Source organism: Dreissena polymorpha, chromosome 11 (assembly GCF_020536995.1).
Source record: "Dreissena polymorpha isolate Duluth1 chromosome 11, UMN_Dpol_1.0, whole genome shotgun sequence".
Lineage (NCBI taxonomy): Eukaryota > Metazoa > Mollusca > Bivalvia > Myida > Dreissenidae > Dreissena > Dreissena polymorpha.
Window position 1 is genome coordinate 77857865 of NC_068365.1, and position 72089 is coordinate 77929953.

Consider the following 72089-nt stretch of genomic DNA (forward strand, 5'->3'; position numbering starts at 1 on the left):
ATAAGTTTAATGTAAAAAAACAATAATGAAATGCGTATCATCTTAATGTGCTGTTCACGATTCTTCTCGTTTGAAGCGATAGTATGCTGTTACGAAGCCTTGTTTTATGTATAGTCTTGCTTTCGTCATGACAGAAGTATTATTATTTATAGGTTGTTCGATGAATAGTTATGGCACTGAGCAAGAAATTCGGAATGTCATTTTTACACATAATAGGAAGTTAATCTTTATTCAAATGAATTGTTAAAACACTTAAATAACATTTCCTTTAAAATATATTATACCAAGCCATTGTATTATCTAATGCATACCCACTTTCTTTCGTCATTGTATATTAAATAAAAACTACATCATGCTGACACTAAGTATACTACCGTTCTACTATTAAAGTCATTTTAATTATGTGATTGTTCTTTTAATATAGTTATAGTAAGGTGTGTTTTAGATTAAATTTTAATAAAGTGTTAATTAAAAAAAATGTTCAAAAGTGTGACGTACTTTAGGGAGGGGGAGATATGTGACAGCTTGACAGGGAGATGAAGGGGGTTAAATGGTCAAAAATAGCGTTACGTACTTTATGGAGGCCCCTAATCAGTATTATTAGTTAGCTTGTTTAAATATAATTAATACATTCTTTTTATAATGTATGACAATTTTTTATAATGCCATTTCTTCTTTAGAGGCTTGCGGAGATATCGGTCTCTTCTTTAATTCCGTCATTGTATCGTTCCTTATTTGTTGTTAGTCTTCGTTTCCACAGCTTCTGGTGTTTGCTTTTCTAGCCATTAGTCTTTCTACGCTATCTGTGTGTTTATTATAGGGAAGTATATACTATTTCAAAGTATGAATACATGTATTACCTCCATATACTCGAAAAGCTGAAATATGTGTAATAATTTGATTATTTACATTTATGTATTGACAGTACACTATCCAGTGTTGTACGTACCACGTTAAAACGGCAATGGTCGCGATATGCTAAAAACCCCGACCGATTTTCCTGCAATATACTGAGCACTCGCTTGCGAGTTATAAAAAATTCGCTAGTCCTATACTATATAATATATATGTTTTAATATCATAACATATCGCGCTTAAAAAAGAACAACACATTATCAGTACAGCTCTAAAATGTGTACGAACAGGTACCAGTAAAATCGCCGTGATTCGCGAAGGAAATTCGTGACATGTATCTTGCGATATATCGCAATAGAACTCCCATTTATCGTTCTCAAATTTTCTCGAACTTGTTTGACATGGCATCGTGACTATTTATTCTAAGGAAATCTCCAATGTATTTCGTGTTGCGCTTTATGAATGCCAGTATAAAGAAAAAACATATCTATTGAACAAATTTCCTATCGGATGCGAAACAAGATTCAGCCAATAGCGCAAATAACGAAACTGATCTATTGAAAGTAAACACGACAGAAACTACTGGAGTTCTTTCAAATGCCATTAAAAGTTATTTGTCCTTTGCAATGTCTTCTATTAATTAATTCACCATCAATACGCTGCCTTTGTTATTGTATTGAATTTCTGTTATTTATCTGCCCACCGCTTAGAAATTATATGTTTATTATAATTTATCTAATTGCGTATCCCACACTGGATGAAATTGGAAATCAACAAATCACCTCGTAAGGAGTATAAGAGCCTATCTATAATGCTAAAACTGATAAGATAGGTCAATGTGGTGCTAGGATAGCCACGTACAGTCGCAAAATTAATTTTCCACGATAGTCTATGGATATTCGATTCGACACTCAGTCACGGCACTTTACCAAAGTTGCGTGAATTGTTAAAATCATTTAACAACACAAAAAGTGTGATATCACATGAAACAAAAACAACACCAGGAGATTACAAGAATCGCCATAATTGTGCCGCTGTCGCACAGTAGCGCAAGTGTTGTTAGACTTATTATGGAATAGTCGACATGTTCAAAAGCCCACGTACCATGTGGTAAAAAAGCTGAGACAGTTGACGTCCTTTCAAACTTACATACCGTATCAACCGGTATTATTTCAGTGCAATTATTATTGGTGGATGAAACCGCATATTGGTAAATCCAGGAATTATCATAAAGGTTGCCTCGTGATTTCCCTTTAACACTTTGCCGTCGGCAATCAGAAAATACCATCTAGCTTAAAGCAAGTAGCATCTGCATATCATAAAAAATCAGTATCATTTACGAAATTTACTTTGGTATATTGCCATGGCATTCATAAAATCAAAGTACTGACAGTACTGGTGTGACGATGCTTTTGAAGAGGATGGATATAAAAGCATCAATTTAAGTTTATCTACATCACCACAATTGTGTGCGAAAATTTTGGGTACGAAAAAAAATTTGGGTACGATAATTTTGGGTACAAAACAATAATGCCAAAAAAAATGGAGTACTAAAAAATATTTGGGAACTAAAAAATTTTGGGCACGAAAAAAAATTGGGTACGAACAAAATTGGGTACGAACACAATTTCGGTACGGAAAAAATTGGGTATGAAAAAAATGGTTACGAAAAAAATTGGGTTCGATTTTTTTTTGAAAGAGTACGGGAACCAAGCTGCCTTTACCTTTATCAATGATAAAGAAGATGAGAACATTTAGCAAACTCAATCGGACTGGCTCGGTCTTTTACATAGGTCGCCATTGTGAAGAAATTTTTTATGGTATGATAACTTAGACGAGCTGCTTCGCTGAAGCAGCATCGTCAATAACAATTGTTAATCAGAAAACAACATACATGACTGGCCTACCATACGTTCGTTTAACACACATTCAAATAATTTTCAATCACATTTGAGTTTATTTTGAGATTTTCAATGACATCGCCACTTATGGAAAGTCGTAAAAACGATCAAGTTATGTCTTCTACCAAGATATTGTTGCCATTTTATTACAACTTTAGCGCATTGTATAATGCCAAGTGATTTATGTGCCATCTCATTGGATATCGCACAGAAATGCATTTGGTTTTGGTGTGCCATTTTGGACATTTGAGAAGAAAGCGCCGTGCAAGTTAACAATGGAAATAAAAGGAAACACGCTTAAAGTGTCACTTCTAAATAATATGGCATCATGCGTATAGCGTTATGACATTTCAATTAGTGTGTATCGTATAAAAGCATTTGCCACATATATCGAGAGACTTCAATAGTGAGAAGGACGTTCGAATTGAATGTCGCATCTCCAAATAATTACATTTGGTTTTATTACACTTATTCGTTGGTGATTTTCCCGTTCCATAGAAAGGCTTATGGTAAATGATAGATTTTATACCAAACCCAATCTCCTATTTCCTGTATGCGTCATGAAATAAAGTGATATGTCAGTTTACTATGAGTTTATTAAATTGCGTGATGTTACTTCAATACTCTGAAACTACTTGTTTGTGCAAATGAATTTTATTTTAGTACATTTGTTTAGAATTAAAAACCGAAATGAAAAATAATGCCTTGTCATAAATGCTCGCATGTTTGAAACTTTGACAGATGCAACGCTTTTAGGAATCTGTTTGTAATTATATTAACATTGACTTTACTAGAAACTCAAGCTCATTCAAGCCTATTAATGTTTTTATCTGGAAAATATATACTTTTGACTTCAATTGCTATAGTGGATGTTACCGCAGCGAAGAACGTTTGAACTTTCCATGAACCCAATTATACAGATACAGAGAATCCCGTTATCAAGGGAAATAATTTGTAACTAATTGTCTAATATTAATGTATGATATAATGGATACACATAAGGATTGGCCATTAAAAACAAAAATCAAAAGAATGCTGTGAATTCACTCCATTATCTTCGGTTGAACGCAATCAAATGGAAATACATAACTATTTAAAATTAGCTTTTACTTTATTAAAGTCATTTCAAGCTACGTAATGGTCGATAACACAAATAATTTTTAGAAAGGCTCCTTAATATTCGATTTAGTCGCACTTTGATTTTGCGTTTAATCACATAATTCTTCATTTTGAATAATTTGTTGATGAACTCGAAAGCCTGTGTACAGCTATGAACCTCCATTGCATGAATTGCCAAAGTTCTTTATAAATATTGTTACACATTGTACGATTATCCTAATACCATTTACCTATTTCGGATATGGACTATCCCGACCTGTCGTTGCCGTGTGCTTTTGAGTTTTCGATCATTTTTGCTTTAATCGATCATACTCGCCAAATAAACTACCGGGGTACTACAAGCATACATATCAAGAAAACTCGCAAATCGATTCGGAAGATTTCATTGAACACCATTTTAAAAGTGGGACATAATTAATGTTAAATATAAAGAAATAAACGGAAAACAAGTTTGGCCTTCGTATTATTTTTCCTTAATTTAGCCGTACAATGAATACACAGAGCCTCTCGAGAAATCGAGCTCGACTAATCTTCCTTTATGATTATTAAATGTGCTTAAATAATGACATTTGCATGCACATATAGAAAGTAATCACACTGTGTGCAAATGTGTTTTCTTTGTTAATTTCACTGAGGAATACGTGCTATAGTTTTTTCAATGAAATATGTATATGACGAAATGACGTTGTTGTGCGACTTATACTTGAATTTTCTTAGAACCAAATAACAGCTATATTTTTAAAAAGACTGGTCAAAGTTTCAGGCCAATGACTGTTCATTAAAACATACCCTTTTATTTGTCTGATTACGTGTAAGAATACATATGTTATTCGTCTGAACCGATTTGGGATCATTATCTCATGCAAAATATCACAATATTTCTTTGCTAAAAAGTTCACAGACAAACCGTTTTACCCGTGAATTTCAGTAAGGATATATATAACTTTATATATATTTTTGGGGTTATAATTATGTATAGCGGTAAACGACAATGGTTTCAACCAACAGCTTAAAGTGGAAAATATATATAACTCATTTTACTGTACGTCCTGGTAATTTACAAGCACGTGCTAGTGTATCCGATCGTCTATGCAATGTTTTTAGTGTTTCTCTAATTTGTTTAACAACTCTTTTTTTGTCTCTAAGTTTTCGGAAACATTCATTTTTAAAATATTTGTTGTATTGAAATTTTTTGACATTTTTAAGTGTCTGAAAACTTAGAGTACTTAAGATAAATAAGGTGCCAAGAGTACTTTAAATAATATAAATGTTTTAATTGTCAGTAGACAAAACATTTGTATTGTTACGACCAGCGAACCAATTAATCAAAGTCGACATGTCAATTTTAAAACACGACCTCAATAATCTTTGACTGTTATACTATTTTGTCGTGTCTGTGTGACGGGTTATCGTGATATTTCATTTGTTTTATATTAATTAGTGCGACAACCTATTTAGTAAATCTCATGTCATTGGTCCAAAACTTCACCTAACATTTTATCTTTCTTATGCGAATGTCAGGTGCCAAACAAGTTCAATTTTCATGACTTTGACGGATAGGTCGCACCACTGGATCAATTAAAATTGCTCTAAGATCAACGCTTATATTACACCAGTTGTCATTATCTTACAAAATGTCTTATGGGCGTCGTATGTCATGAAATATTCATCTCATTTTAATTTAGAACCTGTAAGTCAACCTCAAAAAATTTGCTTCATGAAAAAATGGGCAATCTGTCATCTCGCTAGCAATTTTCTGATGAGTCCCTCGCAAATGGAGTGTTAATTACCCATCTACAATAAGAGGGTATAGACGCAAGCGTCAGTCAAGAGATCGATTACTAGCAAATGTCTGCGGTTTGTGATTACAAATGCGTTAATAGAAGCGCAAACCATTGTTATGAAGTAAAGCATCAACTTTGATCGTGTTCAAGTTCTATAATGTATTTCGACTAGACATGATTGCACGTACATTGCAACTTTATATGAAACTGATATCCACAATTAACACTTGCAAAGTAACACAACCACAATATATTAACTTCGTAAATTGTTGCAGCTTTTCTTTGGGTGAAATAAGTTGATACAATTATAACATATTTTCAAAATGATAAAATTCGGAATATCTCGGCGTTATCAAATGCCAAAACATACACATTTTCTTGAATAGTCGACGTGTTTCAGACTTGGATTAATATAATCATTCTGCAAGCACACCATATCAAGTAAGGGTTTTAATTGTCAGCAAAATGACTTATTTATGATATTGTTGTGGTTATTTATTCCAGAAAACATTTAATGTGGCTCTTATTATAGGGGTATTCCACTACGACCCGATTCCCCACGATTTGTCCCGATTTCCAATATTTTGAGGTCGGGGACATTCGTAACTCAATCGGCGAAGGTCCTAACTCATTCGTAGCTTGTCGCGGGCGAGTCGTGAGCTCCCAAAAAATCGCGGCCAGTTTTTAAACGTGTTTAAAATTTGACCAAGACCTCCAAGACTGAATTTAATCGCAGTTGACTCGTTACAGTGTCGTAGTGCGTTCTTGGGCATCGTAATGGAATCTTAGGTAATTCGTGACTCAATCGGGGAATCCTAGATCACGTGATCTGTCTACGAATCATTTACGACTTTGTCAAGACTCTCAAGAGTTCACCCCGATTGAGCTGCGATCCCGCTAAGATTCTCGCGATTAAGTTAAAAAACAGTTACGATTTTGTAAAGAATGATAAAGAAATAATATTTTTCCATCGTGTTTTGTTGTAGAATAACCCACAGTAAGGAGTATAGATGCGTAGGAATTAAATCACGAATGCGGAGCACGAGTGCTTTGATAACACGAATCTATACTCCTTACTGTGGGTTATTCGACAACAAGCCATCATAGAAAAATATTATTTCTATTCTTACACGATTTTGATTGATTTGCTTCAAGCTTTTGGACGTGAACTATATTTTTCAATACCCCGCCCTTCTTAGTACAAAGTTCACTATTTAGTGACGCCATTGAATTGTACAAACATTTGACGTCGTTTTCATTTATAAATATTTTGCAAAGTACGTCACTTTCATTGAGAACAACACTCATAGAAACTAAATGACGTCACATGTGTTAATTCGTCTGAAAAGCTGACATGCTATAAATGTTTTCTTAATTACGTTACTTAACAAACAAATTCTTAGCAGGCGTGGTCATGCCACTTATCACCAAATATACAATTTGTTGTTTCATTACATTTATATACGTGCTACATTTTTTACATTTCTTTAAGAGCGGGATTTAAGCACGTGCATTTTACTGCAATATTTTCTTTATTTATTCGGAACTATTTTCGAAACATTAAGCTCCGCCCATAATTTATTGCAGAATAACCCACACTTTATTTCCTTCTTTGTCTATAGAAAACAAGTCGCATGCCGTGTTAGAATCAATATTAGTAGATATTGGCGCCGAATTCATGGGTGCGTTCGGTGAGGTCCTAGCTTAGTCGTGACCGATCTGCATCGTTCGTAGTACAGTCGCAGTAGATTCTTACACATCGTAGTGAAGTCGCGACCCTATTCGCAAGACTTCAACCGAACCCCACGATTCGTCGTAACTCAATCGTACCACTGTCGTAACTGAATCGCAGACTTCACGAGTCTTCCCGATAAATGTGAGAAATCGTAGCGAATCGCGGTCTTGTTTTCGTAGTGGAATAGGGCCATTACCCACATGAGCATTTTCATGAATCGGCATAGAAAAATGTAATTAAATTATACATCCAAATAAAAACTTAATTAAATTTTAAGTTATCCTGATACCGGTTTGCTATTTGAATATAAATCGTTGACCCTTGGATTGTTCAAAGTAATACAAATCATATAAATGTGCGACGGTAATGTGTACCTAAATTTTTTAAGACTTAATAATCAAAGTCAAATAAAAAAACATGAACAATACAGCTATTGCTTCCTTTTAGTTATGAAAATATGCTTGTATGCTTTTCTCACGCCTTCAAAAAGGGCGCTCACTATATTTCAGGCAGTCTGTGAAAAAATCTAGAACGGAAATCAAATCATATACATGCTGTTAAAAATATGGTCGATGTAACAATTTTGTGGGTCGATGACAACAGATCCAAAACAAATGGTTTGTGTAAACAGAATGCTAGTGTTTATGCAGATTTTTACCAAGAAAAGAAGCAAAACAAGATTGATATTTTGACCAATCAGAACAGTCCCCAAGGCTATGCGAAAAGCAGGCGTATCTATAAAATAAAGTAGTCTGTCGCAGAGAAACAAGTATTGGAATTTACAACAATACAAATTGCGCCAAGTTATTTCAAACGAACCGTTTCTTCTCAACTTCAAATACAATCAGACTTTTCCGTACTTTCATTGAAATCGAATTGTCAAAGCATATTATTTAGCACAATTAAGTTGGCTTTCGATTTAGGACGATAAGTTGGACAACAGGGCATTTTTATTTTAGACTGAAATCCAGGGAAGAAGAAGCTGAATTATTAAAATTAATTTAAATTCCTCTCGTTGAACGTTAAGGTAAAATAATAGCTAACATGAATCAAATCTGCGCGATATTTATTGGATGCTTGCACATGGTTGTGGTGTCAACCTCGCCTCTGACAACATCTTTGTCGAAGCTGCCATTACAGGTAGGTGCAAATTTGATCATAGTGACTTATCTTATAAAAATAGATGTAAAATTGTATGTAAAGACTTACATTTACATTTAATAGGATTAATATGTGATTTAACGTAGGTATGTACCTTTTTCAGGCATCTCCAAGATGTTTTATTATTATACAGTCGTAAAGGCAGTCGTGCAAATTTGTGTATTATGGTACACGCAAAGATAAAAGAGCCGATGTGATTTATGTACACGCATTTGCATATTTCACATGGGTCTAAATGTCATTGTGCAAAACGAGTAAAGTAACAACATACAACGTACATACATAAGAATGTGTCTGTTTGACTTTGTTATATAATTCACTATAAAAAGTTTGTATTTATTTCTTTGGACCAGTTGCTTTTATGCATATTGATGTTTCCAGTACGTATATGGACCTAATAATTTTATTTTAAATGCACTAATATAGAGGATTTTGTGATCTTGAACGCTTAAATTTTATACACAGATACCAAGAGCATAATTATAGCATACCAGGAAAATAAATTATACTTGCGTTCGTATTCAACATTTGTTTTGCTGAAATCGCACACAGATGTTTTCAAAATATGGGTGTTATTAATGAGAGAAATATATAAGAGTTATTTATATCATTTTTTTCCATTTTTTAACAGTTTATTTACCTCGTCAATAAGCGTGTGTGGGTGGAGGGCATCCCACTCCACACCGTGCAGAGTATTTGCCAACACGTGACTTCTTATGTCTATTTTCACAACCACTTGAGAAGTTTTGAATATATAAACAGCATTTGTTAAATTAATAATTGACAATACATGACATCTTTTCATAACTACTGAACAAGTTATATCATTTTCTTATTATAAAATATCTTTTTTTTCTTGTTGTGCACGCTTCTAACAATATATTATTAATTTAGTTAGTAAGTTATTGTTTTTTATCTGCGTAAAAAATCGCCATACATTATATTTGGTTGTGAAAGGTAGTTGTACGAAATGGAGGTAAACATAATTTTAATGTTTAGTTCAATTTTAGACATATCTTTACTACGAGTATAAATTAAATCACGAAAGAAGTACGAAAGCAAATGAAAACATGTTTAAAACACAATTATCAATTTGTTCATCGATTAGAAGATTTGTTGTAGATTTGTGTTATATATCACTAGCTCAAATTAAAGAAGCTATTTATTTGATAGTTCTTTTCCCAAACATTGGCTTTTTTCGTACGTTTATTTTGAAATAACGTGATTGTTCTGCGTTGTTTGTATATAAACAATCACGTGTTAAGAATTATGTTTAAAATGTCGCGTTAGAAAAGACTCCATTCTGGCTGACCAAATCGTCAAAGAGAAGAACTCTTGATAATATTATATATTTATACGTTAAACCTATGTTTTAGCTCTATTTCGTCGAAAGCTTACGGCTTATTAAAACGCGCTCGAGTCCGTGGCATAGTTAGAAGCTATGTTTTTGCTTATACATGAAAACAATGAATGCAATTATATTGTTGTGGTCAGTTGGATTGGATCAACATCTACCAAATCAGAACGAAATGTTTAGTTTGCATAGTATATATCGCATACAAGAAGGGGAATATCAAAACACAAAAGTGTTTATTGCACTATTATTTAAAGTGATAATTTTAACATTCGACCACTAAACGCAATACATTATAGAGGGGCTACTTCCGATTATTAAGTAATAATAATAATAATAATAATAATAATAATAATAATAATAATAATAATAATAATAATAATTATTATTATTATTATTATAATTATAATAGTAATTAACAGAATAACAATATTTACCGTTTGGACGCATAAACAAAACCGCGCCTTTTATGTCGAAAAAGCATATTGAAATTGGAACATTGTCAGCTTTACAGAACCCGAAGAAATTCAACCAAAGTAGAAATGGAAATAGAGCAAATCTGGTTTAAGAATATTCGTTCTTTTAACATTAAGGCAAACAGAACGAAGACAAAATTAAATGACCGCAAGGCAATGAATCGTTTTCAGTATGTATTGCATCTAGAACTATTCGACGCTTTGATTATTACCAGCTTTTCTTTGAACATTGAGGTACTTAATATCTTTGTTATCGCCCATACAAACTGTAAGAACCATGGCATAAACCGCTGAAAAATAAGGATTCTTTATTTGTAGCGTATTGATAGATAGCATATCGTCAAGTCATATATATCACTACAATAACCAAATCTTGATCATTCTCAATTCGAAATATATACTATTTGGAACCAAGTCTAGTAAATGCAAAGGGTTTGCATTTCTATTCTATTTTTTCCGGTTTGAGGACACAATATCATCGACGTGAATAGGGAAACTATAGTATCAATTTAGCGTTGCTGATATATTGATTCTTAAGACACCATTTGGTATATTTTAAAAAAGCCTTTAATTTCGCCCACTGGTGCGTACGTAATTGCTATTAGAATCAATTACGGTTCTATTCAAATTGTACAATGCCATTAGTATAAGGTTTCAACATGTGATACACGATAATCATGTCTGTCTGGCATTGATGTTCAATTGCTTAGGATGGGCTCTTTTAACCAGCAAACATCGTCCGTAGTTCTACAAAAACAACGGACCATTTAGTCCTGAATGGCTATACAGAACGCTATTATAATTCACAAAGGAACATGATGACGTCACGAGTATGGAGGTCAGACAAATAGCTGTTGTTTATGACGGTTGTTTGTCAATCGAAAAATAATGGCACTCAATATCTGATAAAATAATGACACTTTAAACACTCAAGATAAAAAATGCAAACAAAACGTGAAATATGATGACGTAGTTAGGGTTGGGTAGAATTGCTTTGAGTCAGTACACTGGCCAATATATGAGGCCGTGTTTGCTAAATGCTTATTGTTTGAACGATTTCGTCATCGTTACAGTATTTGTTCACACAATAGACATTTACGTCATCGATGTTCAATACTTTTTGGCATCTGATTTAAGCTGATTTTTAACGATAATAATGTTCAAAAAAATTGCTTAATTTACATTGGTATGGGTAAGTTCCTCCTCGTTTATCATGTACGTCAGCATTAATTGTTTTCGCTGGCTTTTGATGCTATATTAGTGGCTTTAAAACGTCATTCCATGGTCAATCGTAATTTTTGATGGTTAAACAAAATAAATATGTCACCGTTTACTAAATACACGTATTTGAATACTTGTTTCGAAAAAAGATGGATTTTTTGAGCTTCCCACTTCCCATGTATTTGCAAACAATATATTTAGAAACTTTATTGTATTTTAGAATTTACAGTTCTTTCTTTAGAATTAACAGTCCTTTCTTATTTGCAAATACATTTTCGCTGCCTTTCTTACTGAACGCTTTCTGCATATTTAAATCGCCAAGTTACTTATTGATCATATAAACATTTTTGAACGTGTGTCTCAATACAAATAATCAACATTGACATGTGACATGATGTACTAATCCATACGTGCGATAAAAGTGGACATTAACTCGTGACATGTCATCAGTGCAAAATCACCGAGTCTACGGTCATCGACTTTCATGCCAGGTAACAAATGAGTCCTGACAACGACAACAAGAAAATAATACAACAGTGCTTCTCGTGATAATAATCCCTTGGTGTGTGTTTGATATACTTTACTTTGACAGAAATATCACACAGAATAAGTTTATTTCAGGCTCGGGTAAAACTATGCGTTCATCACAGTATAAGATTTGTTTGATACGTTCGATCCATTTCTTGCTTATCATTTAAACATCGTCCAAGAAGAGCTTTTAAATGTTAAAATGTTTAAATGCAAGTAATACAACTAAACAGTATGTGGACATTAGATAAAGTTACAACAATATAGAATTATACGATACAGACAATACAAACATCTAATCAATATTTAAATTAAGCCGATTAATGCAATGATGGGTCTTATGTCTTATGCGGCCAACGTAGCTACAAAACCTGTCTTCTCAATCGCGCGGTCTTGTCAGGACCTTTCCTGTCCGCTATAAAGCCACACAGTGTTCCGATGCTTTGTGAGCTGGCATGCCAGCTCCTCACAAGACTGCGAGGATGCGCAAACTGGGCTGCAATTTCTATGGCGCATACTGTAAGAAACCATTTTCGGACGACTCAGGTCACTTTATGTCTGTCAAAAATATCCTTAGTAAAATGAAGTTACAATACTTATTTATTTAAGGATGTTGGCATTCAGAAATAATCACGCGATGTCACAAAGAAACACACGTATTCTTTATATTGTGTGTGACTGCACTAAATATTTTACTTGGAGCAGCGTCAAAAAGCGTTCCCCGTTTTGTGGATATCAGACCATTAATATTTCTGTAAATGAAGCTTTTATGTTCCCTGTATAGCTTTGCGTGTTTTGAGGTATTAACGCCATTACAGAGGTTTTCTGTAACCTCTTTAAGACGCTATAATGAACGCCATATAATTCACTCGGGACCAAATTAATTTGTCCGGTCTATGCCAGAGCAGGAATACGCGTGATGTCACATAGCCGACAAGAGATAATATTAACTGTAAATCAGCACACATATCCGATCTAATGATTGTACTTATATAAATGCGAATATATGTAAGTGCAACGAATTAGTCGGCTGTAAAGTTTGGCAGATAAGCATTATAAAGTCGGTTGTCAATGTTTACGATCGCAGAAATTTGACAGCGTAAACTAAAATCGTTTTATTGAGCAGGTGAATACAGAGATGGTACATACCTGCTTTGCTTTGGCTGTTTCGAGCCCGCATAAATTATGTTTATCTTCGCGATGTGCTCTAAATATTGCCGCGTGTTGTATGGATAATATTCTAAATATGGCCGTGTGTTGTATGGACAATATTCTAAATATTGCCGCGTTTTGTATGGACAATATTCTAAATATTGCCGCGTGTTGTATGGACAATATTCTAAATATTGCCGCGTGTTGTATGGTCAATATTTTAAATATTGCCGCGTGTTGTATGGACAATATTCTAAATATTGCCGCGTGTTGTATGGACAATATTCTTACCCAGAACGTCTGGGAGAATAATAAAATTCGTGATTTTTAAATTCAGTCCTATGTTTGATTGTGTTAAAATCTAACAATTACACGTTTAAAGCATATTTAGACTTGCCGTGTACAGTTTCTGTATGCATGTGGACTATACTTTCTCATAACGTTACGTTAGCATTGCTATACTTAAAGTTAAGATCACCTTCATTTAACATCATTTAGAGTTTAGACTGTTAATTTTCTTCCTGTACCCATTGCCATCATTTAGACTGTTAATTTTCTTTCTGTACCCATGGCCATATATCCGGACCAGTGAACCACAAGGGCATATATAACTTAAATAAACGAAGCGGATTACGCCACATGATGCTGCTGCTCTATATCGTAATGATACCAATGTACTCATACGAAATTTATAATCTGTGTTTATAATTTGGCATCGTGCTTTTACAAATATGTGTTATAACATTTTTCCCCAATTTATTTCGCATTATTAAACATGTACCATGAAATCTTCCTTAGTCAGAAAATCTATGACAATTGTCATGTGGGCAATGCCAACTGACGTATTTAACGCTGATAGTTGAATTGTTAAGTGAGATATTTTTGTTAAGATATTAATTAAAGATTTGTCTAATGTCCAAGTACGCCATATAACTATTTATTAGGTGACATTGTGACTATGCTGAAGTTTTCGAACATTGCGATCCATTATAAGCTATGTATAATAAATTGGGTTTCTGATTTCAATATTTAAATATATAATTAACAAATACATCAATAAATTGGTGCCGACAATTGTCAGTTTAAACGATTAAAATATGAAAATTTATTTAAAATATAAAAAATATTATAAATGGGTGATGTTCAAATTAAGTGTTTAAGCATATTATTTGGAATTTAATCGCCACGTTACGTGTGACTTAAACAAGTTTTATCGTCTTGCACGCTCTTTCATTTGAAGAGCAATTTGTGTTGGTTTAAAGGTTATCAACAGTGTTAATATTTGTAATCGCCTCGCAGCAAGGTCGACCGTCTGTTATGCAATAAATGCGTCAAGTTATTGATACTTAAAGATAAAATAAAGTCCAGTCGTGGGCGATACTAACGATCAATTGCGGGCTTATTCAAGGTTGTTTTTTTCAAATGCGTTATAAAAGTTTGATTGTGTATTGTTCAAACAAAAGTCCTGTCATTTCAGAATATGATTTGAAATATTTCAAATAAAATGAAAGATTTCACAGTTTGTCTTCATTATTAGTCAAGTATAACTTATGAAATAGGTTTACACTTTATATTAAATGAGAAAAGTAGGCACTAACTTAATGAGATCATGCAAACATCCGCTGAAATTATATCAATTTATGAAACATTAAAAGTCGTTAAGATAAAGATTCCAATACAGCCTTTAAACGTTCAGAGCAATTTCATAGTAGCTTATTAATGCGGCTGGTTTGGTCGATGTTACCATGCCATCGAGTATACATATAATGCATGGAAATTCATGAAAAAGTTACATTTTCTAGCAAAGTAGAATAGCAAAATGATTGTTGTAAGAGGCATAATTAACACCACAGTTATACTCACATTATGTGCAATGCTGTTTCTTATTTATTGCACTGCCTTGTTGAAGCTTTTTGGTCACTTGCATTGATATAAAGACAAGCGGATGGCTTGAATATGTTTTTTCCTGATAATATTTATGCAGTTTCATTCTTCCTTTTTTGATCCACATTTGCGGTTTGCTTATTAACATGTTCATTAACTTACTTGTTTTTCTTTTCCGATTCAGCTGTCGGTGCTTATTTGCACTATTAATCTGCATATGTTTTTTTTTGTTTTGTATCTTGTTTTTGTTTGGTTCATGAGTTGGAAAGATCAAATTTACACAAATTATAAAACTACATTTAAGTAAACATTGCTGTACATCATGCATTTAGTACATATCGGCGTGCGTAAAAATGATCGTTAGAAGGCCAACGAATAATACACTTTATAAGTAGAAAACGAATTAAACGAATATGACAATCAAACACTAATGCAAGAATTGGGTCATGGACGTAACTTGTGTTTTTACAGGACACGAGAGTCTGTAAGTAATTATTACACTCGCAGGTTTTGCGAGTTGCGAATTGATAAGGGTGTTAAATTCTAAATATGAAGTTAATTGCTATCGTTGGGTTACTGAAAATCCAGCAAAATAGTTTTAAATGGAGAAATAAAAAACGGCATTGTAAAGAAATTACAACTTTTTTATCCGTAAACCAGACCGACGAATTTAGATGGCTCTTCGACTAAGCAACTCAGTTTATCGACCGCTTGAATGAGGAAGATGCTCTACATATTACCAATGACTTCTCCGGGAATGGAACCCGCGTGAAATAGAAAAATATAAGGCGCTATCTCTGGGCCATTCAGACTTTCAACATATGAGCGTATTTAAACAATATGTAAGTAACCGGCCATTTAAAACTAATAATCGATGAATATGAATACAAGTTTTTGACTAGTTTATGAAGTTCGATTGATATCTTTCAATTTTTGAGACGTTATTTTTCGTTTTTGCGTGTTGATATTTTGTTGCATGTCTGAAGATTACTGTGCATTCCTTTTTAATACATTCCACTCTGCTGGTCTTTTTATTGGATTGAATTTGTTTTTTTTCCGGTTTGAGGACACAATAGCATCGCCCTGAATATGGAAATACCTTCGGGGCCTTACCGTTGATTTCATTCTTAAGACATCGTTTGGTATCTTTTAAAAAGGCCGTTAATATCGACCAATGTCCCGTATGTAAATGATATTCATATCAATTACCATTCCAACTTGTAAAATGCCATTAGTATAAGGTTTCAATACGTGATACGCGATATTCATATTTGTTGGTATTGATGTTTAATTGCTTAGGACTGGCCCTATTAACAGAAAAAAACAACCGAAGTACTTGAAAAACGACGGGCCATTGAGTGCTTAATGTCTTTACAGAACGCTCATATAAAAAGGATCATTACGACTTCACATGATGTTGTCCAGACAAACAGCTATTGTTCATAGTGATTGTTAACCAATCGGAACTCATTTGTATTCAATATCCGAAGAAATAATGGTACTTAAAACATAAACGATCAACGCACAGCAATGCTTTAAATGTGATGACGTGGAATATTGTGTAAATTGTTTAGGATTGGAATTATTGTTAGTGGATGAATTGCTTGGAGTCAATTCAATGGCCGATTGTCAGACCGTGTTTGCCTTATGATAAAAACTTGAACGGATACGTCATCGTAACGTTCTTTGTCCCGCCGGAGAGACTTCTAATTGGAATACGATACATGACTTGTATCGGTAGCAAGACAGATCAATTGTTTAAAACACAAAGCGGCAGAAAATATATTTTCCCGAATATATAAATCTATACATTCTTGTAACATTAACCTTTTGTTCGCCTTTCTAAACGACTTTTGTTGCCATGATGCTGGCAATATCAATTGGAAATGGTGCTAAATGGTGGTTGTATAACGTCAAATCTTAACAAAGTTTAAAACATGAATGGCAATCAAAGTGACATATACACTGAATATTAATGACTTTAGAAGCACTATTTGAAGTCCTTTACTCATCATCTATCCCTTTATCGGTTTGGCCGTTGAGGGTAAATGAGGGACGACGATACAGAAACCCTCCTCCAGATTGGTATGTTGTATGCTGCTGAGAGTAATTCATCCATGGGAAGGGAGTTTCATTATTTTACATTATCCATCCAGCTTTTCCTCTTACGGCCTCGATGTCGACCTTCCTCTAGCGTGCCCTGGAGAACAGTCTTGCAAAGTGAGACGGCCTTTTGACGTGTCCAAACCAAGCCATCTTTCGTCGTTTGACGGTCGCCAGTAGGGGCTCTTGTGGACCAACAAGTGTTGCAGTCATGTTCCGGATATTCTCGTTGGTCTTGTGCTCCGTATTGGAGATGCGGAGATGTCTTTTATGTGAAAGAGGTCACGTTGGTGAAGCAGGTGTTTCTCAATGATGATTCTTCAGTTGAAGATCTGTTTCACTGTGCTCCGTCCAGATCTGAATCCAGCCTGCTCTTCGGCCAGTAGTTCCTCGGCCTTACTCTCTAAATTGATTAAGGATACTGCGTAACATGACTTTGCTGGGATGGCTGATTTTACTAATGGTGCGGTAATTCTCGCACAAATTGAGGTTGCCCTTTTTAGCTAGGGGTATGACCATTTACTGGGTCCACTCCTTGGGCCATTTCTTTTCCTCCCAGATCTTTTGGCATAATGCCGTCAATGCTGCAGTCGTTGACTCTCCTCCGTGCTTAATCAGCTCGGAAGGAAAGAACGTTGTCAACTCCTGGAGATTGTCCTGCCTTAAAGTCTCTATAACGCTCAAAAACAACGAAAATTTCGTAAAGTATTTCGTAAAATAAAGTTTACACCTTAACAATCAGTATTCCTTACAGCAATAGCTACAATTTCAACGCTAGATGTCGTATGATTACATAGATGTTTGTAGATACAAAATGCTCGTTTTTATTTATTGGTGACCACAATAAATTCCATGCTAATTTCATGCGAATATATCTATTCATACGTCACACGAACACTAAAATGGTACCATGTTAAAACCATAATAAAAACGAGCATTTTGTATCCACAAACATCTATTTTACCAGACCACATCTGGTGTTGAAGCGGATAGTTGTAGAGGTCACTGCAGTATTCAACCCATCTATTAAGGACTGCGGCACTCTCGGTAAGAAACTTCCCGTCAACATCTTGATATAACACTGGCCTTGGGCTGACTGGTCTTCGTTAGGGTCTTGAGGGTTCTGTAGGCCTTCTTACTGCTCCCTTCTGTCATCTCTTTGTCGACTGTCTCAGACGTAATACAAATGCGATTCAAGTGACTTGATATGGTACGTTAACAATCCCTCGTCTGTTGAAGTGACTTGATATGGTACGTTAACAATCCCTCGTCTGTTGAAGTGACTTGATATGGTACGTTAACAATCCCTCGTCTGTTGAAGTGACTTGATATGGTACGTTAACAATCCCTCGTCTGTTGAAGTGACTTGATATGGTACGTTAACAATCCCTCGTCTGTTGAAGTGACTTGATATGGTACGTTATCAATCCCTCGTCTGTTGAAGTGACTTGATTTGGTACGTTAACAATCCCTCGTCTGTTGAAGTGACTTGATTTGGTACGTTAACAATCCCTCGTCTGTTGAAGTGACTTGATATAGTACGTTAACAATCCCTCGTCTGTTGAAGTGACTTGATATGGTACGTTAACAATCCCTCGTCTGTTGATTGCATGTTTTATATTTCACATAAGGAGCTAACTGTGGGACAGCTATCGATACTATAATCACTTGCATAATTTTAATATGATACATATGATACATTTAAATATATGCTTTAATGTATGAACATGTATCTTAATCCATAATTATCTGCATGTATCTATATAAATGTTTTGCAATAGAGACAAATATAAGTATATAGGATTGAAATATGGCCATAAGTTGCAAGCGTAACAATACAAAATTAATAAAAATGAAATAATATTCAACGCATTTGTTTAAGCATATTATTTCATAATTTATCCCCGCATTTCGTGTGACTTAAACAATTATTGTTCTTCACTTGAGAACTCTGTGCTCTGAATTGAAGTGCAATTTGTTTTTGTATAAGGGTTGAATACCTAATACCTTATACTCATTTATTAAGTGATGACGTCTAACATATTAAGGATGTTTTTTACGAAAATTAAGTTGCAGATAAATCAAATGATGACGTGACATCAACAGTGTCTATGAGTTTAATTGACTCGCAGCAAGGGCGACTTTCTGTCATGCAAAACATTCTTCAAGTATTTGATACTTCCAGTCGTGAGCTGTACTATAGATCAATCGTCTCGGGGGTCATATTTAATGGTGTTTTTTTCAAATACTTATTTACAGTCTTGTTGAGTTTTGTTGAAGTAATATTCCTGTCATTTAAGAAAAAAAATGTCAAATTGAATCAAATATTTCAAAAAATGTGTGGATAATATAATAAATAAAAAATGACATAAAATAATAAGTAAAAAACTGTATGCGACCAAATAAACTTCCGCTGAAGATGTAGCATTTTATAAAATTGTCATAGTTGTTCTGCGATAAACTACTATTGTAGCTATTGTATATTGCTATATATAAATGCATTAAAACATGAGCACGAGTATAACAATTGAAAATGGAATGTGATGCTAGTATTAAATGTATTTTTTTATCGTTATAAGATACCCTGATTATTACAGGATAAGCAACGTTTTGAACGCTTCTTTATTTGACACGGCATTGTATCAAAACTCACAACAACCACGTTAGTGTAAGCGACCGTATGTATACTTGTATTGACATCATGTTTCGTAATTTTAGGCTTTTTGTCACCAAACTATGTAACTCCGCTGTTTAAAGAAAAATAAAGCGTGTATCTTTCAAGATATTCTTCAATATTATTTTTCACTACTCCCTTTTCCCGAGTACTATTTTTTCTTAATGTTAGAAAACAGGGGCTTGCTTATTAATGCGATAGTTTGGTCGATGTTACCATGCATTCGAATATAAATGTAATGCATGAACAAGATACCTGATTTTGATAGGAAGTTAAATCGGTAAATGCTTGTTGTATGATGTATCAATAACATCCAAGTTTAATTCTTTGTTGTTCAATCTTGTGATGCATTTATTGTACTGCATTGAAAAGGCATTTGCAAAAAAGACTGGCAGATGGCGACAGGCGAAAGGATTTCTTTGCCTGACTATGTTTCTTGAGGCCATGTCTTACTAATTTTATATTATTAATTTATTAACATGTTTCTTGTCTTAGTTTCTATCTAAATGTAGCTGGCATGGCCTTTTGTTGCACTCTTTCTTATGTGACTATCAATTATTTATTTTTTTCCATAATATTTTTGCTTATTGTATTTGGTGCAGAAGTCACAGTCTTACACGGGGGTATAACATTCATATAAACAATCTTAAATTTTAGTTACCAACAACTGCCAAGAATTCTTTACATGTAGCATAATTTAATTATTCTTAATAAAGTTATTTTATATAACAACTTACTTATATATTGCTCTTTTTAAATGTATCTATGTTTTAGTACCACAAATATGAGTTTAAAGCGCAGTTTAACACCATAAGAAACAATACTAAACAATATAAAACATACAAAAAGTAATATATAAATGTAGTTGATGTAAATAATACATTTATCAAAGTGTGGCTTGCCTACATTACAAAACCCTGTATTGAACAATTACAATATGGTCGAAGGAACAATAAAAAGTACAACACGAAAATAAATTACTAGAAAATGAAAAACAGAAACTGCTATAATTAAATCTTGAGTCATTGATGTTAACTTTTAACAGAAAATGAAAGTCTGAACTTTAAGTATGTAACTCTCAGGCTTTCCGAGTTGCGACGTGATTATAATTAAATTTTAATCATGAAGTTAATGCTATCGTTTGGTGACTGAAATACCAAGAGAATGGTTTTAAAAGCAGAAATAAAACCCGAAGTGAAAAGTAGGTACATGTTTAATATCTTTAAGACGAATGTAGGCAGCTCTTTGCATTAACACATCACTTGCTTCACTTCTTGAAAGAGTACGATGATTACCAGACAATGCCATCGCCGGGTTCGAACCCATTGAACGTAGAACCTAACGAATTACAACAGGGCTATTCAGAATTTTTAGACGTCAGTTGTGCGTTATATCGTATGTTTACTGTGTGTATATGGTTCGCGTACACACACTTTGAATAGCTTTAAGTTAAGATTATATAGCTAAAAAGTTGCGTTTATGGCAATAATACGAGGCTTAACTGTCATGTATTAAAGTTAAAATAAAAATAACTCCCGACCATGACAATTCCGGCAACAAACTAAAAATATTTAATGAAATAAAACATTACCATGTGAGATTAAATAATTTGAAACTAACAAGTTTGTTCCGATTTCGACCTCCTTATCTGATATTTCAAGATGCAATGCATGTTGTGCTATTTACATTAAACAGTTACTTCAAACAAATGCATTCTGACATGCATAAATAAACTAATAATTGAAGACACGACGAAACTGTTCAAATACTGTCATTCTTAGTTGCCCACGGGCACAATTGAGATGCGCTTAAAGGGGCCTTTTCGCAGATTTTGGCATGTATTGAAGTTTGTCATTAAATGCTTTATATTGATGAATGTAAACAGTGTATCTAAAAAGATCAAGTAAAATAAAACAATACTAAAATTAAAGAAAGAAAAAAAGAAAAAGTAACATCAACTGAGCTCGAACCACTGACCCCTGGAGTAAAAGTCTATCGCCTAGACCACTCGGCCATCCGTGCTCATGCAATGAGTGATGTATTTTATACTTAATATAAGCAATCCTCGTAGTATCACAAAATATAAAGACAACAACAGAACTGTCCGAATTATTCAATCGTTTCGCGTTCAACGCCTTATAATTGTCAGGTTTTTAAATCGTCAAAAGATGCATGTAGTGGATATTTTAGAGCATGGTAAATGTTCAGTATAACTATTTCCTCACAAATATAATAACTACAACGAAAATGTGTGAACCTGAAACATTCATATTTAATTTTGGTCAATTTTCTAAAACGTGAAAATGCCCCTTTAACTGCCATGCATACATAACTAAACATTGAATAAAAAATGTTCAGATGTAGTCTTTTTTATTCACACACGCGATCACTCGTAATGCATCTCATTGGAAGAAAATGAATTTACGCAAAAGCTGATTGCTCACGAAAAAGTTGTTTAGGCGTACAATGCATGTGTTCGGACACTCTTTTGTTGTGGACAAAATTGCTGTCAAATCGTAATTTGTCTAAGAACGTGATATTATTGGGATGTATTAAGGGCTGCGTGTGAAATTTACATGTCTTTAGCCGGTTCAAACGCCGCAATATTGCATCAATCCTTCCAATAAGGTGACCAAATGTTGAATCTTTGTTTAATGTTGTGTCGTATGCGCTGTCCTGTATTATATAGGCAAACGGTCATTTGACTAACATTAAAGGGGCCTTTTGACAGATTTTGGAAAGTATTGAAGTTTGTCATTAAATGCTTTATATTGATAAATTTAAGCATTAGATCTAAAAAGCTCCAGTAGGAAGACAAGAATAAAATTAAAGAAAGAAAAAAAGTAACCCTCAACTGTGCTCGAACAACTGACCACTGGAGTAAAAATCCATCGCTTAGCTCACTCAGCCATTCGTCCTGATACAGTTAGTATGTATTTTATACTTCATAGAAGCAATCCTCGTAGTATCACAAAAAATAACGACAACAGAACTCTACAAATTATTCAATCATTTCGCGTTGCAACGCTTTATAATTTTCAGGTTTTTTAAATCGTCAAAAGATGCATATAATGGATATTTAAGAGCATGGTAAATGTTCAATATGACTGTTTCCTTACAACAATATCATAACTATTAGTATTACGAAAATTAGCGAATCTGAAACAAATTCTTTTAATTTTGTCAATTTACCGAAACGCGAAAAGTCCCCTTTAAATGAAAGAAATCTGAGTGTTAAATAATAAATGCTTTCAAAATAATGTTTCTTGAATTCTATATTTATGAATGGCCTGTTTTGTTTATTGATTGTCACTTACTTACATTAACCCGACTCGGCAAAATATGCCTGTGTCCCAATATTCCAAGTGACAATGAATTTATTAAATAGACAGCAAAATGTATGTATAACATTTCTTTATAACATGTGCTATATAATTTAATTATTTGTCACATTTCCAACTATATATCTATTTAAGGTAAAACGATTAAAGGTGAGGGAAAGATGGTAAACTGCGCTGTCTTTAAAAATATGATCACTGCCTAGACGAGTAACTAATTTGATTGACATCATAATGTACATGAACACCAGTGTTCACTTACGAACCACACGGACATTTTTGAATGAGAAAAACATAATATTTATTTACGTTTGATGTTGACAGTCTAATTCAGATTCCTAGTGAATACATCGGTATTTGGTGCAATGCATTTACATATTGATCACTTCTGTAACAAGGTATTCAACAAACTTCGTGTGAAACTTTTTTAAAGAAAAGTACGAGAAAGTGTTTCAAATCAAAGTACTGACAGTACTGGTGTGACGATGCATTTGAAGAGGATGGATATATAAGCATCAATTTAAGTTTATCTACATCACCATAATTGTGTATATGGGTACGACAATTTTGGGTACAAAAATTATGCCAAAAAAACGGGTACGAAAAAAAAATTCGGTTACAAAAAAAATTGGGTACGAAAAAGAATTTGGGTGCGAAAAAGAATTTGGTTACGAAAAACAAATTGGGTACGAAAAAAATTGGGTACGAATTTTTTTCTGGGGGTACGGGTAAGTAGTACACGTGGGGAACTTGACCAATTCACCGAAACTCGGAGGCGGCTTACATTCTCGATCAAATATAACAAGAAATATCTTTAAAAAGATTTTCGACGTGTATTTTCTGTACCACTTATCTTAAAAAACGTTATGTTACAGTAAAATGTTTGTGGGTTATAACATTACATTATGTAGCAGATATATTCAAAACTTGACACGATCTTTAATTACACCATGCTCTTTAATTTCACATGTATATCATACCAAACTTTATATTTCGTTGTTTCCTTTGCTAAGTTAATGATGTTATGTGTACGGACGTGATTTCACATGCACATGTGCATGAAAATATAATTGTTCTCGCTTATTGTTTTTTCTCTAATTCAATAAGCTTAGGCATGTTTGTTCGTTAAGTACGGCAATAATTTCATGATGATTCCCGAAAGTAAGTATGAGCACATAGTCGAATACGTGAGTTCGCCCATGAACACATGGTAAGGTTAACTAAATCTCCGCGATATGACCTAATATGTGTTTAAAACATAAAACAATATCCAACAAACGAATGAATTATCAAACATAGTGTGTGCACTGATGTGGCTCTTTAATTTCTGTTTGAAAAGTTTATTAAATATGCAAAATGAGAGAGCACGCATAAAAGCGAGTTTCATATATATTGCACGGCTATTATGCTGTTGATACACCATACTCTCTTTAACGTTTACAAATGTCAGGTTCGAAATAATTCGTTTTCTTTACTCTCATGATCGCGTTAAACGTTAATTATACACGTTTTCATTCGCAATTTATTTACAGAATCACGACTAATGTCAAATACAATACAGAAAATGCATAGTTGTTTCATTGATCTATAAACATATAATGGATTGAATATAACTGATTAACGTATTCAAAATATTATTAAAACCTTTCCCCAGAATATGCTGTCCTATTTATAGCTGAGCTTCCTTTACCTTTATCAATGATGATCAGCGAAGTATGCCGATAAGAAAAATCGAGCTATCTCAATCGGACTGGCTCGGTCTTTTACATAGGTCGCCATTGTGAAGATTTTTTTCACGGTATGATAACTTAGACGAGCTGCTTCGCAGCATCGTCAAAAAAGTAAACGGACAAATAAACGGAAAACGCATAAATAATTTTATTAATGTGTTATTCATCTGTGAATGGAGGCAATTTTGAAATAAATGATAATAAACAACAGTTTTCAAGATTATTGAGTTTGCGACATCAAATATCGATGTATCCTTCCGTAATGTGAATATGCATTTAAACTGTTAAATGATCTTAGAGCCTATTAAGCTTACATCTACATCTTCATTCGTTCTTATGACATATAGTCATGAACATTTGAACGCATCAAGGTCATATATTTAGTTGTTTTTTTTTTTAGGTGAGGCATTAGCGTCCTGCAGAGTGCTTAGATTTTAAGCTGATTGTGTACATAAAACGACTAGCATGCAAATATGTTATCAGAGTTAAGATTTTCCAGCAAAGTACATAGAACTACTTCAGTCTGCAAAATACAAATTGACGACCTATCGAGTGTATAAGATGTGTATGGTTTCAATAACGTGTACTCAACATAATATGAGCCGCGTTCTGACAAAACTGGGCTTAATGCCTGTGCGTAAAGTGTCGTCCCAGATTAGCCCGTGCAGTCCGCACAGGCTAATCAGGGACGACACTTTACGCCTAAATTGGATTTTTGCTAAGAAGAGACTTCATTTAAACGAAAGATGTCATAAAAGCGGAAAGTGTCGTCCCTGATTAGCCTGTGCGGACTGCACAGGCTAATGTGGGTCGACAGTTTACGCACATGCATTAAGCCCAGTTTTCTCAGAACACGACACATATGCATTTTCCTTTGCATTATAATTTAAACGACCTTTAATTACAATCTGTTTTTGAAATCAAATAAAATATTTCCCCTATAAGTGCCACTCTCATGAATGACGGTGATAATTGCTTTTTAAATGGACTCTTAAAAGCATCGCACTTTATTCTTTAACTATTTCATTACGGTAAGCGTTTCTTTTTTAGCTATTAAGCATCTCTTTAAACTTAAACACTGGCGAGCGTTTTCGTATTCGCAAATACTAATTGTCACAAGGGAATATTGCCTTGAATATTTTGTTTACAATTGAGCCGCGTTCTGAGAAAACAGGGCTTAATGCAGGAACGACACTTTCCGCTTTAATGGTATTTTTAGTTTCAAGGAAGTCCCTCCTTACCGAAAATCAAGTTTAGACGGAAAGTGTCTTCCCTGATTAGCCTGTGCGGACTGCACAGGCTAATCTGGGATGACACTTTACGCACATGTATTAAGCTCAGTTTTCTCAGAACAAGGCTCAATTTGTTTCGAAGTACTGAACTACATTTTTCGAAAAATACATTTAAACACTGGTTTAATCACTATGACATCGAATTCCGATTCTGAAAATTGAATTCAACGAAATCACAATAAAAAACGAAAAACAAAACCGTTTTAGTTAAATTATGCTTTAACGTAACGTGCGGGTCTGGTTAAGGAGTAAACTTAACGTTGATTAATAAAGCGTCGAATAAGAGCACTTAAATTTATAATATGCTTCTATTTGAACTACATTAAATTTTTTATTTGTTTTTTATTTGCGAGGTAACACAAAACAAAATATGACTACTGCAGAGACACATTTATCAATACATAAATATTTTGTTTTTATATACAATATTCCTAGCGGATAAGACCATTATCGGAACTGTACAAAAAATCTGACTTCAGACGCAAGAGATCGTTACTGGAGAAAAAGGATTTAGAATATAAATATTACACATAGCACTTTTGTGGTGTTGACCTTTGCGTTAATCAAGAAAACGAACAATCTTCTTGTAGAACGTGTGTAAAATGTGTGTAACGTGGTAGATAATGTCTAGTATCAGTTACTTGTTCTGATTAAATTATATCACAATGACGTTCTAAGTGTTTACATCACACTTAGTTTTTGTCCTAACAGCAAATTATCATGCTATTTGCAACCTGATATAAAAAAATTCACATGTTTTTTTCAAGCAATAGCGTGTCTTGTCTTACTCATAAATGAATAGCATGTCTTTCTGTTATCAGAATGGCAGTTTTTCTGGACTGTTCATACAAGTTGCATTTTCTCATATTCAGTTCTAAACAACGAAGGTATCCACTGACGTAATGTTAATGACAAAGCGCCTGAATATCGAACATTAAAGTGGTTTTTAGTTCAAGGAACTAGTGATGTCATCTTAATGATTGACTGCTTCTTAGCATAAACCATTCTTACTCGCTGCAAACGATCAAATAACGTATTGATTTGTAAAGATAACGTTCAATGCATGATTACATTACATATGCCTATCGATATTTGAAGTATTAAAACGGAAAAAGGCATTTAGCCATTCGATGTAAATGCTAAGAATGATAACGTCTTCCACTCTTTCAAAGTCGCCTTTCGTTTGTAAATATTACATGGTTCTAATTGCAATTAACTGACATTTCATATAACTGTATTTTACTTTTTAAAACTTTGATTTTTAATTTGGTAAGTCGTTCAAGGGTTTTGTAGTTTCAATTGCATCAGAAAACAAGCTTTTGCATTTATAAATAGTGTTGCTGTTATTATAATTATATACGCACACCAACACTTAATTTCACAATTGCTGTTCGATCAATCAAATGTAAAATACATTTACAAATCAAAGAGAAACCATTTTACATCACTTCGCCATTTATTACTTACAAGGAACATGTACATGTAAAAAAGACATGTAAACTGTACATGTATTCACGAAGATGCATATGATTTTATAACTTAAGAATAGTAATTTTGTCACACTGTCACACCATTGTGAATACATGTATTTGTTTGATTGCGACATATTATTTATTTTACACAAAAGCATTGACCCATGACACAATATTCTTCAGAAGACGGTTTTAAGTTTAAGAACCTGACGGATACAGGAAACCAGATGTGCAACTGCTTTGAAAAACGGTTTAACTAATCGTTCTATAGCTTTAGGCTATTTGTAGATAGGGACATTAGTTGGAATACGACAACACATTGTTGCATTTGACAACAGTCTGCATTTTAAATTAGAGTTGAATATAGGGCACGAAAACGATTTCAGTATTGAATTGGAAAAAAAATGTCCACATTACATGAATTTGTTTTGCATTCCAAAAATGTATAAACTATAAAGCGAAAGTCCATCGTCTATTTCATGAGCATATACCCTACTACAAGTGTAACAAAAGAACCAATACATTATTTTCCAATAAGATTATAAGTATTTAAATAGAGTATAACTGAGATACAACTTTTTTACGATTTCATTTAAATAAACATAAATCAGCGAAACACAATGAAAGTCGATATTGTGTTTGTCAATTTCTTGTTAAAAAGTATCATACTTTCATATACTACTCAGGACTAGATGGCCTGTTATCCCTTAGCATTTTACATCACGTACTAATATGTGGTTACATATATCTCAAATTTTTAAAATAACACAATAACACCTACACACATACACAAACAATTAGTGTATGAATAATTTTTATGAACGAAATAGACAATCTGCATATGAAATAGTATTCGGTTTCAAGACGATTGTTCGCAACAGTTCTGTGACAATATGGAAATGAATCCACCGAAACAGTGCCCAATACGTCGTGTTATTATTTACCGTGTCAGATTGTTAGACATTTATGAAGATAGAATATGGCATCTAGCTTACACAAGATATCATATTTGCATATGTTTATAAGAAAGAAAAACCTAGATCGATCTGCGATAACGTTTAGGATGACTAAAAAAAAATATTTAAAATATATATTTGAATTTGTACTGGCCCTGTTATCATTGCAAAAAGTATTTTTTTTTAATATTACGTTTGAATAAAAGATTGAACCATAAACAAAATTGTCTTGGAGGTTATGGAATGTTTATATACATAAGGGCAACTGGTAATTGTGTAATCGAAGCGATTATAGTCACAAGCATGCTAAATGTAAAAGTCTCAACTGCCCAAATATGGAAGTTTTCGACATTGATTTTGATGGATACGATCGCGATCGTAATAAAAACTGCAATTAAATGACGTTATTTTTACCTTTTATGCGTGATTTCTGTCAATAAGAGAGAGATTGATTCCTCTATACTTAATATATTATCAAGTCGAAACTTAGTTATTCGCATATAAAGTGAAGCTTTAAAAATAAAGTTTATAAGCCTTTTATCATGAACCGACAAACATACATTTGCGCTTCATTTTTATTGAGTATTTCTTTGTCATGGACGATTGGTAATTTGCTTAACGTGCCAAAGGCCTTTTCAGTATTTCGTTTATCTTGAATTGTATTGTTATTTTCATTTTCAGATCACCAGCTCCAATGAACCGGATATCCGATTGTCCAAACGAACGGCTCGAAGCTCCGGCGGACAGATAGGTAAGTACTTTATAAGATCATATTTTTGCACATATCGTATTTACCCCGAAGAAATAAAAATCTCGCATAAGGTGCCACAATTAGAATAATCTATCAATATATGAAAAAAATAATAATTGTAATACAATATTAAATATAGCATTGCCACAATTATGAAACTTTACATTTGCCTTATATAAGTGAAATTAATGAAGGGTCATTTTCATTTCTTATTTCTTATATTATTGGTCCTAATTCCCGAGAAAGAAAATGCAAGAAACAAGCATGATATTTGCATGAGCACGTTCCGTGCTTGTTGTCAATGTTTTAATTTCGAGGGTGGCCTTGAAACCTATACTGAAACAAAACAAATAGGTAAGAGCTTGTGTTTAACCAACTATTGAGGACTCATAGATAATTATTAACAAAATATCATTTTTGAAACTTGTTGTTAAGTTGTACAGGCCTTCAGGTTTTGAGCGAATGGGCTACAGTGCCCGATTAAACACATCACTTACACTGCCCTGTAATAGCAACCTGTTTCTCCTGCTTCGCGTCGTAATCATAAGGTTCTGGGTTTGATTGGTGATATAAAAAAAATACTTGGAGAAGTTGGAGTACTAAATAATGGCAATTCTGTTTTTTCACTATCAGAGATTAAATGTTAAGAGCGTTGAAAGGAATTACTTCAAAAACCGAACGTTAAAAACGTTAAAAAATATTGCAAACACATTTTAAAAGTTTCCATGACGATTTACAGAACAGGGCGTTCATTCACAATGGTTGGACTTCATATGTATGCGTTCAATTCGTCTATTAAAACAAAAATAAATCAATATCAGGACATTAAGAGTGATGTTATTGTCTTGTAACGTAATCAATTGGTCCGTAAGTATAGTTCTTATGTAAATGTTGTTAAACATGAACATGCAAGTTCACATGTGGTCCAATTTAACCTTACTCACACATATGCTTATGTATTTGTACACAGAACATTTGAACACAGATATTTCCATATAAGTATTACAAAATTACCAAAATATGCAACATATTTAAAGAAAGAAACTCAAGTTGCATCAGCATCCTAACACCACTATGAGGTCATATATGTCTAAGGAAGGTCAATGCAAATGATAGCATAAGGGTTTCATACGCCCGAAAATATTTCAAAGGCTTGTTGTATTGAAAAAAACAAAAACAAAAACAAATTTACACACTTTCATTTAAGTGTTTTTTTCAACAGGCTGTACGCATATGGAGAGTTTTCCCGGCGAGTACCAATACGTGTCCGATGGAACCAGTGCAGTTTGTGGATTGTACCTGATTGGCCAACCGGACCAGATTGTACAAGTAACATTTGAAGACCTTAATGTCAACTGTCATACGGGAGGAGCCGTTGCAGTAAGTGTGATTAAATAATTAAATATAACCCTTTAATTACACACTACGCTGTATTTGCGATTTGTGGACTGTACCTGATTGATGAACAAGGACTGGTTGTACGGATCTGAGGTCCGATTACATTTAAAATGTAAAAGCGCCTCACCAGAATTTACTTGTTTTACCTTAACCAAATAATAGGAACTACTTTTTATAGAGTTTAATTTTATAACTATGGCGTTAAGAATAATTCACAATTCAAAAGAAATAAAATCACAACTTATGGTAAAACTGTGTGAAGCAAGCTTTTTTTAAATTTGTTATACATATTCTCGATAGTTGAAACAGTTGATTGTTCTGCTAACTTAAGCATTAAATTTTAACCTAGAATAGGCAACGGACGTGTAATTTCTCGCTTTCGATTTACGATAATCACACGGATTGAAACCAGTTAAATTCAATTCAACCATTTAAAAACTAGTGTCGCCTACGTCACGAAACATGACGCCATATTTGATTTATTGTAAGAATCGCACTTGGAGTTTGTTACGTCACCAGCAAAGATAGCATGTTTGATTGGTTGGTGAAATCTATTTAATATTAAGTAAAACAGTGTGTCGAAGTAAACAAACACTCACATCAGTCCGTATTTTTGTACATATTACTTTTTTTGTTTGCATTTGTAACCAAAACAAAGTTTTACATATTATTTTGTTTTGTCGGAAACGAGAACCGACAGATTCGGGAATTATACCGGACCTCAAATTTTTTATCAGAATTGTCCGAGGTCCGACCTCTTTCGCATGTATTGGTATAGATGTATTTAAAATCAGGTGTACTTGGTATATAAAATTATCATGTTATTAATTTGTTAGTATACAATGGAAGGCCACCTAACTTTGACTATAAAGTTACTGCATAAATTGCCCATTTGGATGCTTTTTAATGAAAATAGTTCTAATCCAGTTGATTCTGTATTCGCACCTAGTTATATGACAGTGTGATTGATTTTTACGAGTATATTCGTATCGAAAGGGGATGCATTGATGGGAGAAAGTTACATAAATTTATTTGTAACAAAGCAGATTTATTTAAAGTAATCCATAGGTAAGTTATTTGTAAATGGCAAAAGTACATATGTCTGGTACTGGTAAACAGTGTGTATCGATTAAACGGCCCAGCAAACGTATGAGTATGTTAAATGACAGCGATTGTATTTAGTTCTATAACTGTAAATAGAAACAAAAAAGAAACAAAAAAACCGGTAAGTAACACACTATTTTTTGTCAGTTCTTCGATGGTTGGGAGCTACAACACGAGCTGTTCCCAAGCGAGTTCGACCACCCGCTGGGTTTTAATGAAAGGTACCACATGTTCTGTAACGGTGGCGCTGTGCCCATGAAGATGTTTACGTCATCGCAGAACGTTGCTATGCTACATTTTCTGGTAAAGGAAGTCGGTGAAGGGTTCAAAATCAAGGTCAACTTCTTGCCAAGTCCCCAACGTATGTATTCATCGTTTAAGTCTACTTGTGTTGATGCTTAATCGTTTCTACTGCTATTTCTAGTAGCAGACATTCCAAACACCATCGTTATGATAGGCGAAAGCGCCACAATTTCGGTTTAGTGTGATATTTTAGTGAAAAAAAATCGATCCGATTGATTTTTGCTCTAGTGCATATCATAACACTAACTATATGAATCGCATTAACTTGAATTAAAACTCACTCGTATTGTTTATTATTTTGATGAACATTTGTGTGAGCTAAACCTTTTGTTTACCCTTTTTTGTAAGTGTTCAATTATGGGCTAGTAAAATTTGACGCGTCATCAAATTCGCTTTATTGATGTTCTTGTGTGTTTCGTTTAATGTTTTATTAATTATTAATGTAAAGGTCATATTTTGGTAAAATTAACTGTTATATTGCTGACTCATTTAAGCATTTTAAATGTCTTTCATTTAAAGTAAAGAAATAAGATTTAATATTCTAGTTAAATTTATAAGTTGTAACTTAAATTTTTAATTACAAGTCGCTTTTAATTCCTAAAGGTATTTATTCTGAGAAAATAAAGCTCCGTGTGTCAAAACGACCTCGTGATTGTATTCCTAAGTTTGTATTTTCCTTATATATTTACCAAGCTTGCAACGCCGTTGCGATGCTCGAATTCGGCACACTGACGATGAAGAATTACGGTCTCCGGCGTAACTGCTCCGTCTCCATCATCTATCCAGAGCAGATCCAACTGGTGAACGTTGACGTTGGGGTGACGTCAGAGTCCAGCGTCTACGAGGCTGAAGTGGGTCTTTCGGACAAGGTCGGTAACTCTGTGATGGCCAATGTGAATTAAGTCGTTGAAAAGTCATGCATAAAATGCACGAATTGCATACTTTGGTAAGTGATACAATAGATAAACACGCGAGTTCGTTTGCTCGCAACAGTGACACTCATAAACTATAAAAGCTACATTTAAAACAGTATGTTTTCTATCCATACAAAAAACAGTTTTCATAAGTTAGCTTTACTTTAAAGTCAATTTCAGGATCTTTTGTTATTCGTATTTCCGTAAAGGTGTCGTTTATTTCAAACGTACCTGTTCGATGATTGGCAAAATGATAATTTTGAAAAGTGTTCTCCCTTGAATGTAAACATTTTAATACTTTTTCTTTTTGTATGAAATATTTTTACGTTGTTTTAATATTTATGGTTTTTGTAATTATTCGTTTTTTTATATTATATATAAAAACAGAAATCTGTGTAAAAAACTGTAAATATATAGTAAGGATTTGTAAACGCTCTTACCACATAGAAATAACGGCGTCATCAACAGTAGAAAAAGTCTAAAGCTGATCGATAGGAGCGCCACATTATTTTTCTTTTCTTTTTCTATTATTCAAGTTATATTACACATTGTCACCGTATTTATTATCACCGTTTTAACTGTAAAAAAATTAAGTTCATTGTATGCTGTAAATAAGAATAGTCGAGACAAATTGTTTCATGTGCTGACATTTGACTCGAAACTTTGACTCGAAAGTTTGCGAAGTTTATTGTAACAAGTCAGGATTTTTCAAAGAATGGAAACTCAGCGTTTGTCTCTAATTGCCCTCCTCTTATAATGCATGTGCGCACACACTTATACCATTGGATTTCTCGAACAAAATGACAATAATTATGTAAGTGGACTGATATTGCATGCAAACATGCGTTTAAAATTTTAATCATCGGATCCATATATACTTTGTACGTACTTGCGTCATGAGAGTGAAGACATCGTGCTAGTCAAACATGATATTTTCTCTTCTATTGAAACCAATACCTAAAACCTGCAGCTTCTAATATTAAAGCGGGTTATTTGTTCGACCTGGTCAGGCTCATTTTAGTGCAAGTAACTTTTGCATGTAATCAAGTAGCAATAAGAAACCAAAGTCGTCATTAAACAAACAGTGTCATATTGCTGGTACAAATTGAATGCGAAAGGGCAACGCGATTAGCACTAAAGAGATCTAATTCATCAACGATTTATCTAGAATGCAACACGAACATCGCGGGGATATCAGGTTCATTGGCAGTTGACATGTTCATTAAATAAGGGGCAATGTATTCGTTCATCATTTAACACGTGCACTAATAATTCCTGATGGCTTATTAATTGACGAGTTAAGGTACGTTTTAAAAAGTAATTATTCTAAATTAACGTGAGCAAACACGATTTTAATGTCAATATTTTAATTTTCTTAACAAACGCATTAATATAAACAATTAATCTTAAATAAAATAAATTAAGAGTACATTTCATAAGACCGTAAATTATGTGGCGTTTTCTTTAACGAAATTCATTACAACCAAGTTGACGGTGATATAGGCACGTTTACATGTACTCTTATTTGTTAGAGTACTTAAACTAGTGTATGTCGTATGAACACATCTGCACAAAAAGTGAGGGTTCCCAATAGTTGACTTGTTCTTTACTCAGGTAGATACAAGAGTTGTCGACTGTATAAAAGGAAAGCATTTGCTAATGTATTAAATAAAATGTCGATTGTATTCTGAAACATGTCCTCTGAAAAATTCAAGTGTTTAAATTTATTAACTTTATTCCTCATAAAAACTTAGATCGTATATTCTCAAATAGGACGCCTTTAAAACGCATGCACTGTCTTATTCCAGATGTGTATGATAAATGCTGTGTCTTTGATCAATTTGAATGTATCGACATAATTAAATTGTATTTTGAAAGTATATTCACATTTATAAAGTATTTACAAGACAGCTTGTGGATTCATTAATTGTGTTTATAACACTCAAGGAACCATTTGCATATTCGTGAATACATTTTATATCTCATACACAATGTAAGCGTATATGTAATTCAAAACATTTTTTTCCATAGGCATGCCGGAAATAAAGAACGTCCTCGAATAAAGACATAAAAAGTGGGGAGGCGGAAAACTACAACGGGCGAGGCATGGTCAGGGATGATAACCCCAAAAAAGGGTTAGGGTAAGGGTTAGGGTTAGGGGTCGGGTTAGGGTAAGGGTTGGGTTTAGGCTAACCCAAACCCTAACCCGACCCCTAACACTAACCCAAACCCTAACCCTAACCCTCTAACCCCCCCCCCCTCTTGCGCAATACCATACCATGCCTCACCCGTTGTAGTTTTCCGCCTCCCTAAAAAGTGAGATTTGTTTAGGCCCTAAAGTACGCAAACAATTCGTCCTCATATAAGCTCGAAATGATCTATTATATTCAACCGTTGTTTCACAAATCACTTAAATGGGAAAAGTTGAAATGTACACACTTGACATATTTTGCAGTTTAAGATTAATCTGAAAATGCGAAAATATTTAGCAAGCAACACAGCGATGATTTTAAGTAAACGCATCATAAACATAATTGTATAGTTTACACACGATGCAAAACTGTGTACAAATAATCGTCATTATCATGTCGCTTTAATTATGTTTACTAAAATGCTAATGCCTAGCGATTAAGCGACTTTGCACTACACACACACATTGCGAACCAGGATTTGTACCTTTCTAAAAACACTTACGCAAGTACAACAAAAAAACAGCGTTTGTTCGAGTTTTGTAATTAAAATGACAACTTTCTAATATCATATTATAAAAACAATATCCTCCAAGTAAAGGTATTTGTTAACACTGGATTGTTTTATTAACTATATAATGCGGTTCATTCACCAATTTTATTAAAAAGTGTACTTCTAACTTTCATAAGCTGCATACGTTATATTGACGACCGTTAACGACGCATTGTTAAGTATTTGACGTGAGAAAAAAATATATCAGTACGTTTAAAAAAGTAAATATTTGCCAACTATAATTAACGTGATAAGTTTCCAACCAATAATACGTGATTTTGATAAAAAATGCCGCCCCTTTAGAATATTATCACGTCTGTTAAGTCGATGAGAACAACTCTATGTTCCTGATCTATTACGCCTGTATTGTATGAGGTGTTTTGGAGCGTAAAATTGCGTAACTTCTGACGTCTAGACGTCATATCAGAAACAAAGAACAAATAAGGGCCATTTATATAAACATGTTTTGATAATAGTTGTATGATTTGTTTGGTCTGTGTATCAACACTGGTTACGCAATTAAAATAAATTATTATGAAATGTATCAGTAAGCAAAGGTTTTTTATATTGGTGTGTTTTTCTTCTTTGTTAGCTGTGGTTCTTAGAATATATAAGAAAGTCCTGTTCAAAACGCACTTTTGTACCGACTTGATACAACAGTAAACGTCTGTTTTAAATTTAATAAAGTTGTCAACGCATGTAAATTCAATACAGAGAGCAAAACGGTTTGTTGTATCAAGAGAGTTAAATAGATGTCAAGATGATATCAAACTTGAACTTTATTTTTCAATTGTAAAATATACGAAATAGCTTATGTTTTGGTACAAATTTTTAGAAGTTGAAAGTTGTCTTAGAAGTTGTCTTGACAGACTGAACTGTTCGTGAATAATATATTACATTCCTACTGTATATACCAGTACATACAGTTAAGTCCTTATTAATTTCTTGCAAAAAGGTCTCATATCGTGTATATTTAGGAGTTTGTGCGAAACCGTACGGATGTTATCGCTTGCATCCACGATCAATCTGCCCAATGATTAAGGGTGTCACGATACGCTCACCTTACGATACGATACGTATCGCGGTACAGTGTGTACGATACAATACGTATCGCGATACGTATCGTCAGATGGAAACAACATACACACCATTTAAAACCATTTTTAAATTTTATTTAAAGACCTCTACATATGTGTCATACACTATACAAAATACCATATAATATCATGAAAGTACACGAATTGACAATGAGTTATTATTATTTACAAATCTAAAACTTTGATTAAATATGAACACGTAATTATGAATATGTTTAAAAAATACGGACTGCGTTAAGTTTCTTTTACTGCGATAAATTATTTAAGGTAACAATAAAACGCGTTTACCAACTAGTCAAACTGGCTATCTTTGCTTGTGCCGTAACAAAACTCCAAGCGCAATTCTTAGAACCTGTCAAATATTGCACCTTGTTTTGTTACGTTGGCGACACAGCACATTTTTGAGTGGTTGAAATTAAATTTTAATGGTTTCAAAGAATTTGCGAAATTCTCAGCGGAATCACAAAATTACAGCTCCTGCTTGGGAAATTCGTAGCGACTAAAGTCTTGATATAAAGCAAATGTTTATACGAAATAAACGCCTACCACTTTCTTACTGATAACACAAACTGCTTTCATATTCTTTTATTAGATGCTCGCTGGAGTGATTTCAATTCAACTTCCGCCATTTTTTGGGCGATTTACAGTTACTTCCCTTGAAATGCGTCATTGAAAATGACGTACCGTACCGTACCGTACGGACTCGGAGGCGTATCGTGAACCGTACCGAGGGGAGACTATTACAATATACCGTTCCACGGAGTACCGTGACACCCTTACCAATGATAGTAAATCTGACACCCAAAGAAGTAGTTAAAACGTGGTGTGCTTGAAAGACCATTTATTTTTTAGACGAAACACTTATTCTTGATACGGACACTAAACTGATTGTTATTCAAGGTTTAATTTACGATAACTTTTCGCTTATTTGGATTCGTTTTTATCTAATTTCCAAATTACAAAATAATACTATTTCATAGAGATCTTGAAAATGTATCGCATTTAATGACCTTATAGAACCACACACGTATCTCAAAACTCACTTCCACAGCAGTGCCTGAAGTACGGAGGCGGCGACTATGTGCAGCTGTTGAACGGCAACGGGCTCGACACAACCATCATGAGGACCAAGGGAATTCTCTGTGGCATGGACTCTAAAAATGGCAAGTATATGATCCATAAGAACGCCTTCATTGAATTAATAACACCCCGAGGTATTAACTCAACTGTATTTCCAGATTGTTACAACAGCAAAAGCGCACATGGAAGTGGTGTAATTAAGTTAAATTACATGACGTCTTTTGATATTTTCCAATTAACTATTTGCTGCTGTCTTGTGTTGGAAAAAAAGACTTTAATGCGAATATTATGGGAAACATAAATACAATTTTTGTTGGAAATATTTGTATTGTGTCAAACCCGAATGCAATACATTTTAATACAAGATATAATTTACGCATCTTCACTTGTTTGCTGTCTAATAAGGGCTTTGACCTAGATTTCTTGCAATAATAATATGCAGCGGAAAATAGTTACTGCCTATAGAGTCGTGTAAAATTTCCGGTATAAGGGAATACCAGCTGACGACAACATATTCATTTTCAGATTTTACAGTTGCAGATCAAAACGTACATATTTGTTTAAATTAGACGTTAAAATAAATTCAATACTTGTTTTATACATACATGCTTGTACTGTACAAGAACACATTTACAACCGATTTTAATGATTGTATTTTATAACTTAAATTACATATTCATCCACATAAACAATCAGCTGTTTAATTTAGCCTGTAAAAATGACACTGCACTTAGCCCAAAGCTTAACACTTTAATGGCACATGTAACACAGAAGACATAAAGACACACAAAACAACATGGACAATGAATAAACGTGGGCCCATCGCATTGAACACAAATAATATCCCCCGAATAAATGTAGCCTTAGGTCTTTACGCAGGTAAACATGTTCGATATTGACAAATAACCAAATGTCTTCTTCATTCTTTCAACAGAAAAAGAGGCAAACTTTGTCCTTAGCTGCCAACACAGCGTTGTTCGTATGGTGTCCAGTGGGGAATTCCACAACACCGTCACCTTCATGTATGCCCCTCCAGCTGAGTCGCAGCCCGGAACATGCTAGAGCGCATGCGCACACCATGGTATGCGTAGTCGTACTCTAAATATTTGGTAACGTCCCTGCAGTAACACTTCTATAGTGCGACGCCTAACACATCTTCATTTCGTAGCATAATGAATCAAACTTGAAGAAGTCCGCTGAGGAGGAGTTACGATTTTGTATGAATCCGCATTATAACCAAAGAAAATCGAATTAAATTAAATTATCTAATTATTGTTGGTAACAACTGTGAAAATCTCATCAATAAAATTAAGATTATGACTATTTTAAGACTGTACCTTCACTTTCGGTTTAAAATAATAATACTAATTTGAACATGTGTCGAACATTTGGTTTGTAAAACCACTTTAAGAGTATAGGACAAGTAGTCGGTAATAAAGATTAAACGAGAAATTCTATAATGGATATTTCGTTAGCAAATTGCGACAAATTGCCTTCTGAATATTAACTCCGTTGAATAGACCTGTTACTGTAATTCATGTGCCACTGGATGAGATTATTGAAGGATTGTATATGCCAAGTAAATAGCACGTTTTAGCTCATTAAGTAGAAACATCACCACGGAACGCACCAGAAATTGTTGGAATAAGTTCATATTGTGCCATGTCTGAAGCCCACATGATCGTTGAAATCTAAGTTAACCCATGGTTTATTATTAGTTACACTGTTAGTAACTGATGGTTTATGAGATATACACCCTCAGTAATTTCATACCATACGAGAGCAAAGCTCGAGTATGGTACTAAAGAACTAAGGGTGTACATTGTATATCCCATATGCTCAGCCGTTTTATCTTTAATAATTGTTACTTATCCATGGAAAACCAAGTTATATATATATATATATATATATATATATATATATATATATATATATATATATATATATATATATATATATATATTTATATATATATATATATATATATATATATATATATATATATATATATATATATATATCATGTTTCTTGTTTGTGTCTCTAACATACTATGTTCCTATTTTGGGTTGTACATGTATGTAGTCAATATACATATTATAAATAACGCAAAGACAGAGCTCTTAGTTTCCTCTAAAATGTACATTGAGTAATATTATTATGTATCCAATACGTTTTTATAATTTATTTTCAGACTTTTCGAAGAAAACATATAACCTAAGACACGTTGAGCGAAGCTATATGGCAACCACTTTACGGCAGCCATTTTGATTTTTCGACGTATCGTTTCTTATAAGCTATTATTACTTCCAGTTTGAACAGGTTTTCATATTTTATGGTTTGATAAATTACACACTTTCATTTAATATCGTCCTTATGGGGGACCAGTGGATATATATATCATGTTATGTGGTATATATGGTGTTATATGTGGAAATCTAGAATTAATAGTTTATTTGTTTCAGTGAAAACACGTTATAGAACTTTGATTGAAATTATCAATTTGTATAGGTTTATATCCTTAATGGTAACATATTTATGTGACGCAAGTGCGTTATTAAAAACACCTTATAGGTCGTTTTCTTGATTAATATACGTATAACAAGTTATAGTGTAAAAATCTATTGTATGGAAAATGATTTTGAATTGGAAATTAAACAAGCGCAAGTTTTGTGTTGTTTTTGTTACTAAAAGAGAACTTTGCACATTTCTTATGCGAGGAATATTTTCTGTAAGATACATAAATCCTTTTCTTAAGCAGATGATATTTATATTCTGTAAAAAAAACGTATGTATTGTTTTAAGATGAATACTTAAACACTTGCCAAGGTTTTGTCCTTGGGTATAATCCCCAATTCTGCAGTTGTGCGGACGGACAAACGGATGCACGAACAAAGAGAGTGACCGACAGACCATTAGAACGCATTTAAAAGATTGTGTTTTAAGTTTAGTCATCATATCAACTGTTAATATAAAGTTATTACCATATTTAGATTGTGTTCTAATTGTAGGTAACATCGAATTTCCCTTAAACCTAAGTTTAATATTTTAACATCTGTTAAAAATAATTCTCATATTGTCGCCTAAAATTATGAATAGGTAAACAAAAGTATCTTATTTTTTTCAGAGGAGTAAACTAACTGTAAGCAAACATAATTGGGCATGGTAAATCACCTCATGGTCTTTACACAGCGGAGAATATGAAAATGTGGTTAGAATTATTGTATGTATAATATGAACCACATACAAGTAATTACCCAAGTACTCCTATCATTAGTACAAGGTTTATTTTGACTACAGACCGATGGCAAAAACAAACAACAAACACAAACGCAACATACTATTGTGTTATCCGCTTAGGGCAGTATATGCAAAATCAATGTTTTAGCACTCTACGCTTTTATCCTTATTCTGACAATAAGAACTATCACAACTTCTCACAACTAACTAAAATATGTATCATCAAGAAATTCGATATAGCGCACGTCCAGATAACTTATTAAACCTCTTATAGATTACCTACCATACGAATAAATATATTTTTGGTCTAACGTCCGGTGAGGCGTACCTCTCTTCTTCGCAAACAAAACGACGGACGTGATATGATTATATGACGTAGCTTGCCGTGCAAAGTAACGAAACCAACAACATGAGGCCCGTCGTTTACAATTAATTTAACACGTATGATAAAGAAGTGTATGCTGGATTTAATAAGCCGATATTAACAAGAGCAGATGAGTATAAACAATATATATAGCAAATAACATGGGTACGTGTTTTACTCTGAAAAAACAACATTGATATCATATCGCTGTGGTCCATAAAAGGACGGTTGACGGAGCCCGATACCGCGCGTTGCGGTGCAAAAGCTTCAGATATTCAACTAGGACAATCTTGCTGCAATTGATGTTGTGTATTTATTAAATGGGTTGAGCAAGTGACGTTCACACGTATCGTAAAGCTGTTGCTAAATAATAGCTTTAATATATACAATATATACCATGTGAATTTCCCGCGACGATATCCGAACATTTACGAGCAAACGTATGGTTGGCCTCGGTCAGCGTCGGGAGCACGACGAAATTCTCATGAGCTGCCCGAAGCCAATCTCGCGTACGCTCATAAATGTTCGGATATCTTTGCGGAAAATTCACATAGAATAAATTGCCACACAAAAAATAAACACGAGCAAAATGTATCTCGTTAAATCTGTGTTACCACCACATCTAGCTTTGTAATTTTGGCTATTGCTATAAGAAGCATTGATTTTTATGGGTTAAGTATATTTTACGAAATATTCGTTGATATTTAGTATTTATTTGGCATTAACAATAGTCAGTCTTGCGTAACAAACAGTGGCATCATAAGTTCATCAATACATTCATGCGTTGCAAATGCGATACTTAAAAATATCTTCAAATTAGTCATCCGCTTTAAATTTAATACTTAAAATGAGTTCAATCTTGCACATTCAACAGTTGCGGCATCCATTAAGTCATGCGTTGCAAAAACGATTCTAAGCATGGAGGTCAGCCTTGAAAGGTCAACTGTGGTGTAAAAAATCAGTTTTGCGCTGCAAATATAATCATAATTCCTGCGAAGCCACATTTGACGTCATCAATACAGTACTTAATGAGTTGCAGTACTAAAATAATAGTTTACTATAAGTTAAAGGTACACAGATGGAGGTATTATTCTTTATATCAAATAGCTTGAACGATTTTACCATTTCCCATTTCTACGAATGTGAGCTTAATTTACTACGACTTTTAAAACCATACAACCATGAAGTTGGGGTTATAGTATTGTGCCGTTACGACATATGTTTATCATTGATTTATTACATGTATTTTCCTGAACAAATTTAATTCAAATATATTAATATCAATCGTTAAAGAAACAGATTTTTTGAATGCGTTGTTTTGACATTTTAAACAAGCTTTGCTCCAATTTATTAAATGTTAAAGAGAAGTAAGGTTCATATTAATTATACAAACACTGCTCGTATCTAGTTGTACTCCGTATATTATTACTATCGATATGTATATTAACGTAAAAACACAAATATATTATCATGTTTTTCTTTTTAACTTTCCATAACTTGTAGTTGCATGTGTATTATAATAATACTTCAAGTATATGGACTACGAGCCTGTTTTTTTATAAAAAATGTACTCACATAATCATAAAGGACCATGTCTGCGATTATGAAGAACAAAAACTCACAAAAAGATGTTTTTCTTAATGTATTTAAATAATTTAGATTTAGTCAGAAAGGTACATATGGTAATACTAGTTATTGAAGCATAACATAAAAAACAGCATTATTTACTAAACCATTATCGTCTATTTTTTTACCTATGCTTAAAAACAGATCTTCATTCCTGTCAATATAAATCAATCTGACTACTAAAAATGTAATTAACTGCATGTTTTTTTTACGTTAAACGCTGACACACTTATGATGCTGTACTAGGATAAATATATGAATAAATGTAATGCATATTTGTTACATTCTAACATTTCTCACACCAAGTATCTTTTGATCAAATATTTGTAAAGTGATTAGTTTGTCATGCTTATTTTGAATAAATATTATGGTCTGTTCTGTTCAGATATTCAAAAATACGTTAATTCTTGATCAGTAAACACACGTGTCATTATTATAGCCATTCCTTGCAAATACAATACATAACAATACGTTCAAACTAATGTGCACATCACATAGGTCATGATGATCATTGTTGCCCATTTGTATTGACTACAAATATAACACAACTTAAAATTCAACTGTATGCTTTACTTGACAAGTATTCACTATCCTCTCCTAAGACTCAATAATATGTTTGAAGTCTATTATAAAAATCATACTTTGAAAGTTCTCTTACGTTTGATCTAGGTATAACAAAACTCCATACACATTTGATGGAGAAGAATTATTATTACATAAATTATTTAATACAAATGTTATAAACTTTTCTCAATTTGTGGTAATTAAAAATAATGTATTCCCTATTTTAAAGTTGTCGACTCACTACTATACAAACTCGCTTGATCCGCTCCGCATGCCATCGTCACGTTGCAAGCTAAGATGTATCGTATCTTGTAGCAATTAGAGCATAGCAGAGAATCTGGTATACAAACAGACGCACACATGTATTAAACAAATCTAACACAAACATTTCTTTGTGCTGATAGTGACAGCTTTATGAAATCCAAAGTATTGCATTACTTATATATTTAGCAATTTGCAATTGGGGACAAACATGATAAATGCATACGACAGTAAACTAATAGGAGTTCACAAATCCATACCGGTAACACGCATAAGACCGTTATAGGAGTGAACAAACATGTACCGATTAAACACATAAGACAGTAATAGTATTGCAAAAACCCACACCGATACAACGCATACGCATAAGAAAGTTATAGGAGTGAACAAACCCATACCAGTATCACGCATAAGGCAGTTATATGAGTGCACAAACCCGTACCGTTAAAACGCATAAGACATTTATATGAGTGCAAAAACCTATACCGGAACCACGCATAAGACTGTTATAGAGGGGCATAAAGTTATAACAGTCCCATGAATAAGACTGTTATATATAAACGTATACCAGTACAACGCATTCGACTGTTATAGAGTTGCACAAACCCATACCGGTCCCATGCATAACACTTCTATACGAGTGCACAAATCTATGACGGTACCACGCATAAGACAGTTATAGGGGTGCACAAACCTATACTGGTTCCACGCATAATACAATTATGGAGTATACACACCCATAACGGTACCACGTATTAGACAGTTATAGGAGAGCACAAATCCATACCGGTACCACGCATAAGACAGTTCAAGGAGGGCACAAACCCATACTTTTCCACAGATACGACAGTAAATCGCAGTGGTGTAGTGGAAATGTGATAGGAGTGCACAAACCCGTACCAATTCCACTCATAAGCCAGTTATAGGAGTGAACAAATCCGTACCAATAAAACGCATAAGACAGTCATAGTATTGCAAAAATCCACACCGATACTACGCATACGCATAAAAAAGTTATAGGAGTGAACAAACCCATACCGGCATCACGCATAAGGCAGTTATATCGATAAAACGCATATGACAGTTATATGAGTGCACAAACCTGTACCTGTACCACGCATAAGACTGTTATAGGAGTGCATAAACCCATACCGGTTCCATGCATTAGACAGTTATAGGAGTGCATAAACTTATACCAGTACAACGCATAAGACTGTTATAGGGTTGCAGAAACCCATACCGGTTCCATGCAAAAGACAGTTATAAGAGTGCACAAACTCATACTGGTACCACGCATAAGACTGTTATAGGAGGGCACAAACCCATAGCGATACCACGCATAAGACTGTTATAGGAGTGCAAAAACCCATAGCGATAACACACATAAGACTTTTATAGGAGTTCACAAACAAATACCGGCACTACGCATAAGACAGTTATAGGAGTGAACAAACCCATACCGGTACCACGAAAAAGACAGTCATAGGAGTGCATAAACCCATATCGATACCACGCATAAGACTGATATAGGAGTGCAAAAACAAACACCGGTACCACGTAAAAGACAATTATAGGAGTACACAAACCTAAACCGATACCGCGCATAAGACTGCTATAGGAGTGACCAAACCCATACTGGTACCACGCATAAGAAAGTTATAGAGTGCACAAACCCATACCGGTTCACGCATAGGACAGCTAATGGAGTGCACTAACCAATACCAGTTCCACGCATAGGAAATTTATTCGAGGGCACAAACCCATACCGGTACCACGCATAAGACTGTTATAGGAGTGCTCAAACCCATACTGATACCACGCATAAGACTGTTATTGGAGTGCACAGACACATACCGGTTCCACGCGTAGGTTAGTTATTGGAGTGCACAACCCCATACCGGAACAACGCATAACACAGTTATTGGATTGCACAAACCCATACCGGAACAACGCATTAGACAGTTATTGGAGTGCACAAAACCCATACCGGTACCATGCATAAGACAGTTATAGGAGTGCACACACCCGTACCGGTTACACGCATATGACAGTAATTGGAGTGCTCAAACTCATACCGGTTCCACGCATAGGAAAGTTATTGGAGTGCTCAAACACATACCGATACCATGCATAAGACAGTTATTGTAGTGCACAAACCCATACAGGTTCCATGCATAGGGCAGTTGTTGGAGTGCACAAACCCATACCGATTCCACGCATAGGGCAGTAAATGGAGGGTACAAACCCATACCGGTTCCACGCGTAGGAAAGTAATTGGAGTGCACAAACCCATACCGTTTCCACGAATAGGACAATTATAGGAGTGAACAAACCCATACCGATACCATGCATAAGACTTTATTGAAGTGCACACACCCATACAGGTTCCATGCATAGGGCAGTTGTTGGAGTGCACAAACCCATACCGGTTCCACGCATAGGACAGTTATTGGAGTGTGCAAACCAATACCGGTCCCACGCATAGGACAGCTATGGAGTGCACAAACCCATACCAGTTCCAAGCATAGGACAGTTACTGGAGTGCATAAACCCATACCAGTTCCACGCATAGGACAGTTATTGGAGTGCACAAACCCATACCAGTTCCACGCATAGGACAGTTATTGGAGTGCATAAACCCATACAGGTTCCACGTATAGGACAGTTATTGGAGTAAACAAACCCATACCGGTTCCACGCATAGGACCGTTATTGCAGTGCACAAACCCATACCGGTTCCAAGCATAGGACAGTTATTGGAATGAACAAACCCATACCGGTTCTACGCATAGGACAGTTATTAGAGTGCACAAACATATACCGGTTCCACGCATAGGACAGTTATAAGAGTGCACACACCCATACCGGTTCCACGCATATGACAATTATAGGGGTGCACAAATCCATACCGGTGCCAGGCATAGAACAGTTATTGGAGTGAACAAATCCATACATGTATTACGCAGCGGCAGCTTCAGAAACAGAAAACAATACATAAATATTATTAACCCCCAAAACAGCAAAACAAAACAATAAATAAACAATGTTATGATTGTACAGATAAAGAAACAATTGTATATAACAAAATGTATCACGGTTATTATAGTTGCAAATACATTAACGTATGCTGTCGTTCATATAAATCTGAAATGAAACATAATATTTCGACTTGAAAAATAAACAACAATTTTGATAAAAAATACAAAAAATTGAACTAGAAGTAAAAAACTGCTCTTTACGACCCGAAATCGATGTTTTATTGACCGATAAATAGCGACACACTTTTCTACGAATTACTGATATGCTAACTAATATTTTAAGTAATTGCTTTATCGAGTTATCTTTGTTTTAAGCGGATATCAAAATCTTTATGGATATAAATAAATAATCTACAACAAACAAACAAATAATACCCTTACTACATTACCGAGTGCAAATAAAGCATGTGCATGCCATCCATTTGTGGACCTTTGCTTTGTGCTGTATGGAACCTTCTCGCAAATTCGCAATATACATATACTTATAATATAGCTTGCATGATAACACTGTTTGGGCCAATATGCTCTGGTTTAAAAGGGCATTGAATGCATCTGTTTTGACACATACACTTAATGCGCAATACGAATTACTGTCTTTAGTGATAAAACGCTCGCTGACCTTTAACACATTTATGCTGATATTTGTTTCATGCGCACTTGTATGGTTCTGTGGCTTATTGTTTTGTTTTTGTCCCGTAAGCTCTTTCATCCCACTTTAACAGCGAATACTGTTGATTAAAGCCACGTTGATTAAATTTCTGCAATTAACCACTGCACGAATTGACGTCATAAATCCAGCGAAATTATCCAGTTAAACTTATTTTGTTTAAATAAAAAGGTTTACTGAATACAAAGTCGAATAAATAGAATAATAGATTAGTGTGTATAATAGATCAGGTTTATCATGCTCGGCACGAAAACGAAAAAGCACTCACCAATGCTCGTGCTTTTTGTTTTCTAAGCCCCGCATGATAAACCTGATCTATAATCAACACTCACTTATTATTCTCTATATCTCTATAGATTGTGAGACTATTTGATTCGAGATACATCATTTTTATATTTGATACACCACAACTGATATTTGTCTTGTCAAAGAATATATGATTAAAGCAGCCCGACAGATGTACGTTAAGTGTTCTGCATCAGATACGTCACAAACATTGATACACATGTACATTTACTTTAAATTTAATTGGCAAGAACAGTTGGCATTTCTTTTTTTAAGATTCATTACTTTTATTTATATAGAACCCATCTTCCAATAATCAAACTGATATAATTATGTGATATGCCGTGTTTTCATTACATTGCATAAACTAAAACCACAGTTTAAAATATACGTTGAATACGTTTATAGATGTACAATACATCTCCGTAGCAGTATTATGAAAAGTACCACCGGGTATATCATTTCTTGATTGTTTTCGTTCAAATACGTTTGATAACTTATGATAAAATATGCAACTTTAGAATGTTAGTTACCATTGACGCTCGCCATGTATTATGCAATGAAATAGCATTTTTTTTTGCAGTATAACGCCTCCATTTAAACAGAAGAATATAACGAACACAGATAAATTAGTAAGTCTGGTACACGGTTTGTTCATAATTTACTATATGCAAAAGTAAACGTTCAATGTACATGAGTGAATATATGAAACGAATATCTTTAGATATCCCAATATTTTACATACATGTATATCAAATATACAATTTGATAAATAAAAGATATACTGTACCCAGTGAATTAAACATTCATTACAAAAACATACGAACCTATTTCAATGAGCACTAAAAACACTACGTAAAACTACTTTTACCTATGATCATCTCTAAATAAAATTTGTAGCAATTGTAATTTATATCACACGTTATTCAAAAGAATATGTGTTTATGTGGAAATTTCATGTTCATCTGATGGCAATAATGCACCGGTCCAATCGTGCTCCAGTGGCCCCCTATTCAGCTTCGTCTTTTTGGTATACGATTTTGCGATAATGATAATAAAGTATATCTACTCAAGCTAACATTATATATAACAATCTAAGAGGACGGTCCTCGCAATGTATGCGCTCGATCTGCACTACTTGGCATCAAATGCATAATGTGTATTAGGCTTTTAAAAAGGTGTTAGTTTTAACAAACCAGTCCGACCCTTATTTTTTAAGCCGACTCTAAACTGTTTAGTTTTTCCTATTGCAAACTGAGTTTCTGAGCATCTTTATTTTTTTTTATCATAGTCGCATAATGTACAGCAACATATATAGAGATATTTTTTTCAAAGCGATTTGGGATATTAATGTCGAAAATACCTTTAATGAAGTGGGATATAGATTTTGTGTAGTCAACAATGTTACAGAAATACACAATTTCTTATTGATACACGAATAATGTATCTTTTATTGATCTTAATTTTCTCTGTAAGATTTATATGTATTTACATTAATGTTTGTGGACATCGTGCAATAATATTATGTAATATAATATGGATATGGTATGGGTAGGAAAGTGATTAAACTTCAAATAGGCAATATTTACTATTCATCGAAACATCGTTATGATATGTATTCTATTTTACAGACCAATAATGTCGTACTTTAAAATTTTAAAATAAATAAATAAATAAATATATATATATATATATATATATATATATATATATATATATATATATATATATATATATATATATATATATATATATATATATATATATATATATATATATATATATATTATAACTTCATTGAGTTGCAGAGGCAGTTACTGAAACAATTAACTTGCTGAAACAAGTGATATACTCTTTCTTCGCTGATCAGTCTAACTTAAATAGCGTTCTAACCCATTTATGCCTGGTGAACTCTCCCATCCTTCTAAATTGGATCAATTTATTTCCCAAATTAGGTATGTCTAGTATATTTATTTCTATATTTAAAATATTTCTTACAGAAATTCCTTTAAGCAAACAGCGCAGACCCAGATGAGACGCCGCATCATACGGCGTCTCATCTGGGTCTACGCTGTTTGCCAAGGCCTTTCTTCTAGACGCTAGGCATAAATGGGTTTAATTGCGAAGAAAGCATTTAAAGTGTTTGCAATATTATTCGAAAATAATAATGTATAATTGTTCTATATACCGACTTATAAAAAGTGTTTATATGAAATATTTTATTACACTCTGATCTTATGAAACTGGACGCGATGTTATTTAACATCTGGTATATTAACGTCTTGTGGCGAGGAAATAACTAACTTCAAGTGCACACTTTCCCATCAACGAGTGTTTTGTTTTCAGTTTCGGTTCATTAGCAGAAATGTTGAGTGCTCAAGTATAATTAACCTTAATATAGCATGGTACAGCCTGCTACAATGCAAGCGTTGCACAAATTTCATGAGCAACATTTTGCCTTTCCATTTTAAAGTGCAGTGTCGTATCCAAGATCGATGTATCCGATGAATCCGACTATATAAAGATGGTTTGGAAGGGATTTGTAGGAAGGGAAAGATAATATATAAATATAATATAAATATATATCTAAAAACTAAATTACATGTTTTATCTCTTATCTCTGTATTAAATTATCCAGTAATAATGGCATGTAAAATGGTATCATACTTTTACCAAGACACATGGTAAGTATCAAAAAACGCATTTGTGTTTATTATATATAATATTTGATTACTAGTTGTTTTACATTAAAGGGTGTTAGTCTCTGCACTACATCATGTTAAACGAATTCTATATTGCGCTGGTATTACTCAAATACTTTTAGAATTGCAGGAACCGAGAGCATTATATTGGTTTATACATAATTTATGGTCCTAACAATACTTTGCTTGTTATAGCAACGCACTAAGCTCGCTGGTTTAACTGGGCCCTTACACTTGTGTTTCATCCGACAACGTCTATGAAAACCATGTTTCAGAGGAATATTCAAAATATTTGTTTTAAATGAAGATAAAGCACAACTGTTTTGTTTTTCCAGAAAACAACACACATTTTCTTCAAAGAAGTGTCCAGTTGTTTTCGTATAAGTAACGCAGTCTCTACACCTATATAATCTTGACATCAATTAATAAATAATAAATTAAATTTGCATTTATTATGCCCTTTACCTAATATTGCTTTTCCAATACATATATTATTCATAGGGTTTTGTCCTTCAAATGACAGTAATATACAGCGGCTACAATAGTTTAGTAAAAAAAATAGAAATTAAATATTAAAAACTTAGTTATTAAAACTCAGCGACAGGTTTGCGTTAGTATTGTATCTGGTATGTCTTTCAGAATGTAAAGACCAAATAGACGTAATTTAATGAATGTCATATTAAGGCTTTTTCTGTAAAATTGGTATTGCATAGGTTTTGATGCTAATTTAATAAAATGTACTTTTTTCAAGTACAGTTCTCGTTTATGTCCTCATTAACTAGTATCTTCAATAACTAACAAGTACACTCTGCAATTACTTAGTATCATCTACATTTAAAATGTTTATTGTTACAGCTTTTGTGTTTTAAATTGATGAAACTCTCTAAATTTCTTTATAAAAGTAAGGTATATATATATATAAAAGTCTTTATAAAATATGATGAGTATTTGTTTTTTGTTTTTTTATTTTGTCAAAATTAAACATGCATACACTGTACCTTTGAATAAATATCTTGTATATTCCACTGCAATTGACAACCGAAGAAATGATAGTTTCAAGTTTCAAGTTTTGGATTGGAACATCAGAACATGGCCTTTGACCATTTACATACAGGTAAACAAAGTAAAGTCTAACTGCATGAGTACATTGCAAATACAATCATCTTAAAAACAAACTACAATAAACATAGTTCAAACATCATGTACAAACGTGTATGTATTACCAACAACTCCATAAGAACAAACAATAATAGATAGAAAATGTAGTTAGGCTTTCATATATATTTAGGGCTCATATGCAGCAAATACTTGTAATTATATCGCGTATTTACATGGAATCAGTAATGAAGCAGAATACCTTGTTCATTACTATAATATTTTGACTAAAGAGTATGTTTTTAAATATCACTGAAGTTGGCGAGTGGATTGAATACACATTGTTATTTGTATATCTTTATGGATTGGTCAAGTAAGTAATAAGCGATATTCGAATTCAACAGTGATTGCGTTACAAAGTTTACATTTGCGTTCTTCCCTGTGTATGTACTTATATCTACCAGTCTCTATTTCCAATTTATAGGCGCTAAATCTAAATCTTGATAACTGTTGTTTACGTGTTTTAATATCAATGCAATCTGAATATTGTGCATACGCGAAATCAGACTTATACATTCTAAAGTATTCTAGTTTCGGTTGGCGATAAAAAGTATCGTGCCACTTCGGAATAAATATTTTAATCTTTTGTTATTGTCATCAGTACAATTTAAACTTTAAATTAAATTATTTACCAAATTTCCATGGCCTATTTGTTCTAATTGGTGTTTAACAAATTCACACAACAGAGTGTGTAATTACTTTAATTTTTTTTCCTAATAAAAATCATTATAAAGATTCTATTGTTCGTTATATACAGTTTGATTAAGATATTCAGGGTTTTGCTTGAATTTAACCAAACATCTAAGGAAACGTTTTTGCATATAATAGAGAATGGAAATCTGCCTAGTTCGCCTAATACAGCGGCATTTGAATGCGAGCACACACGTTTTCTACAACCCTGCTTACAAACCTCTGGTCTTGATACGCCAAACTGTAAGCAATGACATTGCTTTCATAATATGAATGAGCTATGGACGGAATAACAACGCTCGCTCTTCTGCTTGGTATTTTTGTTTTAGTTTTATTAAGCACGAATCTAAACTGTGTTTAGTTAAGAAAAATATTTAATTCAAACTTTGATTTTTAAACATAATTACAAAAATCATGTAATAATATTAATGAGAATAAGATATCAATTTTCATAAATCAATGTTCAATGGTTAATTTTAAGATGCCTTTAATTTACATAAAATAAATACTGAAAAACGTATCTCAACGATACAGTAGTAACATTGTTAGCTAGGATACATAAATACTTTGATCACAACTATTTGCTATTTTATCGCACAATAATAAATGCAAGCAATAACGTTTGTAAAAAATAATCTCTTCTGTATGTTATAAGACATTACTCTTTTAATTGATTGCACATAGGTACCTGTAAAGAACATTTCGTGCATTCATTTTCATAATTTTTTTTTGCAGGATTACTTTTTCCTCGGATTCAGAGCAATGGTAAGTTGATCGTATAATGCATTTAATATTACTAATATACCCACTATTAAGTTTGCATTATGTTTGATGATAAAATCATTAAAACATGTATATCAATATTTAAATGCTAAAACTACAATAACTTTAAACATTATGTTGTAATTAGCTAGATTTATTTAGTTTAATGTTATATATAAATATGAATATGTTAATGTGAACGAATTAAACGCATTAATGCCGCCCAAAATTGTCGCTTTGTATCAATTGTTCATATATTGTACATTGACTGTCGCGTACCACTGGGTCATAAATTGCGTGATCTTTGTCGCATTGTTTTCATTAAAACATTATAACCTTTTGTTCCTTAGTCCTCGTTCAAACATAACAATCTGGTGTTCGCTCATTTTTAGTTTTAGCAGTGTAATGTGTGTCGCTGAATCATTGTTTAAATATTTTCACGTGTATTTCGCCTCCTCTATGTTAAAAAATGAAACTGTAATTGTTGCTTTGTTCTCGATAACATTATACTGTTGATGTCGCTTAATCCACGTACAACCATTGAAGTGTATGTTTGTCTATTATTTTTGTTTCAAACCTTTAACTGTTTTTGTCGTATGGTTTGTGTTCTTATAGTGAACTGCAATTTTCGCTTAATTTTCGCCTTAAAGAGTATTATGCTTGTCGCGCGATTCGTATCTATAAAAAGACTTTGTGTTCGTGTTTTAACATTGTCATAAATGGCATCGTATTTTATGGTTTTAATTGTACTGCGCGTGTTAATCGGTACTCCTTCTTGTTACATCGTTCGGTACCTCTTGAACGGTCTTCATTCTTGGTTTGATGGCTTTATATATATATATATATATATATATATATATATATATATATATATATATATATATATATATATATATATATATATATATATATATATATATATATATATATAGTTTTTACAAAAGTTATATATAAATCTTCGTTCACAAATTGCACTCTTAATTTCGCGTTTTCCTCGTTGACTTTTAACAGCTGACTGCATGGACGACATTACAGTGAACTGTACTATTATGGACGCATTGTTCAGCGTGTGCAACGGAAGTAAGGAACACGCTGCTCTAGTCTGTCCAAAAACTTGTAATCTCTGTAATTATGGTGAGTGCATCTTATTTTTTTGGCGTTTATTACATAACAGCCCAACAATCAAGCATTTGTTCGTTTTTACACATTCCATGATGAAAGTTTTCCATGTAATTTAACTAATTATACACTCATATATGAATGAATGTGTGACGTAAGTTCACTGTATTAGTTCATGTGTGTGACTCAATTGACCATTGGCAACCGTTAAAATGACATATCCTATACGAACGAGTAAGTGCGAGATTTCCCTTTTCTCATTCTTGTAGTAAACGGAAAGTGGACCGAATGGTCCGATTGGTCTGCGTGTACCAGTTCATGTGGCAACACGACGCAGATTAGAAAAAGGTCATGCACAAACCCCAAACCATCAAAGATTGGTAAAGATTGTGAAGGGCCTTCGGAGGAATATAACCATTGCAAGTTGGAACCGTGTCCAGGTAAATCCTTATGCTTGGTTACTGCTTCTGTTAGTATTGTTTCCCTTTGTTTTTCTTCTTTTCTTGATCTTCTTTTGCTTCCAATACTTTTTATAAAATCTTATGTTATAATAAAAAATATATAAAAAAATAAAAATTAATAAATAATAATAATATCAACAATATTAATACCAATATTACTAATACTAATACTAACACTAATAATAATAATAATAATTATAATTATTATTTTAATATTTGTATATATTTATTATTATTATTATTATTATTATTATTATTATTATTATTATTATAGCAATGGTATAAGTACTAGTAGAAGTAGAAATAGTAGTTGTAGAAGAAGTCGTAGTTGTAGTAGTAGAAGTAGTTGAAGTAGTAGTAGTAGTAGTAGTAGTAGTAGTAGTAGTAGTAGTAGTCGTCGTCGTCGTCGTCGTCGTCGCCGTCGTTGTCGTCGTGGTCGTCGTCGTCGTCGTCGTCGTCTTCGTCGTCGTCGTCGTCGTCGTCGTCGTCTCGTCGTCGTCGTCGTCTTCGTCGTCGTCCTCGCCGTCGCCGCCGTCGTCGTCGTCGTCGCCGTCGTCGTCCTCGTCGCCGTCGTCGTCGTCTTCGTCGTCGTCGTCGTCGTCGTCGTCGTCGTCGTCGTCTTCGTCGTCCGTCGTCGTCGTCGTCGTCGTCGTCGTTGCCGTTGTCTTTGCCCCCTTCCTCTTGTCCTTTCTTCTGCCGACCACCATTGTCATAGTGGACGGAAAATGGTCAGACTGGTCATTATGGTCAGCATGCACTACCACTTGCGGCAGCACAACCCAAACGCGAATCAGGGCGTGTTCAAATCCTCCCCCTTCCAACAATGGCACAGATTGCGAAGGCTCATCCGAAGAATATAAGTCGTGTATGCTGGAACCATGTCCCGGTAAATATTTAAGTATATTTATCATAAAGCATTAGTTGTTCCCTTAATTTGTGAATCAAGCGTTCAGAATCGCAACATTTAACAAGTTTTTGAATCGTAGTGTTGCTTTATTCGCATTCACGACAGTTAACCATTGACGCCACCTCGCTATGGGTATAGTTAAAGGGTAAGTAGGCTTTATGTTGGTGTTTTGTTTCAACATATTTCACTTTTGTTTTAAAATGTGGCAATGCAGTGCGTTTCAGCGAAGATTACTTGATCCACAAACGTAGAGAAACATACACTCGCAACCCATTTGGAAATGTATGGACCTTTGTATGTTGTGAGATGGTGTCGTTTTAAAAAAAGAAATCGATGATTTGTGCCGTTCAAAAGCAAATTTTTACCCAATATAATCGCTACTGAAATCGATGTTTAATGAGCTTTTTATATAAAAATATGTGTACATGTTTTGAATTGGATATTTTAATGGTGCTTTTGCTGCTCAGTACCGAAATAAACGTGTCATTTAAAGAACGGTCTTAAGACGTAACTGACATTGAAATTATAGATACATGTATATATTATTAACTAGTTATATTTCAGTCCCTATTGGTTGGAGAACGTGGGGTGAATGGGGATCGTGTTCGACCACGTGTGGTGTAGGAATACAAAGCCGAAACAGGAGCTGCGTTGAGCCTGCTCGTTACAGACTCAGTGATAACTGTTTTGGCGATACAAAAGAACATCAAATATGTATGAAACGTGCGTGTGCAGGTAAACTATTTTCTGATATTAAAAAAAGAAAGAAATGATTATTGTATGTAAAATGAGTTAATACTTAGTTTACTATTGGTTTGAGTACTCGAAATAACGTGTTCATCAGATAGCTTCAAAAATTGCGAGAAAATGTATATTGTCATATAAACTATATCACACTTTAAATTAGGGAACTCAATCCGTGTTGTGTTTACAAATGTTTACGACGCAACCATGTGTTATTATTAGATTAACGAAATACTTTTCATTACGTTGAGCGCAGATGAATATTTAATTTACGGACTAGCAGTCAATTTCAGATATTGTATTTGTATGATGTTTAAACACTTTCAAGGGACTTCTTCCCAGTTTGGTAAAATGACGATTTTCAAAATAATTGCATTAAATTAAAAAATGTTATGCATTATGTTTAAACAAGAGAAATAATGGTTTGAGAAAGAAAAATGTTAAAAATATTGGTTAATTAATGAATAGTCATCCTTCAAAATCGGTAAAATAATGCGGCGTTTGTATCGCTTTGCCTCGATAATCAATTTGCAAATACCTCTTGTAGAATTATAACGCTTTTGTTTGGCCAGATGGCGCAGAGGTAACGGGTTAACTTTTGCTTCAAGAGAATACGGGTTCAAATACCGGGGAAAGCAATATTTGTAATAACTGTTTTTCATGCTAATATAATTAGTTAAGACGATTGAAAACATTAATGAATTTTTAGAAGATATAATTATTTTCAATTTTAAATAATACGAAAATAGGTGAACAAGTCCATTTTAATAACGAGTTAACGACGGCGAGTGCATTATGTGTAATATTTTGCATCATACACAATCGTCATGGAATTTTCATTAAATGTTCTTAACTGTATTGTTTTGGGAAAAGTATTTTAATCAATCACCGCACGGAAGGTGCACACATACAAAACTAGACCATGAATGTTTCAAGCTTTATTATTTGCTATGCGGCTTGCTATTGGTAGTGAATTTAGAATATAACTAAGGCAATGTTTCGCTTAAAATGAGCTAAGACGTTTTCAAGCGGCGGATATTTTAACCTTAAATATCCAAAATAAGTTTACAGTTGTAACATGTTTTGGAAGTATAGGGTAATTATCTGTTGAGTGTCATAAGATCTAAAGTTCGAAGTATGGTAAGATATATATACGATGTACTATTAATACAAAGCTAGTGGCATTATGTTATTTAACTTTCGTCAGAATATTTTACAAACCGTTTCAACATGCCTTCAATTCGAAAAAGTGGGATACACCACTTCCTGTAATGACGTCTGAGTACGCATGCGTAACGTATTTGTGTACAGTATCGTATATTCATTGTGAGTTCAATTTCGTCTGCAAGATGGCGGATGGACCACGTGGTCATCATGGAGTACTTGCTCTGCCTCCTGTGGAGGAGGTATCTACCAGCGATCACGTGGCTGTACTAATCCTTCACCATCACCATATGGGCAGAATTGCGAAGGTCCGAACAATGACGTCGCAACATGCAATTCAGAACTCTGCCCGCAAAAAGGTAGAATTAGGCACACAGTTCATATATCCCTCTTTTCAGTTATCAATTAAAATCAGTATAGTTATATTTTAATCTTCATTCTTGCACCTACATGCTGAATAACAATTGCTTTTAATGGACGCATAATTAATTACTGTGAAGGCATCTGTCCGCTTTTTATCCGTAGCCTAAATTTAAATTATAACGAAACAAATTTGCGGCTATAAGATACGACACCACCAACCTGCTTATTATTACCCGATTTGTGCATTATTGTATGAAACAAAACTGTTATTGTTGTGTAATAAATGCGATACTGATCAAATTAAGTAATACATTAAATATGCAAAAATATATGTTATATAAATATTGCATAATGTACGATAACTATCAAATTTTGTTGTTAACGTTGTGAGTAAAATTGGAAGTAGCAAAATCGTTATCTCGCCTTTTATTTGAAAGCTATAGAGACTTAACATGTACGTAAATACTCAGATCATCTTCTTGCAGGACGAAACTGCAATATTGTTTGTAAAAGGTTGAACTACATAGTTGATTACTTATGTTCATTTTAAGCGGCATACATATCATATTCTTAATAGTTTAATTACAAGCTAATAATAGTTATTTTACTACTTAAAAAAATAATTTCTCAGTTAAAGATATCAAGGGTTTCGTTTGAAATAAAAGGTTGTCCTTATGTACAATATTATATTTATTACTTATACTGACACGTTCAATTGCAGCAGGCGGATGGTCTGGCTGGAGCTCATGGAGCTCGTGTACAGCCACGTGTTTTGGCGGAAACCGTCAGCGTTACCGTGGATGTATCAACCCTTTACCCTCCCCGTTTGGGCAACCGTGTGTTGGTCCGAGTGTAGACGTTGACTCTTGTAGCACTCACAATTGTGCAGGTATGACTAAGTTCGTGATAATGCAGATTGTTTTTGTGTAAATCTCAATATAATTTAGACAAACAAAAATAAGTAAGTATTTTGAAACATATTATTATTGAGGTGATGTTTCAGTAAATCTTGCATTTATTTATGTGTACATCAAATTAAATGAGTAAATACTGGATATATCTTTACTACTGTATTACAGTAGAGATGCAATACTCGAGCTGGCGATTTCTCGAAAACTGGCAATAACTTGAGCATTAAAGGAAGTCCCAAACATTTTTCTTTAGTTTTTATATAAAAATACCCGCATTAACTCAAACATGCGATTTTCGATAACTCGAGGATGTTTGCTGGTCCCTGAAAGGCATTTCACACTTATTAACTGGCAATTATTCGAAGACACTTTCTGGTCTGGTGGATGCTCAAAATATTCGAGTTGTGAAAACAGCACAATAAAGCAAACAAACAACGCTTGATTAGGTGTGAAGTAAGTTGCAGTTTGAGAAACACTGTAAATTGTCATCCTTTGATATGCAAATAAAAGCTACACAGTTTTAATTATAATTCAATAAATACCGACAATCGATAATTATGATAAAATGTATGGTATCAAAGAGAGCGCAGCAGAAAATACATCGGATTCCGTGTAGTGATCATGTTGTGTTTTAGTTTTTTTTTATGCCCATGTACGTACCTTGTAAATAAAGCGTTGGCAGTCAGAATTTAAGCGTCACAAACCAAAACAGTAAAAAAAAACATGGATTACTTGAAACCTGCGATAACTTGAGCATCGAGGTCAGTCCCGTGCGACCTCGAGTTATCGCAGTTTTACTGTAGTATAACAAACTGCAGTTTTTAGATGACCAACAGTGTTAAGAACGATTGAGTTAAAAAACGTTTAGTTGTATAATTCTGCAAATGAATTTTTACTTGATATTGATTTCAATCATACTTTTTATATTTGTACGATACTTTCATACGAGCTCATGTTGACATTCTAAATGTAAAGAATAAACAATTTCAAGTCACCACAAATGCGTTTCATCATAGCCGAGTATAAAGGTATTCAAGTTTTTTTGATTTCATGAACTATTAAAACAACTGACTCTATGCGCCATTTTGCCGATTTTTATCAGTAGAAAGATGTTTGTGTAACAGTGTACTACAACACCATCTGAGACCATTCCAACATATATTCAATTAGGCCACACTTGTACAACATTTGGCCTGGTCGATCAAACGTCGAATTGCAAGTGATAGTTTAAATACATGATATTTCTCGAAAATGCCAATTTCGATCAAAGGTGTCAAGCAAAGCTAGTGTAAACAATATTTAAATGATTTTTAATGTCTCATAAAGTAAATATTGAACACCCGTATGTGTTTGCAATATTAATATAGTTTAATATAAATAAAATGACCTACGAGTTCTTGTTTTAAGCCCGACTGAATTCTCGTCGCTTTGAAATATTCCTGAACAGTCAGTGGGGAACAGTGTGTAACGATCAATTTGATGCCAATAACAATGGTGCTAAAGTGGTTTGCAGGATGCTGGGTCTTCCCACGTAAGCAGTGATTATTTTTCTTTCTATAGCATGTTTCGTCCGATAAACCGCATAGAGTTTGATTTTAAGGTTTATTGTTGTCATCTTTTTTAAATGGAGAGTTTCTCAATCCGTGTTATCTGAAAAATGTTTATAAAAGTATTTTTTTTATATATTTAAGATTGGAAATTACTGTGTTTATGAATAACCGTATTATACTTAATTCTTACGTTATGTGTTTATTAGTTTCTTATCATTTGTTATAAAATATTTCTGCAAAACAAAACATTTTACAATCCAAAAATTAAAAACGTTGTTTAAAGAACTGCATTGGGTGTGTTGATGCATTGTGTTTATCTGCAATATCACAATGCTATGGAAAGCCAATGGGGACACCCGCTAAAATACATATAATTATATAGCAACTATCGGGATTATCATTTTTCGCGGAACTTTCACTTTCCGCGAAAAACCAATGTCAACATGGCCAAAAAAAATTACATAATAATCGAAATCTAAAAAGCGCGGAACTTTCATATATTTTCCGTCGCTAGGTGTTAGAATCCCTAGTTACCCGATAAATTTGATTGGATCCGATACTTAGAAATAACCAATCAGAAACTTTGTAACAAATGGAACACAATAGCACTTAGTTCAGTAAGTGTAACGTTTCAAGATGGCGGAGCGAATTACATTGTTATTGTTTCTACTGGATATTTTCGCAGATACTTCGAAAAAAGATCAAATTGGGATCAATAGCTTTATTGCATACGATCATTTACATGTATTGCCAGGTTTGTATTTGTACTTTTTTAATATTGTGTAAAACTATCCGATAATATGCATAATGTTGAACATCGGCTTTGTTAATCACTTAATCATGTTAAATTGTTAATGACTACTGTTATTGACTATTGTAATCTCAATTTTTGTTTTCAACCTATTTATTAGAATAAGATATTTCGAATCCGTTTTTAGTTTCGTTATAGCTGACGTAGATTAAAGCATTTCGTCATAAGTTAATAAATAAAATTATTAATTTATTTATGTTTTTATATATTTATATTTTATTTATAATTTTTGTAGGTATGCGTTGCTAGTAATGGTTGAAGATATGCCAAACAAATTGTGCCACTCAATACAGACAGATTTCAGGTCTCAATTGCGACTTCAAAGGTCAACATATCACTGATATCAGATTTGTCAGCTATTGGTTTGTATTATTCTTATCCACATTGCAGCAAGAATAACTGGATAACTTAACTATTCAATAGCTAGTACATGCAATTTACATTAATCATATTTCTAAATCATGCACTGAATGCGGCAAATTCTCTACTTGAAAGTATTGAATGTTGGAAGTTTTTGTATTTTACTCCCACACTTCCTTTAAGAAAGTGCTGTAGAGTGATTGGAAATCTATTTCTTTAAAGTATTAATAAGTGAATAGACCCTGTTCACAATAAGCCAATAGCGCATAGTCAAATGACTCGCAGAATTCCAGAATGAGGCTTAATGTGTAGAGATTTCTAATAGTGCATCGCAATGTCCCTCTGCTTTTGATGATTCGGCGACTTAATGATATTGCAGACACAAGTTGACTTTGTCAGAAATAGTCGTTAAAACATACTTTTCATTTTAAGTGCCAATATATGAAATACATTTTCTTGGTTAAAGTACTTGTTTGTATTCAATTTTTTGCACAAATTATGACACTCTGACTCTCCAGGTATGGCTTTCAATACTTAGTGTGTGTAAATTGACAGTCCAAAACTAATTGGATTATCTGACACTCGTTGTTTGCGCATTATTAGGGCGATCAATCAATTATTTTGTTTTTTGATATATCTTGCGTGTAAATGCCCCTGTATTCAGCACAATCCCATAACCTCGTTATGATAAGATACTGTGCAGACAATTACTAAATAACAATGTGATGTCATAAACCACAGGTTGAAGATATCTGGTCATTAAACACAATTAATGACACCTCCATGTATTGTATGTAACAAGCCTTCTTGTGGTTGTAGCATTGCGTAGTCATTTCTTGAAATAATTTAACGCCAAATACTCTATTGTTGCTTTTATTGCACATAAGAGATATTGTCAACATCGAAAGTCATCTGTCCAAACATATTGTCAGAAACTAAATACTGTATAGATATGAGCCAGTTTTATCATAATTATAAAGTGCTTTATACCTACATATTTTAAATATTTCAAAAATTTAATGCTAAACATTAGTGTCATTTTCTTCAATTTATAGGGCTCAGTCTTATGGTTGATTTAACTATTACACGTTCTATCATTCATGAAATAGTACACACACTAATACATTCATACCTTTGAGAATTGTAGTTTCATTGTATATAATACTTTGTATTGTAATTTATGACTTCGATTTGTGCAATAATCCATGTTTAGTCTTCAGACCACATTTACTATGATGCTTATGGGTAACTCCTGTTTTTATAAATATAAAATAACATTGATTAATATGCACTAATAGTACTAAATATTATGTTGTTGAATTATTACTTAGGTTCTATAATTTTTATTTATAATTACTTATCAATTTATTGACTTAACACATGTGAAGGTTGTCTGTATGCATATTTTTGACTTAATTGTAATCAATGTCAGTGCGCATTAAAATCTCGATATTCAACTCAATTTGCAAAGCAAAAGAAAATGCAGTTACAAGTTCAGCCTCGTTCTGCAATTCGACGCGTCACGTGATATGATAGGTATCTAAAAATAGTATCAGTGTTCATATTGTGAAACTGGTCTATTATTCCAATCCATTATGATTAATTCGATGAATCAAGTTTATTTTTGTTAAATACCTGTTAAATATTTTGAAATTTATTTTTATCACATAAAAGTTACCGGTATGTATAGGGAATTGAGTTAACTACACTTTCTTTTAAAAGAAATTTATACTGTAAATGTATGCTTCATTTATTTTGTAGGAATTATGTGAAACTGTGGCACCATGTATGGTACGTGAGCGCACAATGTCTGTTGGCAAAAGGATATTGGAATTAGCAAAGGTAAATTATATGTGAAGAAGTCTTGACAATTGTGAATCTGATTAGTTTTTATAGCCTTCATATATATAATTATATATATATATATATATATATATATAAAGCTGAAGGCGTATTTATGAAAAATCCTGTAATCAAGTGTGCAATCTGTTACATTTAATTTATTAACAATCAAATGAGACATAACTTAGAAGCTTCACTCTATTTATTCAATACTTTGTCAGGCTGGCGTAGTGGATATGGTGTCCGCCTAGTGATGGGAATGTTTTTGGTTCAACCCTGTTTATTAGCGTTCTCTTTATATTCATATATACCAAGGCAAGTACTGATTATTCCCAGAAAATGGACTCTAGAATGTCTTAATAATCTTAAAGCTTTCAATGCAATCAAGCTTAAATGAAATGGCTAAACTCTAGCATGAATTATACTTTTGTATTTCAGGTACTCAACATAACGCAGTCATTTCAACATGTAGTCTTGTCAGCAATGATGGAGCAGTACATCAGATTTCCAGAATCTCGGTATGAGCTGAAGACCATTGCCGATGGATTTCATCAACGATGTGGAATGCTTGGCGTTGTAGGGGCTGTTGATGGAACCCACAGTGCATTACTGCTCCAACATCCGAGCATAGGTCCTTGTTTATCAGCAGTTTAGTTCTTCAAACAGTCTGTGACAGTCACTTGATATGTTTGGACATATGCCCTGGATGGCCAAGTTCTGTGCATGATGCCCATGTATATAGCAACGGCCCAGTGGCGCATTAAATGGAAAATCTTCCGCATGAGTACCATGTTCTCGAGGATTCAGTATACCGCCTGACAAGAAATCTTGTTCCGTATGGAGGCCATGGACATTTGTATCATTTGCAAAAGATACTGCGATAGTTGTGCCTGTGTTCATGCTTAATAGTTGATTAACAATTGGAAGCCATAACCTGTATTGTAGGATGGTGTTGGTGGGACAATGATTTTTGTGAAGGTAATAAGTCTGGAAAAGATAATTAAAAGTCAAAGAGTTATGCTATTGTTAAGCATGCTTTATTGATTTGTAATGTGTGAAAGATAGCATTATTAACAGAATAAAATGTCCATAATTTGAATATTCTACTGTTTTCAGCAACATTTAATTTGTTATAGTACAAAATGCTGTATTATGTTATATCATGACCTGTTTCGTGAACAATGACATTTCAATGTATATTTATGCCCCCCTTCGAAAAAGAGGGGGTATATTGAATTGCACATGTCCACCAAATGGTTTCCGGATGATAACTAAAGAACGCTTACGCCTAGGATCAGGAAACTTCACAGGTACATTGATCATGACTCGCAGATGACCCCTATTGATTTTCAGGTCACTAGGTCAAAGGTCAAGGTCACGTTGACTAGACACAGTAAAATGGTTTCAGGATGATAGCTCAATAACGCTTATGCCTAGGATCATGAAACTTCATAGGTACATTGATCATGACTCGCAGATGACCCCTATTGATTTTCAGGTCACTAGGTCAAAGGTCAAGGTCACGGTGACTCGAACCAGTAAAATGGTTTCCGGATGATAACTCAAGAACGCTTACGCCTTGGATCATGAAACTTCATAAGTACATTGATCATGACTCGCAGATGACCCCTATTGATTTTCAGGTCAATAGGTCAAGGTCATGGTGACTTGACACAGTAAAATGGTTTCCGGATGAAAACTCAAGAAAGCTTACGCCAAGGATCATGAAACTTCATAGGTACATTGATCATGACTTGCAGATGACACATAATGTTTTTCAGGTCACTAGTTTACTTGAAATGTTTTGACTATTTCTATGTACATAAAACATTAACATGGGTAAAGCATGTTCGAAAATGTCAATTCATCTATTTTTTTTATCTTTCATTATACTTTTGTATCCTTGAAGGCAGAAAGGCTTTGCAGCCCTTGCCACCCAGAGCGGATTAATTCTATATTTAATGCTTTGCAGGATCATTAGAGATGACAGCATGAAAGAGCTATACTAACTTTGCTTATTTATGTATTTATTACATGTATCTACCTATAGAAGTATGTTTTGTTCATAGAGTTTGAGACATAATCATATTATGTGGTGGTTGTACATGCATAACTTTTTTATTCCTGGTTTTGTGTTATTTACTATATCGCCTTGCATCATGCATAGATTAGTGTACAAGTAGTACTGCTTTGTTAGTTGTAAAATATTTTATGTTAAATAATAAAATAAACATTAAATGGGTGGATCTGGTCGGCTGTATGGGGAGGAGGAGGCTGAATATGTCCCGAAATTAGTCAGTGAAAACCAAGATTTGGTCAGGGCAAAGTCAGTGAAAAGTCAGGGAATTTTATTTCATCAGGTTGGTGGCAACCCTGATAAACTACATAGCAACTTCATATTTGGCTTACTGGGGTGGGGGGGGGCATAGTGTTTCTCAAAGAAATCTTGTTGATAATTTGTCAATGGGTGTTACACGCATTAGCCCTACCATTAGCTCAAAAAGTAATTGCTTAGTAGTTTTGCCACCTAGATAAAAATACTTCTCAGGAACAATTGCATTTGGGAAAGTTTATGGCTAGTAAAATTTGGATTCCTTTGGGTTACCCAAGGTTACCAATTTATGTTTAATGAATTTGCAATAAAAAGTTTTGACAGAATTTTCCAACATGTCACAACATGTCGAAAAAGTGTATGGAATAAAGTGGAAGTTGATTTAATGTGTAATACACATGTATATGCTTCTTTGATTCAAAGTTTGTGTTTTCACTAAAACTGCAAACATACTAAGCTTTATGGTATTGCAACTAAATAAAAGATTCAGATTTAAAGATTCAGATTTAAATTGTATTATTTGAATGAGCTTTATAATGCATATGAGTCTCGCTCTGTGAAAAAGAGGTTTTAATCATGTGCGTTCCAGATTAGCCTGTGCAGACTGCACAGGCTAATCAGGAATGACATGTAACACACATGCATTTAACCCCCTTTTCACAGATCAAGGCTCATATATGTTCAATAAACCAAAGATAATCAAAAACAAAATGAGAATTTTAACCCTTTACCACTCAAAAACGCATTCGAGAATAAATCTAATCTAGTAAGAAAGGTACTAGATTAAAGTTTTAAAGGCTTTGTTTCCAACCCAAGGATACTGATGAGCAGCAAATAGCATAAAACCTGAGCAGACTGAGAGTTGCTCGCAGGCTGTTCTGGTTTTATGAGGTTTGCATGTAGCCATTTTAACTTTGCCTCAGAGCAGGAAAAGGTTTATAATAACACAACAGCAATTATACTTCAGTCGTTTTTAAGACTTCCAGTCAAAGTGCCATAGCACCTATAAATTTGATATGTAGTTATTTCATTTCAAAGAATTGTCCAGTGGTAAAGAAGTTTACTCTATAAGACCCTGGTTTGAATCCCCATGAAACCAAATTATCGTTTTCTTTAATCAATGCAGCCTGGCTTTAATAGAACAGATGTTCATACTATTGCAAGTAACTTGCAACTGCCTAACTAGAATCGGAGATGGTGGAAGGCAAACGGCTATACAACTTATATTATCTATTCATACACAAACAATACACGGTTGATTAACAGTATCTTGTACAGCATTCATCTAATGCTACAGCAAAATTTTCTTACAAATAATACTACAAGAAACACAAGTCATCAAAAACTTAACTTTATTGCATCAACCATTCAGCAGGAATAAAATATAAACAGAAAAGTCATGGCATTTTTTTCATCTGAACATACAAGTCTTGATATACAATCCCATATTAGCATAATTATAAAAACGACAGTTTAATATTATTTCGTTTTATATGTCAGCATAAAGACAAGATAGTATTCACTGTTCAATGAAATACAAGCATTCCTCTTACAATTGCTTTTAAACTAATGAACTGTACCTTTTCTAGAATTCCAGAATGTTAATATAACAAGAGATGTGTTTGTTAGAAACACAATGCCCCCTATTGCGCCGCTTTGAAATAAATTTTCAACATATCATTTGGCAGGTTTAGAAATTATCTCCCTTTTAAAGCTTATTACTTCCCTTGGATTGTATTTTATGACTTTTGACCTTGGAGGATGACCTTGACCTTTCACCACTCAAAATGTGCAGCTTTATGAGATACATATGCATCAAATAAAATTTGATTTGATTTGATTTGCCAAATATAAAGTTGCTATCTTCAATATTGCACAAGTTATGGCCAATGTTAAAGTTTTCGGACAGACGCACAGACTGACAGACAGACGGACTGTCAGACAGTTCAACTGCTATATGCCACCCTACCGGGGGCATAAAACATGATGAAAGATGAGCTTTTTCTTGTCTTTAAATCACTTGATACTTTACAATGACCAAACAATACAAATCAACATACAAATTATCCAACAAAATATATTTTAATGAAACAATATTTTAATTCAACAATAGGAATAGCTTAAGGTTGCAACGTATTACAGTCATCGTGTCAATCTAAGCAATTTGCTGCAAAGAATAAAATCATATAGAGATGTCCACAACGGATGATGTGCAAGATGGTTATTACAAGGATGTGAACAACAGATGACATGCAAGCTTGCTCTAAGACAGATATCCACAACAGAGACTGTCCTTGCTGGCTCTGACTCTAATGTCCACAAGAAATGACATGCAAGCTATCTCTTACTGATGTTCTTAACACATAACATGCCAGCTGGCTCTAACACAGATGTCCACAACAGATGACGTGCAAGCTAGCACTAACACGGATGTCTACAATAGAGGATCTTCAATCTAGCACTAACACGGATGTCCACAACAGAGGACATGCAAGCTCGCTCTTCACGGATGTCCACAACCGATGACGTGCAAGCTGGCTCTAACACAGATGTCCACTACAGATGACGTGCAATCAAGCACCAACACGGATGTCCAAAACAGAGGACGTTCAAGCTAGCACTAACACGGATGTCCACAAAGGGACATGCAAGCTGGCTCTAACCAGGATGTCCACAACAGATGACATGCAAGCTGGCTCTGACTCGGATGTCCACAACAGATGATGTGCAAGCTGGCTGTGACTCAGATATGTACCCAGAAGATGATGTTCAAGCTGGAAACACTGCTACAGCTATAAAATACAAAAAAAACATGTTTCATACTTGCATTAGTTTCTTTCTATTTCTTCCCAATACAGAACATAATACTAATTTGCATTCTGCTATTGATATCTGAAGGTTTACCAGATGCTTTGTGTGAAGATAGTTCATACCAAAAATTAGCCTTAAAACACTTTTTAGACATAATTTGGTTTCTGCTTTGGGAAAAATAGCATAGAATGCATTGGTTATGTCAAATTATTTTGACTAAGTTGGCTTGCCATGCAGACAAAATGTTGAATTTTGATACCTATTTTGATAAAAGGTTTCAAAATTTAACATTTTAAGACATTCTAAGGTCTTACAGTTAACAGATTATAGTATTATTGACAGTCATTGAGCTTGTAAAACATTAAGTTTTTTTCATATTTGTGTGACGGTTAAATGTAATAATCAAAATCTTGTTCTGAATGCCGGTCAAATCGTTCCGTGGTGAACACCTACCCATAATGGTCAACATTTACCTGTTTTTTGGTCAACTTGTACCTACCCGAAGTAAACCTGTACCCGATATACAGAAATAGGTGTAGGATGGTCAGTTTATAAGTCAAACTCATAGAGACAATGTTTATTTTCCTCTTAATGTTTCCACTTTAATTATCTAAGCATAAGATCGTCTGAATTAACATCTCTTTCTTACACAAGTTGTCTGCTGCAGATATGTATGCAGCAGAGAAAGGGTTAATGAAAAAAGACACTTGAGGTTGGTGTCTTTCAGGGGTTTTACAATTGTGACAAAACAAGACAAATGTTACCAGCTGAATAGTTTGAATGAGGTACGAGTTGATCAAGGTGAGAGTTGACAAAATGGGTACGAGTTGAACAAGGTACGAGTTGCCTTTTAATGGGACGAATTGCCTGTAAAGCCTTGTTCTTTTATGTTGTAATTATAGATGTATAGGGTGCTGGAATAAAACAATAACAATAACTTGGCGCTCTACTAACTGAGCTTAAGGGAAGATGATTCTTACCCACAAACACTATATTTCATTTGTTGACGTGTTCATGTTTTATCAGTCTCAGAGACGTTTGCATATCGGCAAATCGTGTAAACAACACTCGATACTCTTTAGCTGTTTTAATTGCATTCAAATTCATAATTCATGTATGTTAAATACTAACCATGTGGCAAATGTCATCAAAATTGATCCATCTTTCGCCCTTTAAAGGTTTTGTGTTAATGTTAAACAACTGCCATCATGATGACTGCATGAATGCTGGATAAGACGCGTGTTTTGATTGGTTCTTTCTAGGTGTCGGAACCAATCAAATTTTATCGCGTAACCACATAGCAACCCGAATTTCGTGCAGTAATTCAATGCTATTGAAAAATCGCGCGGAGTAATGAATCTTCCGCGTGATTTTTGATAAACAACCCGCAATTTACATAGCAACCCGACTTTTGTACAGAAGTTCAATGTCTAATTATTCCGACGGAAGATATGAAAATTCCGCGCGATTTTTAGACCCCGCTTTTTGTACGTCGTTTAATCGACAATTGTTCCGAGGAAGATACGAAAGTTCCGCGCGATTTTTGCACAGTTCGCGAAGATGAGGAATGAACGTTCCGCGCAATTTTTGAACCCGCTTTTTTTCTACAATGATTTGCACTATTCCGCGAAAATATGGATTCCCGAGATTCCTACATGAAAGTTCCGCGAAAAATGAAAATTCCGATAATTACTATATAATTATTTGTATTTTAGCGGGGATCCCCTTTGGCTTTCCATACAATGCAACGAAATCGCATGTTATGGAAGAGTTGATAATTATAACAATTAATGGCGTATGCACCATTTCATTAGCAAAAACCTACAGAATTGACGAAAAGGTGTAGTTTGGTAACGACAAACTTCATTTTAAATTTTGCAAAACTAATCTTGTTGTGCGCTTACAGATTTCTTATGCCGCTGTCTCTAGTGAGCTAGGCAGATTTCCAATTTCTACGATATGTAAACAACGGGCATTTAGTTATTGGATTAAAATCAAACCAAATCCGTAATCTCATATGCACGCTGTTTATAACGTACAATGTAATCTTTACAATGAATTTAGTAGGGATAACATGAGCAATAACTCATCTCTGTGGTGTGCATTTGTTAAAAAAAAGCAACACAACAACAATCAGAACAACTAGGATACGGACTTGTATTCGATAATGTAATTAACAATTTTAATTGTTCTAATGTAATTGACCAAAGATTAAAATACCAATTTATTCAAAATTGGCACGATACAAGTTATTACCAATCGAAACTAGAATACAGAATTCGCGTATGAAAAAATATTTAGATTGCATCACTACTTAAAATCACAAAGTGTTCCTTATGGCAATTGCCGAAATTTCAACGTCAGATGTGGTTTCGTAAAATATATGTTTGTAGATACAAAATGCTCGTTTTTATTATTGTTTTGCATATCTATTCATACGACACATGAACACTAAAATGGTGTTCGTGTGTCGTATGAATAGATATATTCGCGGGAATTAATTGTGGCCACAAATAAATAAAAACGAGCATTTTGTATCTACAAAAATCTATGTAATCATACCACATCTAGCGTTGAAATTTTGGCTATTGCTATAAGGAACACTGATTGTTAAGGTGTTAACTTTATTTTACGAAATTCTTAACGAAATTTTCGTTGATTTTGAGCGTTATAGAGACTTTAACAATGCAGCCAGATTCATTACTGATGCCATGAAACTCCGTGAGGACAAATTACAAGCATTTAAATCTTCTTAAGTAAATAAAAAGCAAACAAGTTATATATAGACAATAAAGTAATCCTTACTTTATTGTCTATATATAACTTGTTTGCTTTTTTCTATTTTGTTGTTGTTTATATTACACGTTTCTGCATATTTTCTAAACACTTTCATTGTAGTTTGTGTTTATTTGCATAATATGATTTGAATTGTATTGATGCACTTTGACTATACTTTGTTTACTTGTATTAAAATCGTCAAAAGCGTTTTGCCGATATTCCAATAAAAAAACTTGAAACTTGAACTTGGTAATACATACTAAAATATATTTTCTGTATTCTAGATGCGGAGACTAATTGTCTTGTATTCGCGTGTTAGGTTATTTGTATCGTATGCTTTTGTCGTCCTAAACCATACCCATCTATCTTATGTTTTATTTTATAAATAATTTTTATTGAGACAACAATTATTGAGTTGCACCGGAACAACTTAAAACAATGCATAAGCTTTTAGGTAGAC

The 72089-nt window shown here is 33.7% G+C and overlaps 2 protein-coding genes across 3 annotated transcripts in view; both read left to right on the forward strand.

The window, feature by feature from the left end:
* Positions 1-8184: 8184 nt before the first annotated feature.
* Positions 8185-40793, forward strand: LOC127851806 (corticotropin-releasing factor-binding protein-like). 2 transcript variants are annotated; one of them, XM_052385694.1, is made up of 8 exons: positions 8185-8534; positions 29417-29486; positions 30709-30866; positions 32136-32349; positions 32985-33160; positions 38096-38207; positions 39059-39205; positions 40317-40793. In XM_052385694.1, the coding sequence occupies exons 1-7, from the start codon at positions 8439-8441 to the stop codon at positions 39184-39186; spliced, it is 954 nt and encodes a 317-aa protein (XP_052241654.1). In that variant the 5' UTR covers positions 8185-8438; the 3' UTR covers positions 39187-39205; positions 40317-40793. The 2 variants fall into 2 exon arrangements, with proteins under 2 accessions (XP_052241654.1, XP_052241655.1); XM_052385695.1 differs by having other exon boundaries at positions 38099-38207.
* Positions 40794-52979: 12186 nt separating this feature from the next.
* LOC127849956 (hemicentin-1-like) overlaps positions 52980-72089 on the forward strand; it is a 19660-nt gene continuing 550 nt past the window's right edge. The window contains exons 1-9 of the mRNA XM_052382696.1: positions 52980-53028; positions 53450-53479; positions 54488-54556; positions 54865-55035; positions 55772-55942; positions 56528-56698; positions 58057-58230; positions 58956-59123; positions 60553-60676. Coding sequence (XP_052238656.1) covers positions 52995-53028; positions 53450-53479; positions 54488-54556; positions 54865-55035; positions 55772-55942; positions 56528-56698; positions 58057-58230; positions 58956-59123; positions 60553-60676 — 1112 coding nt within the window. The 5' untranslated portion in view covers positions 52980-52994. The remainder of the gene's footprint in view (positions 53029-53449; positions 53480-54487; positions 54557-54864; positions 55036-55771; positions 55943-56527; positions 56699-58056; positions 58231-58955; positions 59124-60552; positions 60677-72089) is intronic.

Coding starts and splice junctions, on each gene's coding strand:
- LOC127851806 (XM_052385694.1), top strand. CDS start 8,439: ATGAATCAAATCTGCGCGATATTTATTGGATGCTTGCACATGGTTGTG. Junction 8,535..29,416: donor TGTCGAAGCTGCCATTACAG/GTAGGTGCAAAT, acceptor TTTCATTTTCAG/ATCACCAGCTCCAATGAACC. Junction 32,350..32,984: donor CTTCTTGCCAAGTCCCCAAC/GTATGTATTCAT, acceptor ATATTTACCAAG/CTTGCAACGCCGTTGCGATG.